The sequence below is a fragment of the Bidens hawaiensis genome, unplaced genomic scaffold (assembly GCF_021521415.1).
Source record: "Bidens hawaiensis isolate Kalapana, Puna unplaced genomic scaffold, B.hawaiensis_p1.1 tig00020553_1, whole genome shotgun sequence".
NCBI classification, from domain to species: domain Eukaryota; kingdom Viridiplantae; phylum Streptophyta; class Magnoliopsida; order Asterales; family Asteraceae; genus Bidens; species Bidens hawaiensis.
The window spans coordinates 118,645-190,733 of NW_027493146.1; the positions used below are offsets into that span (position 1 = coordinate 118,645).

The 72,089-nt window shown below is 37.1% G+C and overlaps 1 protein-coding gene and 1 pseudogene across 2 annotated transcripts in view; one reads left to right on the forward strand and one right to left on the reverse strand.

Annotated features, from left to right (window-relative positions):
• Positions 1–6,283: 6,283 nt before the first annotated feature.
• On the reverse strand, positions 6,284–38,118 carry LOC143561118 (zinc finger BED domain-containing protein RICESLEEPER 2-like). The gene is made up of 7 exons (XM_077049257.1): positions 37,978–38,118; positions 8,908–8,918; positions 8,030–8,812; positions 7,044–7,945; positions 6,575–6,964; positions 6,421–6,485; positions 6,284–6,331 (listed from the first exon to the last, which is right to left on the reverse strand). The coding sequence occupies exons 1-7, from the start codon at positions 38,116–38,118 to the stop codon at positions 6,284–6,286; spliced, it is 2,340 nt and encodes a 779-aa protein (XP_076905372.1).
• A 32,179-nt stretch (positions 38,119–70,297) lies between these two features.
• LOC143561121 (carotenoid cleavage dioxygenase 8 homolog B, chloroplastic-like) overlaps positions 70,298–72,089 on the forward strand; it is a 3,249-nt pseudogene continuing 1,457 nt past the window's right edge. Inside the window, exons 1-2 of the transcript XR_013140239.1 lie at positions 70,298–70,641; positions 71,326–72,067. The product of XR_013140239.1 is annotated as a carotenoid cleavage dioxygenase 8 homolog B, chloroplastic-like (transcript). The remainder of the gene's footprint in view (positions 70,642–71,325; positions 72,068–72,089) is intronic.

The window sequence follows — 72,089 nt, forward strand, 5'->3', positions numbered from 1 at the left end:
GGGGTTCCGGGGGCAACGCCCCTAGTAGTGGGGTCTAGGGGCGGCAGCCCCTAGCAGGGTCCAAGGGGCAGAGTCCCTGGCTGGGGTCAAGCTGCCAAGTCAGCTTGGAAAATTTTTATTTTCATTAATAGTCCTTTATAAAAAATGCACCAGCAAAATGAATCGGGTCATGCTTTACAACAATTTGATTCGCATGCAAAACCATTCGCTTCGCATGGAACCCATTCGCATGGAACCATTCGCTACGCATGGAAACCATTCGCATGGAACCATTTGCATGCAAAACCATTCACTTCGTATGGTTGTGCGATGCGAATTCTGTTTCATGCGATCAGAAAGGCCTTTTCTTTGTTTTTACCATTTTAAAGTCATTTTCCTCCGTGACTCTTTCTTATGGCCCAATTTTAGTCTTTTATGGGTTTTGGGTCGTACCAACTTTGTATACCCGTGTTTTCGTAGTCCGAACATCACCTTTTTGTCCTGTAACACACCCGTGAAGTTATAACTCACCAAATTTATGTTTTTCTTACATCCTACAGCCCGATCTATCGTTATATCAGTTTGCATGTTGAAACCAACCATAAAAACTTAACCTTGTTGGCCAAAATCTCACCTTTTGGTCTTGGTCGGGCTCGGATCTTGACAACCCGAAGATCTAGACGTGTTCTTGTTGTTTCAAGATGTTGAACACGAGATTTGTCTCACCTTTGTCTCGGATTGGGATCCGGGTTTGAGAGAAATATAAGTGCGTTCTTGAGTGTGTGTGTGTGTGTGTGTGTGTGTTGGAAGGAAAAAGAGAGAGAAATGGGAAAATGAAGAGTTGGTGGACAAGGTTGGGGTTTAAATACCCCACCCTATGGGTCTTGGGCCTGTATCCATTTTCTCAAGCCCATTCATAAGTCCTAGGGCCATCACTCAATCTCTTTATACTTAACGAAATTAAATAACGACACACACAATAAGTACTAAAATTCTCCTTTATTTATAATTCTCAAATTACGGATGTTACAATTTTCTATTCCGCATTTCATCTGATTTCTTCCAATTTTAATTTTAAATATTCAAATTACAATGTTTTTAAGAAACTTTAATTCTTTGAAAATGTTAGTATAGTATCAACACATCATTATCCCATGCTGTCTTGCATAGACGTAAAAACTATACTTATAGAATATATTGATTAGGTCAGCATGTTAAAGATCAAGTAAGATATATATTTCATTTGAAATGACCTGTTATCTTGATGTAGATTACAATTAGGACATCTGAATGTTACAGCTTGAATTTCAAAGTGCGGAATCCATTGAGATTGAACACACAAGTAAACATTAAGCTCATTTTCATATATATCATAAAAGATTACAAGATATGACACTTTGCACACCTTTTCTCTCTACTCTCTCACTCTAACCATGACCAAAAGTTACCCTATCAACGCATAAGTCCCCTTTATATAGGAAACAATATGAAGACAAACAAGACCGTATATGTTATACGGCATATATCATATACGCCGCATAAGATATCCGTCCTTGTGGACTTATGCGTTGAGTAATACACAAAATACATTTGACAGTTTAAGCCCTATACAATCATGTTTAATACATCTAATACTCTAGCAATAGACATTATGCTCTAACATCATTGCTTTAAGATAACATGATTAAATGTATTAATATAGTAGAACAAAAAACGGTACACAAGTATTAAATGGAGAACTCGTAGTGTTGATGATCATAGTTTTTACTATTTATAACCTTAAAATGGTAAAATTGATATTTGTTAGTGAGAAAGCATGTGACGAAGAAAACAAATTTAGTGTAACATTTGATGCTACAGATATCCTTACTCCAACTCACAAGCTAACGCATGGCACATCTTTTGAAAGTTGTTGTGGATTATTGTCAAAGATAGAAATATTATGGGCTACGCTATTCACACCTAAAAGAATTCCCATTTCAAGGTAAGTCTTTATTTCAAGTACGCTTATTCTTGAATTAAAACTTTCTAATAAACGGTATGCAAGTATGCCAACGATAAATTTAGAATGCTATATGTCACAACCAATACGCAATACAAAAATCAGTTATTCATTTTCTTTTTAGTTTTATAAATTAAAGATAAAATAAAAATATATAAATCAAATAATGATTGTGTACAACCATTAGCTTAGTCTAGTAACAAAAATGTATAACTTACAACTAAATATTTATAAGTTTTAGTCTCACTTGAAACATGGGTGAAATAGATGAAAAATAACTTTAGCTGTGAAAAAAGAAAATCAAATGATGATTGTTTGTTTGTCATTTATCTCATAAATAACAAAATTAAATATTAGTGTTTAGCCCGGCCCATGGGTGGGCCGGAAGGTCTACTGCCCAATGCCCTGTCATCTTGAGGGCCTAAAGTTTCTTTTAAATATATATATTTTTATATATTTATGTATATAATTTAGCTTTTGATAAAAAAAATCAATTGAACGTAAATCGATGGAGTGGGAAATCGTGTATTTATGTTTGTACTCTATGCAAGCTGGAGTCCTCAACCATGCCATGACAATATTTTAGGTAGCGTTTGCTATGAATAAAAGTAGTGTTTGGTTGCTTAATGGAATGAAATCATCCATTACACATGGAATCTCATTCCATCAAAACCATTTTTTCCCTCCCTCTTCTTTTTTCTCATTCCATTCCTCCTCCACCCTACTTTAATTAACACCACCACCACCACCACCAAACAACCACCACCATTACCATCGCTACCACCAACACCTAACCCCCACCATCGCCACCACCACCGCCTCCGCCCCCACCACCTTACCACCAGGGCAACCACCGCGACCATCATCGCCATAACCACCGTAAACATTGTCACCACCGCCGCCTAACCATCACCACCACCATTACTGTCGCTGCCTGACTACCACCACCACCGTCCCCGCCACCCTACCATCGGCATCACTACCAATGCTACCACCCCCACCACCACCGTCGCCACTTCCACCACCATTTTCATCATCGGAGCTAACACCACCACCGTCGTCATCACTATTTTTTTTTTTTTTTTGAGATAAGAGTGCTTTTATTATTTTTATTTCATTCATACAATTTTTTTGGATAGCAAACAACATAAAGTAATAATTCATTTCATTCCCATATGTTAAACAAACAAGACAAAGGAATGGTAATGATCTATTTCATTTACTTGTCCATTCCATTCATTCTTTCATTTTATTTCTCCTTCATTTCATTACCTCCAACCAAACATACCCTTATAGTCTTTTATTTTTTTTAACACATGGACAAGCTGCGTACATAAAAAGTTCTAATATGAATCCTAGTCCTCATTTATAGCTATAAACACACTTATTAAATAGCCAAATGGGTGAATAGAAAGAGAATCATACAAAATTAAATTTGAAATCGTCCTACTATATTTACCGATAAAATTGTTAGAAATCCAAAGTTTACAGAAATAAAGTCGTAAGAAATTCAAAGTGGCAACATAATAACGAATTTAGCTCTCTTAGTATTTTGAGAAAATCTTTATTCGTACAAATGAAGTTATTAAATTCATATCTTAATCGTTTTTTTATTATTGATAACTTATTTAGTTATATGTGATTTGTCTTATGTGACCACGCTGACCCTTTGGCCCATTTAAAGTCATAAGTTTACCACAATTATTAGCGCATTTAAATTATTATTGCTATTTGAGAACAGTATAATAGAGGGTAGGGGTGTTCTTTATGTGTGTTTTTCGGGTTTCTCGGATTTAAAGTCTTAAATCTTGACCCAAAAACCCAACCCAAATCTGTCACAGGTTTTTCGGGTTTGGGTTTTTTCAGGTTGGGTTAATCGTGTTTCTAGTATCCTAAAAAAATCAAAAAACTACAATGCTAATATTAAAATAGCGCACTCTTCTTTGCTCATAAAGTAAACAACCAAATAATAAACCAACATAACATGATAAAACAATTCAAAAGAAGAGTAAAACAAACTCTAATCATAATCATCTTCAATCATGCGACTTTTGCTTGTTTGATTGTGGTTGCTATTTGTCATAAACGGAAAACAAAAATTAACAATAAGCGGTCGATTCATAATAGGTGGAATGATAACAACAAATTAGGTTACTAAAAATATGTTTGGTTTTAAAACTAAAAGTTTGTTCAGGTTTTTTAGGTTGACCTAAAACCGATAAGTCATACCCAAGAACTGATGGTCGGATATATTTCATATATTTTATCATATTAAGGAGTTAGTTTTAGTTAAATTATTGCGTGAACTTTAGTACTTCAAGCATGTTTCTGTGTTTCAAGTCGTTGATCGACACACATTTCGATGCAAAAACAAGTAAAAGCCAAGAATTCCCTTCCAAGAAGGCCCGTCGCGCTACGCAATGGGTGGAGAAGTGCTTTTTCGTGATACACGAAGAAGCTGGAAGGCAAGTCCGACTATTTTGTCCTTTGCGCTATGCGAAGGACTGAGATTGAAGATGTTCGCGCTATGCGAAAAAGTATAATCACGGGAAAATTAACCTAAATCATATAAAACACTTTTCAGCCTCCATTCGATAGATCCTTCATTCCAGCAGCCATAGATGATCTATAGGGAGATTTTGCATCATCTCGAAGCTTTCGGTTCGTCAATCAGTCCATGCTTTCATCAGATAAGCGAGCTAATCATCATGCAGATGCAAGGCTAAAAACCTTTGTGATCACTTTAGGCTAGGGTTTTGTGCAAACTTGCTATGATCGAATTCTGTGTTATTAATTGTCTCAAGTCTTGATTGATTGTCTTATCTTATCTTGCTTTGGTTTTGATTATTTAAACAGTTTGTAATCTGGTTATCGTATTTTGCATCAACTATTTGGTTTTGTTCGTCAACATTTAGGATTAGGTTCTTATAGCTATTGATCTGGTAGCCGTTAGTCATTGCATAATAATTGACCTTCATATTATAAAACTGGTAATTGGGTAGAACGCGTTCAGTTGTGTCAACTATTCGGATTAGGTTCTGTTTATCATCACAACCAAACTACTAGGTCTAATAATTACTTCGTAATCAACTTAACAGAGTTCATGACTAGCTTGTTATCACATTACCTGCACCTGAAGTGGATCACTCTTTTCTCATAATTGTTTACAAATCATAAAAGTAATTGTGTGCTTTCAAATCATTCTTCAAATTTGCTTGGCATCTCTATCTGTATAGTTAATTAGTTTTTAACTCATCAGTCAAACTTACACTTTCCATTAATTATCTGTGGAGACGACCTTACTTACCCGTACTAGTTATAGGTATTTAAATGATTAAAATACTTGTTTTTTAATTAGAGCACGACATCTACATCAAAACTAAAAGTTTTTTTGGGTTTTTATACCTATATATATATATATATATATATATATATGTATATATATATATATATATATGTATATATATATATATATGGTACTAAAACTGAAAGTTTATTCGGGTTTTTCGGATTAACATAAAACCCATAAGTCAGAGCCAAGAATCAACCTAAATTACATCGGTTCGGGTTAGTCTTTTCTCGGGTTAGTTCGGGTTCGGGTACGGGTTTTCTCAGGTTGGGTTTCGGGTAAAAGTAACAGCCCTATTAGAGAGTATGGATTACAAAAGGTTTAACGAGACATTTGCTTCAAATAATTCTTGGAGAGGTTGAAGATTCGTGTAAGTATTTAAACTAATCATTTTGCTACAATACTTTTATTTTTTGTTTATTGTTTTCACTATTATATAAATTGTATATGTGTTATTGAGTTTATATTTTAGCATATCATTTTTTTGATTCGCCCTAGGTCTCAAAATTTTTATTGATTATTGGGGACGTTCATTTTTGTCTTATTCATTTATCAACTATAAAAATACATGTGTAGTAGGAATGGCAACGGGGCGGGTTTGGGGCGGGTTTGGCTTAACCCGAACCCGAACCCGAAACCAAAAACCATCCCCGTACCCGCCCCATTACCCGTCGGGTTTAATTCGGGGATTCCCCGTTTGGTTTTTTGTACCCCCCCGACCCGCCCCGTCCCCGAACCCGAAAACCCGAAACCGACCCGACCCGTCCCCGAACCCGAACCCGAAAACCCGAACCCGAAAACCCGAAACTGAACATTTATCGAAATAAACTTCTGCATCACACACATAAAAGCTGAAACAATGTGTTACAAAGGAAATAAAACCAAGTCTACATGGCCGAAAAATCATGCCAAATACACAAACTACAAAATTGCGACCAAATCTAAATACCAAATCAAACCAAATCATCCAAAGTCGTCGTGCCACTTTCTTTAGTACCTACCTACATTAAGAATATTTATCAATAAATCAACCAAGTTAAAAGAATAAAAGCTATGTTACAAAAATAGTAAATTTTATAAATATTATTACCTCTTCCACATCCATTTCATATTCAATGGTGCGGCAGTATGCCTCGGTCTCTTCCGAACAAGTTTCTATATTTAATAGTAATAACATAAACATATATTCATGATTATGAAGATAAATAACATGAGTAATAATGTAATATTCAATATAGCGTTACCTCGAATCTCATTCAACAACCAACTTTGAGCACACATTAAAGCCTCCAAAGTTTTTGGGTGAAGTCGACTTCGGTGAGGACTTATTAATCTTCCACTTGTACTGAACGCAGATTCAGAGGCAACGGTGGAAACTGGAATTGCCAATACATCTTTTGCCATCCTTTGAAGTGTCGGATACTTACCTCCATTTGTCTTCCACCAAAGCAACAAATCCAGTTCTACTTCATCAGGCAAAAGATTTTCTTTCAAGTAGTTATCTAACTCTGCCATATCATTCAAGTCATCATTCACCTTAGCTTTGGATTTAATGTCAGATAGGAATTTTTGGAATCCACCAGAAGAACACTCTGACAACCCCGAACTGAATAAAGATGAACTAGAACCACCACCTATAAATTAATGTGAATCAAGATAAATCAAATATTAGCAATTTATATTTATACTCATTAAATATTAATATGATTATACCTTCATAGTAGTTTTTACCACGTGAGTTGGTAGATTCATATTCTTTAAAAAAAGCTCGGACAAAATCCTCAAGAGATTTAAACTCTTCCTTTGCCATTTCTTCACCGTATAAGGCAGGCATAAGCAACTCTACGTATTTTAGCTTGTAACGTGGATCTAAAACCGCAGCCATCCCCATAATCCCATGAATTACAGACCAATATTTATCAAACTTGCTACTCATTTTATACGCCATTAGACTAATGTCAACAATAGAAGACTTAGTCCACTCCCGCATAGAAAAACGAATCTCACATATCAAAGGGAAAAAGACATTAGCAGTAGGATACTTGTTACCAGAAAACAAAAGAGTTACCCGATAGAATAGTTGTAGCTTGTTACATATCTCAGTTGCTAAGTCCCAATCAAGGTCCGTAGGCAAACTAGTATACCTGGGCTCTCTTTGCTTTAATCGCGTGAAAACATGTCTATAAGGTATAGCAACACTAAGCATCAAATAAGTAGAGTTCCAGCGAGTCTTGCAATCAACGATCAGTTTCTTTGTGTATTCCATTTCAAGTTGATTGGCTGCTTCCTCAAATTTTTGCTCTCTTTTTCCTGATGCAGACCAAAATAAAACACTATCTCTAATTCTTTCAATCCCATCCTCAATAACAGACAAACCATCTTGAACAATCAAATTGAGAATGTGCGCGCAACAACGCATATGAAACAACTCTCCTTTCCTCATGAGTGATCTCAATGGAAGCTTCTGTAGTAACTTGTTGATAATTGCATCATTTGTGGTACAATTATCAACGGTAAGAGTAGACACTTTTCTATCAATATTCCAATCACATAGACAATCATATAGCGTATCTGCAAGAACATCAGCTGTATGTGGTGCAGGCACATAAATAAACCTATATAAAATTTATGCATCAATATAAGTGTAAAATACATTTAAAGTTTTAAACTAACTTTATATTAGACTTGTACAGCTTTACCTCATGATTCGGCTTTGCAAGTTCCAAGAGTCATCTATAAAGTGTGCAGTGACGGCCATAAACCCTTTTCTTTGATGGTTAGCTGTCCACATATCAGTAGTTATTGCCACTCTACTTGTGATCCTCCCTAATAGTTTCTTAGTTTTCACCCTTTCATATTCATAAATTTTTAAAATGTCGCTCTTGATGGTATTTCGACTCGGAACCTTAAACAAAGGTTGAAGACCTTGAACAAACTTTCTAAAACCATGATGGTCCACCGTTGTAAGAGGATACTCGTGCACAATAATCATCTCCGCGAGATCTCTCCTTGAGTTGTCTGGATTAAACGTGTAGTTGGAGAGATATGATGAACTACCATCAACTTTCTTTTGCTCCATAATCAAGATGCTTTGTCGTATATCTTTAACAGTTCGTCTTGGACAACGTTCAAAATGATCTCGTAAATGCGATGTGCCGTTTTTGCTTGAACCTCCTAGCTTTTTCTTACAATAGTTACATTCCGCCTTATCTTCACCGTTCACTTTCATTAATTTAAAATGGTTCCACACGGCAGATCTTTTCCTTTTACCACCGACATTTTGACCATCTTCAAAAGTATCATCAAGGTTAGACTCATCGTGGGTAGTAAAGTTAGTTGGTGGTGGTTCATTAGAATCATGTACCCCTTCACTGCTTCCTTGAGGAGTAGAATAAGTAGGAGTGTTTGAAGCAACGGGAGTAGGAGTACAAGTGTCTGAAGCAAATTTATCACCTTGTGATGCCATATAGTTGTAGATGCAACTGAAATAGAATGGCACATAAAAGTCAGTTTTAATGCATGTACAAAACCGAATGCAAAATAATACAACTGACAATTTCATGCTAAATAAACTAACTGATAAACTAACTGACAATTTCATGCTAAATGTAAAGTAGTAATCTGTTTGGATCAAAATGTTATTTTGGGTTAGCCTAATCTTGAACCACCCATTTGATTGTATTCTAGTTGTTAATGCATGTATTGCTTTATCAGATGGTGGAGGTGATAAGACTGGGTATGTTGTAAGCTTGGCAAAACGTGTGGGTTTGGTCGGACTCACAGGTCAAAACAGTTCAGGTCGAATCAAGCTGTTTCAGAAAATGGTTACATTTATTTGGGTCAAAACGGATGTTTCTAAATTGAACTCGGATTGAACCGTAGTGTGAGGCGGGCTGCAACAACCGTAGTGTTAATTCATTTAAATTAATTTTAAGTCACAGATGTTATAATGATTCGAATAAACCTACTTTGATCCATTGTCTAATTTAAGCCGCCCTGATTTCGTTTTATTTTCCGTTTTATGTGTTTGGATCAAAACAGATTACTACTTTACATTTATTGCCTTAAAATATAAAGTAATAAAAACTCTAACTTCTGATCCAAACACATAAAAAGGTTTATATCTTCTGATCCATTGTCCAAACACATAAAAAACTCTAAAATAAAAGGTTTCTTCATAACACCACCAAAGGGTTTATATCAATTTCATGTACCACAAATTCATGCTAAATATAGGAATGAATTTAGTATAGGAATGAATCCTTAACACATGTACAAAACCGAATGCAAAATAATACAACTGACAATTAGGGATCTTACATTACAGGTGGTAGCCTGGTAGAGTGGTAGGATGAGAACGAGGAGGAGGAGGGTGGTCCGGTGGTGCAGACGGGGCGATTGATGGTGGATTGGTGGTGGATTGGTGGTGGATTGGTGGTGCTGCGGACTGCCGATTGGTGGTGCAGATTGATGGTGCTGCGGATTGGCCGATTGGTGGTGCACTGCGGACTGCAGATTGATGGTGGATTGGTGGTGGATTGGTGGTGCACGGTGGATTGGTGGTTATTAGGACTGAGACAGAGACGGCGATGATTTGAGATTGTTAGGTTAGGTTTAGGTTTTTAATATATGTATATATATATTATTTTTATTTATATTTATATATATTATATCGGGGCGGGTCGGGGCGGGGGTACCCAAACCCGAACCCGAACCCGAACCCGAAACAATCCCCGAAACAATCTCCGAAACCCGACCCGAAACCGAAAAAACAAAACCCGACCCGACCCGAAATAAGCCGGTTTTCGGGTTTCCCCGTCGGATTCGGGGATTTTTGCCATCCCTAATGTGTAGGAAATAATCTGAGAGGAAGGGAAGGAGCGAGAGAAAGAGAGAGGAATGGGGGGAGGGGAGAGGAGAGAGACTGGTGATTGATTATTATTTCTTTCAAAATTCAATGTTTTCAAAAATTTAAATATCTTTAAACTTTTGTTTAATGAAAAGAAGGAAAAAAATATAATAAAACGATATTGAACCCGCACCCCAGTAAACGAATGCAAGGGTTTTACCGTGGCACAATCTTTCAATTTTTAACTTGCTAGTAAAAAGAAAAAAAAAAACTAGTTAAAAAATAGCTAAGTTAATAAATTCATATTTTTCCTATAAAAAGAGTAAAATATGCATTTTATAAGTTATTATTAATAAATATATTAAGATGATTAAAAATGAAATATTTTTTCTATAAAATCGTCTATGAGGCTTGATTACAAATGCTAGTTTCACCCAAGTAGGTAAATGACAGAATTACCCTAACATTACATTAAAAAGTTAACGGGACTATTGAAATGTGCGAAAATTGAAAGATTTGAAACCACAAAGGTTCAACTGCACATAATAAGTATTTAAAATTGTGTAACATACCAAACTTAGTGGACAAAAATGACACTTTTGTTTAATAGAAAGAAAAATTAGAAATATATAATCTCACTTTTTGTGTATTGGTCGATAATTATCTTATCTTTAAAAATCTCTGCTAACGGTCCAACCTTTCGACTATTTTTCTCTCAGTGAACCTTCGTTAAAAAAACACTTAACTTCGTTAAGTATTTTTTCGAATTTCAAACCAATGTTTTAAGGCTTTTGATCGGAAGAAAAAATACGAGTCGGCTGATGTAAAACTTATCTCCAATGGTGATTTAAATGGCTTGATTTTTGTTAATTGGAAATTCCAACACCCGAATTGAAACATTGTTTCATTGTTTGATTCACAGTTTCGAGATAAATTTTACATCAGTCGACCCGCATCTGTTTTCCGATCAAAAGCCCTAAAACATCGGTTTGTAATTCTAAAAAAAACTTAACAACGTTAAATGTTTTTTAACAGAGATCCATTGGAAGAAAATAGTGGAAAGGTTGGACCGTAAACATGTATTTTAAATGTGAGATTATTATCGAACAATAAATAAAAGATGAGATTCTTTATTTCCAATTCGCTAAATAGAAATGTGCAACACCAAAAAACTAAACTTAGCACAGACTACTTCACATTTAAAGGCCACCACTTCAGGGTAAGGCCTGACTTTTTTTTAGCCGGTTCCGAATTCGTAGATACTCGAGTACTTTTACCCCTTTTTGTCACCCCCATCCCTTTATGTTCAAAGACCAATTTATTCTATATATTTTTTTAAGGCTAAAGGGTATGATTTATTGAGTCATTTCCTATTATTCATCACGTCTGCATCATGTCGGACCGGTGCGGGACACGGTTTCCCAACGATTCACGGGGCAACGTGTTAGAGTGCGGAATCCTCTAACACGGCGATTCGGTGGTGATCAACAACGCGCGGTAACGATTCCTAAGACGGTTTGACACCTAGGGACGGAGGAAAGGACCGACACGTGAAGAACGGGCAGAGAGTATTTCAGCAGAGTGGTGGTTCGTGACTGTGTGTAGAATGTGTGCTCCGTTGTGAAATTTCCTAAGTTTCGTTTATATATCGAAAACTGGTTCGATCGAATGAGTCTCTCATTCGATCGAACGAGACCTGGTTCGATCGAATCAGTCACTGATTCGATCGAATCAGTTTCTTTTGACATTTTCAGTCCGTTAACTTAGTTTCACGATCGTTATCTTCATATCGAACCATCCTGATAGAACTGGGGACATACACATGACATTTCATGTCCTAACAAACTCCCCCTTGGAGCCAGTTCTATTTACTTACAATCAATCGAGTTCTCTTGCTCGATCGTAACTCCCCCTTGGAGTTATCTCACTCTCTCTTTTCTCAAAGCTAATGGTGCGCATGTTGCATCCACGAACTCCTTTCATCATGAAGTTCTCTCAGGATCAAATGGTCCAGTCAGTCAGACTTACCATAGGTTCCGCATATCCTGAGAAGCTGTCAATTGAAACTTTAGATAAACATTTACGCACAATCTATCACAATGTTCCAAAACAAATTACATTCAACTCAAAAACAATTACAACCAGAAGATTAAACCTTTCATTACAACAAGAAACAAAATAAACATGACAATTAAGCTTCAGTCTCTTGTGCATACTTCTTCTGTTGCTCTTTCCAATTTGATCCTGCATGTATGTCATAGGCAAAGCAGATCCTAATGACATTTCTATACGTTAAAGCTTGCTCCATGTCTTCGGGGGCGTAGAGAATCTCTGTCTTGTACAGCGTGTAGACGTCCTCCCGTGACAAGTTTGTGAGCCACATAGGATCAAAGATACGAATTGTGCTCCAATTTCCATTGTCGTTGAGCACGATGACTGCTTCATGCAGTCTTCCGTCATAGTACCAATGCCTGAACGCTTTGTAGAAGTCCTGCTTCATCTTTCTTAGAGGAATCTTCTTCATCGTGAGTGGTGGCATGTACTTCAAAACAATCTTTGGCCTGTTGGTGATCGGATCGATCTCCTTTTTACTTGTATAACGCTTTGGCCTTTGCGGTGTAATCAATCTCCATTTTGAGTTGTATTCCTTTCGTAATACACTCTGATAGTACGATGCGAATGGAGATGAGCTTGCGTATAGCATGTCCAGGAAATTAAGACGATTAAGATCGTAAGTTGGAAGAGTCTTCAAGTCTGTGATTCGTTGATAGTACTCAACCCCCTTTTCCCTTTTGACAGCTACGCAGTTCAGGTCTTTCAGACACGCCCAAGCTAGGATTTCTCCAGAGGTTCTCCGACCCTTAGTATCATATGACTTTGTGTGAGGAATGGTCGGTTTCGCTTGGCGTTTAGACCTGATCTTTTCAAGAATAGCATTGAACGCTTTCTTGCATTCTTCTGTTTTGTCTTTAAATTCGGCTTGATCGGCTTCAGACGGCTGTTTCATAGCATTTGACCTTTCGTCAGCCTTCTTCTGCACTTCCTCCTCGTTTACGTTTTGAAAGAAGCTTGATGAGTTGGGAATATCGTCAGTTTGCGACGTGTAGTACTTAGGATATTCTTCCCTTGTCAAGTCTTCTATTTCGACATCTTCGAAGTGAGGAGGATCGACTTGTGTCGGATCAGCGGCCGTCGGTGATGGTGAGTCGGTTGAAGCAGCTGCAGCAGATGTGGATTCTGTTGAAGGCAAGGCCAGAACTTTGCCTGTTTCTTCGTTTGAAAACTCGAACATTTGCTCTAGCTCTTCTTCCGTGAAGTTGTGCGAAATCTCACCTTCTTCCAAGTCTCCACTTGAGAAGATTTGCTGTTCATCTGGGTTGTCCAAGAGATACGTGAAAAACTCCGCTGCTGTTTTTGACTGCAGCGGTTGGACATTTGATGTATCAGCATCACCTGCTTGATTAATAATCACAACACAAAGTAACAACAAATTTAAGTAAACATATGTAATATCATAAACATTAAATACAATATCATTACATATGAAACTAGGTTTACAAACAAATCATTAATTGAAAAGATTTAACATTTAAGTCCTTACTACATTCACTCAAAATACTCTTAACTACCTTCACCTCCATCATCAGAAGAGTCCAGTTCGTCTGTGTCCACATCGACATTGGTTGGACCTTCCAGACGAAGAACATCACCCTTCAGCTCAGTCACTCTTGCTTCAAGGCGTAGATTTGACTCTCTCAGCTCGGTGATCAAAGAACCTTGTTCATTGATCGAAGATCCCTGTTCAGCGACAGTAGCATTTAACTGACTATTTTCAAGCCTGAGCATTTCGTTCTCAGCTTGAAGTTTAGCAATCTGCTCATCTCTGAGCCGATTCTGTTCTTCTTGCTCTGCCTTGAACAGTAACATCTTCATCATCGCCTTGTGCAAATCAGCAAGTTCGGATGCAACCTTTTGAGGTATGGCCATTTCAGGTTGAGCTTGAGGAATAGGTTGTTGAGCTGACTGCGGTGTTGGTGGCTGTGCTGGTTGAGCAGGAGGAGCAGCAGAAGTCCCGACGGATGGTAACATTGAGGGACGCGGTTGATCGGGAAATAAGCTTCGATACTTCCGAGTAACCTTCTTCTTTTGCCTCTTTGCAGGCCTTTCTTCTCCTACATCTATGTCGGCCGGATTTTCCACGGCTCTGACTTCCTCACCAGTTTCCAACTCTTCTTCATTTAGAAACGAATCAGCCTCCTTTTCAGCTTCGGTCCTTGTATCTTCAGGGACCGCCACCTCCTCAGTGTCAGAGTCGTCGCTTGATTCCTGCAAAGGTAAGTTTTCGACGTCTGAGTCACTGGTATCATTTCTCCATTTCCTTTTAGGAGGGGCCCTGTAAGACGGATTCACCAAATGCCCGAAGCATCTTTTGATTGGTGGCCTGGTTGGACGTTCCTTGTAAGATTTGAGACGGTTGAGAGTCTCATTTTTCATGTGGTCCAGTTTCACCACATCACCTTCGTTTTCTTTCAGTAACCCTGGTGCTTGAGTATCGACAATCATTTGCACGAACCGTGGGAACTGTAGAAACTTCTCACTTTTCCCTTGCTTCAACGTGATGTTCTCGACCATATGACCGAAAGTCATCTGAGAGAAGTTGTATGGTCGGTTCATCACCAAAGCAGCTACAGTGAACTGCATGCTTTCCCTCAGCTTGTCAAAGCTGGTTCGTTGAGGGCCCAAGCAGTGCATCACAACGTGTGCCAAATATTTGAACTCGGGGCACAAGTTGGCCTTATGAAGCAGACCGGCATTGAGGTCGCCGTCATACTTCATACGTGCGAAACATCCTCTTGTTGCAGCAGGATGTAGGGAGGTCGGGTCTGATTCATCATCTTCAAATCCACAGACTTCTCGAATGACCTGGGCAGATATAACAATTGCATGCCCTCTAACGGTGGAGCGAATAACCGACGGCACGACTGTTTTGTCGTGCGTGGCATTCCTCCAAAACTCTTGTTGGATAGACATGATAGGCTCAATAATCCTAGAGATGGGTCCAGAGATCCTCGACCTCTTCAGAAACTTTATCACCGTTGCAAAGTCTTTCCCGTGGCTCGACTTTTCGTCTAGAAAAGCCACGATGTTGTGCTTGATGGACGTTTTGTACGGGGCAACCACTACTGCAACTTCAGCCATTGAATCTGTAAACTTAAACGTGTTAGAACGAACAGATATTGAAACGACTGAATGCGTTTAAACTTTTCAAATTTTCTGGACTAGTTCGATCGAACGAGTAACACATTCGATCGGTTGAGCTATTCATTCGATCGAATGAGATCTGGTTCGATCACAGACAATCGAATGAGATAGATCTTATCGTTGACTTCTGATTCGATCGAACTAGTGGTCGAATAAGTCACATTCGATCGAATAAGAAACTCGTTCGATCGAATGGACTGGTTCGACTCATTCAAACAGAAACCCAGAAACGAAGAACACCGAACCCGGAAAACTTAAACGATCAAGAACTCGATCAAAACACGGTTAAAAACAAGTAAAACTTACATTTTCGTGATCTACGTGAAAAATCGAATAATATGATCGGATCAAAAAGAGGGTTTGAGGAAAATCAATTTGAGAGCAAAAATCCGTAAAATATTTCGAATAAAACTGATCGATCGAATGAGTTTGAATATTTATACTATTTTTGGACTTATTCGATCGAACGGACTTGTTCGTTTGGACCATTCGATCGAATGAGATTCTTATTCGGTCGAATGAGTCTCTTCGCAACTGTTTACATTCCTCAACCACTGATTAGATCGAATTTGTTCATTCGATCGAGTTATTCGTTCGAATAGCAACCTATTCGATCGAATGAGGGAAAACATTTGAAAAATAAATTTTTAAATTTCTTATTTCCCGTCCATCGATCGTGATGCCTTTGAACCTGCACGAAAACATAAACTTTTGACACTTGGTTAGTTTTCGTAGACATTTTCCAATCCTGAGAGCTTCGTTCCTACAGAACATATAGATCATAATACATTAGTAACAAATGGAAAAATATCAGGCTCAAACATCTTTGGGTTTTCTTGTCACTTCATTCTTTCTTTCATGCACAGCCTGTTGCACAGATGAACATTTAGCAACCTGCATGAAGTTTTCTTTCATTCCTACACACTGGATAAACATTTAGTAGGAACAGACAGGGATCAGACTACCTGTCACGATGATTTCTCATCGATTCTCAAACAAACAGAAATAGATAAAATGAGAAAGAAAAAAAAAATAAATAGAAATAAAATCTTTTTTGGTTTTTATCAAAATATTTACAGGGAGGGACAGGGATCAGACTACCTGTCACAATGATTTCTCATCGACATTAAAGCAGAATAAAATTAAAGAAAAATTAATTCAGAATAAAAATGTTTTTGAATTTTTGTCTTGTTTCTTTTTATAATATTCAAACTGAAATAAACATCTGTAAAAAAAAAATTTAAAACACATTATTTTTGGTTGAGAAGGATCTATAATAAGAAATCATACAGACGTATATGACTATCTACTGAGACTTTTTGAGATTTTTTTTTTTTTTTTTTTTTTTTTTTTTTTTTTTTTTAATATACGAAGTTGAACAAGACATAATGAATATTCTTTTTGTGAGAAAGATCCGAACAGGAATCATACTAATTAAGTGACTGTCACATAGATCCGTGTTGAGCTGTATTATGACATAAAGAAACAGGTTATGAGCATGAAAATAACTTAAAATGGTTTTCATCGTTTCTGTGATACGAGTTAGGTTCAATTATGTCTCAAAATTTAAGTGAATAACAACTCAGAGATTATGATGCCTCCTATCTATTCTCAAAGCGTATTTGGCTTTCCCCAAGTCACCCCGAATTGACTTTGACCCATAGTGTCTGATTAAGGTTGTAAGTGTCTTCATCTGCTTCCCGTTTTCTTTCTTACTCCATAATTGAGAAGTCTTGACATTATTAACTCTAGAATGTTTCAATAACTCATAAAGAATCATTTTTTTTTTTTTTTTTTTTTTTTTTTTTTTTTTTTTTTTTTTTTTTTTTTTTTTTTTTTTACATAGACTTCAGAGTAGTAAAACAATTGCAAGTCCCGAATCTGGATCACTGCAGTTTCTTCATGCACTATCTTTACGGGAATCAGAACACTTATGGGCTCGTGTATGACTGGGTAATCGCTTTTCTGCCTATCATTCGGAAAGATATATATGAAGACAAACAAAACTCTTAAGGAGTTTCCACGTAAAATCGAGTAGATTTAGTTTGTATCACATCTACTTTTACGCACCATAAAAAGCTACCATGACACACAATGACTGTTCTAAAGCCTTTTAAGCCTAATAACTTCACTAGTTAAGCACACAGAATCAGTGTATCTATCATTTTCCAAGGTTGGATCAATTTCTCATTTTCTGAATATAAATGAATGTCTTTAAAAAACGTTTAAATTATTTCGCCCCGATCAAGTCAAAGTCTTCAGGTAAACGGCTATCCTGAAGATCCAATGGATCAACTGGACCGACCACATACGAGTATGTGTCCTTCTAACTAAGTATAACCGACTATTTTTCAGCGAAAGAATAAAAACCATCAAAACCCGCCCCGATCACTTTCAGTCATCTGGTTAATGGCTATCCTCATAATCTACTAGTAGAAATAAGGACCAAAACACATCCGAAAATGTGTCCATCAAACTGAGGTAACCGACATAATTTTAAGCGATAGTGATGTATAAAAATTTAATATAAGAAAAATGAAAATAAGCTGTACAGAAATAGCAAATCTTTTTGATGTCTCAGTATGATAGCGTCTGTGTACTATCACCTTTCTTGTAACAAGATCAACTTCTCAAAATTTTGAAAATTTTTTTAATGTTTTTGGGTTTTTGTATTTTATATTGTTTTTGGTTTTTCTTGAACCTTTTCTCCCCCTAGAATTTATAAAAAACAAAATCTTTTTGGATTTTTTTTTTTTTTTTTTAAATTTTTAAGAAAAGAAAAATGAAAACAATTTAAATGATATCTTCAGGAACATCATCTGATATACGTTTAACGCCGTTGATCTCTAGTAAATATAAAAACCGTGGTTTATCAAATGCTTTAGTGAAGAGATCAGCGCGTTGTTCCTGAGTGGGGATTTTTATCACATCGATTAACTTCTTTTCGTAGCAGTCACGAAGGAAGTGATATCGAATTTCGATGTGCTTCGTTTTGCTAAAATGAACCGGATTTTTGGTAATTGAAATTGCAGCAGAATTATCAATATATATGGGAGTAGTAGAGCATTCAATACCGTAGTCACGCATTTGTTGCTGAATCCAAATAACTTGAGAACAGCAACTGGCAGCCGCAATATATTCCGCCTCAGCTGTTGAAGTGGAGACTGACGTCTGCTTTTTGCATTGCCACGTTACTAAACGACTTCCAAAGAACTGACATCCTGCTGTTGTTGATTTGTAATCGAGTTTACAACCACCATAGTCCGAATCACTATACGCATGTAGATCAAAGTTATCATCATAAGGATACCAAAGACCCCAATCAGGAGTACCCTTCAGATAACGCAAAATTCTTTTGACTGCAATCAGATGGGAGACCTTCGGCTTTGACTGGTAACGTGCACAGAGACACGTAGCAAACATTATGTCTGGCCGAGAAGCAGTCAGGTACATTAGAGATCCGATGATCCCTCTATAGTGAGTTGGATTGATCAATTCACCCTTCTCGTCAGGATTAATCCCGTGATTAACCTCTAAAGGAGTTCTCTGTGAAGAAGAACTCAACATCTCAAACCGTTTCAAGATGTCATTGACGTATTTTGTCTGGTGAATGAAGATACCGGAATCTTTTTGATCAACTTGAAGTCCTAAGAAGAACTTCATCTCACCCATGGAGCTCATTTCAAATTTTTCTTTCATCACTTGTTCGAACTCCTTACAAAGTGTTTTATTCGTGGACCCGAAGATGATGTCGTCCACGTACACTTGTACCATAATTAGATCTCCTTCTTTTTCTTTTGTGAATAACGTGCAGTCAATGGTTCCCCTTCGAAACCCGTTGTTGAGAAGGTGTTTGGATAGTTCTTTATACCAAGCTCTCGGGGCTTGGTGAAGACCGTACAAAGCCTTATTGAGCAGATAAGCTTTGTCCTTGTGATATGGGTCTTCAAAACCTGGAGGTTGTGCCACATATACGGTCTCTTCGATGTGACCGTACAAAAAGGCACTCTTGACGTCCATCTGATATACTTTGAATTTCTTGAAAGATGCATACGCCAAGAACATCCGAATTGCCTCCAAACGAGCAACCGGAGCATATACCTCATTGTAGTCTAGGCCTTCGATTTGCCTAAACCCTTGGACCACCAGGCGGGCTTTGTTGCGAACAATCACTCCACGATCATCACGTTTACATTTTAGTACCCACTTAGTGCCAATTTTCTTCTGTCCTTTGGGGAGATCCACCAGCTTCCACACACCAAGTCTTTTAAACTGCAATAATTCCTCTTGCATGGCTGTGACCCAGTTGGGATCTTTCAGCGCATCGGTGGTGCTGTGTGGTTCTTCTTGTGCTAAGAAGCATTCATGGGCATTAAGAGCAACTAATCCTGACTCCATCATTTCTGTGTAGAGACCAAAATTCAGCTGTCGACGAGTTTTGACACCCTGTTGAATGTCCCCTATAATGTTGTCTTGTGGATGATCACGTTCAGTCCTAACAACCGGATTGTCAGAAACGACAACATTTTGTTCCAAGTTAGTTAAGTTCGGCTCAGGAACTGGAGCGGATTGTGGTGCCTCTGAAGTAGACGTTAGAGGCTGATCTGCATTCGGCACTTCTTGATTTGACGATGAAGGTTGTGACGTAACCTGAGTTGGTGCCGATTGTACATCATCTGCTGGAGATTCATCTTCAGATTCAGATTCGGAAGATTCTTGAACTTGATCGCTAGACTCTGTGGAGGAAGATGATGACGGACCAGGATGAGTTGAAGATTGCAAAGATTCATCAGGAGGTGCATTTTGCGCCTCATACATCATTTGAATAGCAATCTCATACAGATTGAATGACTTGAACAGTTTGTCATAATCAAACAACCAGTCTTCTCCTGTCCCCTTGGCTGGTTCTGTGTAGCGTTGAACATCGACATGGTACCATTCTTCAACTAATTTTGTTGTTCTGTTGAAGACCCTTTTGAGAGGTATGCTGTAACCCAGAAAATAGCCGTTGATGATCTTCTCCTCGAACTTATTATCGACTTGCCTTTTAAGTAACGTGCAAAGAGCCCCGAATGGTTCCAGGTGCTCTAAGTTAGGCCTTCGTCGTTGAAGAAGCTCGAAACTTGTCTTGCCGTGGCGCTTGACGATGCCTACCCGATTTAATGTGAAACAGGCGTTGGCAATTGCCTCACTCCAAAACGTAACAGGTAACACTGAGTCGGCTAACATTGTTCTTGCTGTCTCGATTAACGTACGATTTTTCCTTTCAGCAACCCCGTTCATTTGAGGAACATATGGGGCACTGAACTCCTGAACGATCCCTTTTTCTTTGCAGAAATTTTCAACATTCGCATTTTTAAATTCTGTACCGTTATCTGACCGCATTCTTCGAACCTTCAGATTGTATTGAGACTCAATAGTTGTAACCAGCAGTTGTATACACCCAAACGTTTCTGATTTTACTTTCAAGAAAAACACCCAAGAGAATCTAGAATATTCATCAGTAACCACTAGACAGTATGAGTGCCCAGAGATACTTTTGACGCTTATTGGGCCAAAAAGATCCATATGAAGGAGTTCCAACGGAATATCAATTGAGTGGAAACTCTTAGACTTGTGGGACCTTTTTATCTGCTTTCCGGCTTTGCACTTCACACATGAATCAGGGAGACGAAAACTTCTCAGATTAACTCCCTCAACTAGTCTGCGGTGCACAAGCTTGTTCATGTTCCTGACATTTATGTGTCCCATCCGTCTATGCCATAAGACAGTATCACGTTCGGATGCCTTGGACACGAAACATGTCGCCGTTGGAGACGTTGACCCTGCCTTAGCCATATCCAGAATGTAAAGATCACTCTGGCGTGCAGCTGACATTAAAACCTTGTCTTCAGGAAAGTTGAAATCCTTAGGCAAGATGTGGCAATCTCGGTCGTCAAACATAACTTTGAAACCTTTGTCGCAGATTTGACTTATCGACAACAGGTTGTTCTCCAACTCTTTGATGAAATTTACTTTCTCAAACGAAATTCGCCCATTAGACACCATTCCTTGGGCCGTGATATAACCTCCTTGATTTCCTGCAAAGGAAACTGCACCTCCTTTTATTTGTCTGACACTTGAAAGGAGATTCATGTTTCCAGTCATGTGCCTGGAAGCTCCTGAGTCTATGATCCACATGTTGAATCTTGGATCATATAGAGCAACCTGCACACAAAAACAAAAGGTTTAAATATCATTGGAAACCCAAGCCCTTAAGGTCTTGGGTTTTCCATCTTCATCACGAATGAACAATTCAATCCATTTACCCTCATTAACACTGTTTTCAGATTTGACGTTGTTATCAACAGTGTTAGTTTTCTTAGGTTTCCAAAAGTCAGTCTTCTTCTCAGCATGTTTGAGATAGCTGGTTGAAGACTGAGTTTCACTTGTCGAAGTGGAAACACTTGGATCTGAGGGGTTTGGGGATTGGTGTGGTGAGGTTGGCTGAGGTTTCCGAGGAGAAACCGACCTCGGTGTGTGAAACCGTTCTTGACCTTGAATGTCAATGGTCGATCGCCTCCTAGGAGGTGACTTGACATACCTCGGATCCGGAGTCGATATGTACTGCTTAGGATCCGTGTACTTATAGCAAAATCTTGCTATATGCCCTACCTCTCCACACGAAAAACAGTAGTTTCTCCCCCTTTGACTTGGTGGAGAGAAATAACTCTGGTTTTGTCTGTTATCATAGTACCCCCTGGATTTGACATTTTGGGGTGGAGTTTGTCTAGGAGGGTGTTTTGGGAAATTATGTTTTTCATTAACGTTACCCTCCTTTACAAACTGGGTACTATGTTCCACATAGACTTTCTCAGATTTAGGATTAAACTTTTTCTTCTGAGAACTTCTTGTTGTTGTTGCCTTTGACTTAGATGGTGGTGGGCCCGATTTAGTTGTAGAACCTAAGTCTGTGGCATCAACATTTTGTTTGGACTCAGGAGCCGGGTCAATGACTTCTTTACCCTTAGACTTAGAAATTTGGTTTGTGTCCTCGGGTATATAATCATTTGATTCATCATCCGGCACAGCTCCTGGTGTGCTTGAAAATTGATTCAGGATCGGGGGTGGGACATTGTTGTATCCCACTCCTTTTTCCTTTTTGCCTCGGAACTCGGGAATAATGTGTTCTAATAAATAAGATGAATTTGAATAACTTTTTAATTTGAAATTTAATGATTCAAAATCAGCTTTCAAGTTTTCCAATTCTTTTTTCAAAACATTATTCTTATTTATGTGAAAATTGATAGAATCTTGTTGATTAAGAACACATATTTCAAGTTCCTTGTTCTGACGCTTAAGGCCATCAATCTTTTCTTTAAAAACAGACTCTTTCTGCTTCCAAGCCTTATTCTGTGCAAGCGCGTCAGTCAGTTCCATTAAAGATCTTGAGGCTGCTTGTTTGTAAGCCTCGAGATCTTCAATTCTCTCTTTTAGAGATTGAATTTCTTGTTCATACAACTCACATTTTATGCATTTAACATTTACAGATTTAGGAGTTGAAGGGTTAGAACTTACCTTGGCATTTGATGAAGTGTCTGCCATGAACGCGGAGCATAGTTTCCCCGCTCTACCCAAAAACGATGGAGAAGTTACTTTAATTTCTGCTTCTTTGACTTCTTCAACTTTAGCAGCCTCTGCGGGAATTGTCGAACATGGGGATGATTGAGGAACATTTGACTCTTTTTCGTGATCCTCCTTAATCTCCAAAGATACCACTTCAACCTCAGGTTCTCCTTCATGGACTTCAGCAGCTGGTTCATCGACAGTATATTCTTCATTGGTCGAGGAAACAACAGACTCTGTTTCAGAGTTTTCATCTACTACTGTGACATCAGCCATGTTGATGCTCAAGTTCCATGTCTCGCCTTCATCCCCTTGAACTGCAAGAGCAGTTTCGTTGTTGATGTCGACGTTGTTTGCTGCGGTTTGATTTTGAGGGACCAGTTGTCTCTCAAGGTTGACAGTTGCAGCTGCTGCAGCAGGAGTGGATGATGATGAAGTGGTTCGGAAGGGATATTGGTGACCTTCCCTTCTTGGCTTCGAGCACTCCTTGGCAAAGTGACCAAGTTCGCCACAGTTGTAGCATTTTACTTTGCTTTTATCAAAGCCGAACTTGGATTTGTTGTTTATTGAGAGGGCCTGACCTGTTTTCTTCGTCCACTTTCTGGCCCTTCGGAACGCACTGCCAAGAGCCCACATAATGTCTATGCGTTCCATATCATCTTCGTCAAGCTGTTCATAGTCATCGCTGTCCAGATGACTATTTCCTAGCTTACCCGCCACCATTAAACTGTAGGACTCAATTATCGTGCCTAGAGTTGCCATGTGTTCTTTGGCAACCTCCACTGTTACTGTTCCCAAGCCTTCAGTATTCAACGTTGCTTTCTCCGTTGACTTGGGTCCGGAGTTAGTACTTGAGTTTCCAGAAGTTGATAGTGGGACGGAAGATCTCGTTTCAGTCCCCTTTGATTGATTTGACGTTGAGGAGACAAAAGCAGTCTTCATCGGAGCATGATCAGTTGAATCTGACAAAGGAGGTTTTGACATGTAAAGTGATTTGTCAGAAGTTGATCTCGGTTTTCTGGAAGAGGCTCTTAGTTCAGCCTCTTCGTGTCTGATTTCTTTAATAAAATCAGACAGGAGAATCGTCTCCAGCTGATGACTTCTTCTCATTACTGTCAGGAAGGTGCTCCAGCTAGGTGGAAGTCCTTGTGCAAGACATCTAACTTTCTCAGTCCCTGTAGTTTTGACGTTATAGGACTTGAGTTCTGACATTAGATGGTAAAATCTCGACAGTAACGACTCAATATCTTCTCCCGACTCTGGACTAAACAGATCAAATTCACGCTTGAGCTCCCGTGCGTGAATTTCTCTAAGGGAATCAGATCCTTCACATCGGTCAACCAGTGCGTTCCAAAGAGTTGACGCTGTAGTAAACTGGTTAAACTGATGAAAAAGATCAGTGGAGAGTGCTTGTGATAGTAAGGAGAAGGCTTTCTTCTCAGCATCGAAGGCTATCTTCTGTTCTTCAGATAGCCTAAAGTAGCTCAACGACTCACCATCATCATTGGTCGGATGAACCCAAGCTGTTTGAACAGCTTCCCATAATCCAGGATTCACACCGGTTATATGAATTTGAAATCTTGTCTTCCAGGTTGTAAAGTCGTTTAATGTCATCAGCTTTGGTGGCTTGTTGTAGCTTCCCGATTCAGAATCGCTTTCGAGAATCGATTGGATCCTCTTGTTGGTACTCGAACTTGAAGCCATTTTTGATCCTTTGGTTAACTTTGAACTGTTGATCGAATGAGACTGGTTCGATCGGACGAGTGCCTTATTCGATCGAATATGTTCTGATTCGATCGAATGTCTCTCTGGAAAACCGAACTGATCTTCTGAAAGTTATTCGATCGATTGTGTAACTGGTTCGATCGAATGGGTTAACAGATTCGATCGATTGAGTGTATGGTTTGATCGAACGGGTTCTGACAGTCGAATAAGACAGTGATCGAATGGACGGATCGAATGTGTGACTTATTCGATCAACTGGAGACTGGTTCGATCGAATGAACGAATCTGGTTCGATCGAATGAACTTGGAGTATTTCTAGGCGGGAAAAACTGATTCGGTCCAAGTTCAAACTGGTTCGATCGAATAGGAGGGCTATTCGATCGAATGAGTTCCAAAAATAGACTGGTTCGATCGGAAAATCTGGAAATTCCAAAATTAGGAGATTTTGACGGATTTTCGAATTTTGAACCACAAACACGAATCTTAGAAGATCAAGGAGCAAAGTAAGATCAAAATGAGACTTTTAACACAAAAACAGATGAACACCAACCAAAAAACGGATCAAACACACCAAAAACACGAAGAACACGAAGAACGCGAAGAACGTTCTTGACGAAACTCGAACTTTTAACACACTTTTCCAAGATCAAAACAACAAAATATGACAATTTTAACAGTTTTTGACAAGAACACGACGAACACTAAGATCAAAAACACCAAAAATTCGGAATTTTCCGGCAAAAATAACGATTTTCGCGAGAAAAACACGAATTTCACCACGAATCTAACGTGAATCAAGAACCAAAGGCTCTGATGCCACTTTGTCGGACCGGTGCGGGACACGGTTTCCCAACGATTCACGGGGCAACGTGTTAGAGTGCGGAATCCTCTAACACGGCGATTCGGTGGTGATCAACAACGCGCGGTAACGATTCCTAAGACGGTTTGACACCTAGGGACGGAGGAAAGGACCGACACGTGAAGAACGGGCAGAGAGTATTTCAGCAGAGTGGTGGTTCGTGACTGTGTGTAGAATGTGTGCTCTGTTGTGAAATTTCCTAAGTTTCGTTTATATATCGAAAACTGGTTCGATCGAATGAGTCTCTCATTCGATCGAACGAGACCTGGTTCGATCGAATCAGTCACTGATTCGATCGAATCAGTTTCTTTTGACATTTTCAGTCCGTTAACTTAGTTTCACGATCGTTATCTTCATATCGAACCATCCTGATAGAACTGGGGACATACACATGACATTTCATGTCCTAACATGAATATCGACTTTTAGTCACACATGGGGTCTGGGAGATTTGCCCCACTTCGGCTTAAATGTGTGGCTAAAAGGTCTTTGACCATGTTTGAAAACCTTCCAGAATGTTTTGGCCACACATATTATTCTTCATGTGACCATTCTATACCTACTCAGGTACTTTTCGCCACACTTTGAAAAAAACTGTGACAAAAACTAGCCACATTATAAAAACGTGTGGCGAAATGTGACCTACAGTCATAGTTTGTTTGATCTTTGATACATGTGACCAAAAACAAATGCATTAGCCACAAACTGTGACATTTAACTAGCCACATGTTTTAATAATGTGGCCAAATGGGACAAACGACTACTGTATTGATAAGAGATGTGTCTAAAAGGTAAAATATATAGCTACTTATATTACGTTGTATGACCTAATGTCATATTTTCTAGCCACATTTTAATAAAGTGGCGAAATATGACGAACAACCATTGTATTTATTAGTAATATGGCTAAAACGCTTAAAATATATGGCCACTTATACGTATTGTGTGACCAAAGAGTAGTTTACTTTTATTTTTCCTAAGTTTTTTATTGTCACGGATACACTTATTATGTGTGGCTATAAGTGATAAATGGTCACACTTAAATATTTTTAAGTGTGTCCAAATGTAATTAATAGCCACTTATACGAGGTTGTGTGACAAAAGAGTATCTTAGTTTTGCTTTTTATAAGTTTTTTATTGACACAGATACACTTATTATGTGTGGCTATAAGTGAGAAGTGGTCACACTTAAATATTTTTAAGTGTGTCGAAATGTAATTAATGGTCACTTATAAGAGGTTGTGTGACCAAAGAGTATTTTTAGTTTTATTTTTTATAAGTTTTTTATTGTCACAGATACACTTATTATGTGTGTCTATAAGTGAGAAATGGTCACAATTAAATATTTTTAATTGTGTCTAAATGTAATTAATGGCCAATTATACGAGGTTGTGTGACCAAAGAGTATCTTAGTTTTATTTTTCTAAGTTTTTTATTGTCACAGATACACTTATTATGTGTGGCTATAAGTGATAAATGGTCACACTAAAATATTTTTAAGCGTGTCCAAACGTAATTAATGGCCACATGTTGATTTGACGAGTGGCGACGTCATCATTTCCTTTACAGTTTCTTGTGCCGCCAATTTCAAATTGTCAGGGAGATGTACCGCTGGGTTCCGATGGTGTTTAAATACCAGTCACAATCCACAATCACGTTCTTCTGATTTATTTCCGATAATGGCTTCAACATGGATCGTACGTAAACCGGGTACTCATGCCCCCATCTATTACGACCCTACATTTTTCACCATTCTTTTCCACTTTTCTTCTGGCGCCGTCCGGAAGAATCAAAGGGTGAGGTTTGTGGACTATGTCTACCCTCAAACCTTCACGTACCAACAACTTAACCGAATGGTTAGGTGGCTTGGGTACACCACTGCTGACTATTTCAGCATTGATATGGTAGTCCCGGGAATCGAGGTGGCGCACATTGAATTGAACGACTTGGAGGACTTCAAGGTTGTGTCCCTTTATGGGGCATTCCATACTCTGGTGAACCTTCGCCCCTAAAGGCTTAAGGACTCCACCTACACATCGGATGTCATGTACGAGAGGATCATGCCCTCTCATACTCCAGAAGAGAATCCGGATGTAGATTCAAGTACGGAATCTGATGGTAGGACTCCAGAAGCTGAGAATCCGATGGATATCGATGTAGATTCAGATATGGAATCGGATGCTAGGAGTTAGTTTTATATAATTTGGTTTTCTATATTAATGTAAATGTTATTATTGTAAATGTTATTATATTTTGGTATTAATATGTTATGTGAATGTTATTATTGTAAATGTTATTATTAACTGTAAATGTTATTATTATATTTTGGTTTAAGCGGTAAGTAAAGCGTATTGGATGTAGTTTTTTTTAGTTAACTTTAAAATAAATGTTAGTGTGATTGAATAACAAAATAGACCTAAAATTTAATTTTTGGTAGTTGAGATAGTAATTTAATGTAGTTAAGTTGATTTGTAGCTTATCTAGTAAGATATAGTTTATTTAAAGCGTACTACTAGCGTGATATATATTTCCAAGATATAGTAGCTTGTGAGCGTTTCCAAAGCGTGTGGAAACCATTTTGATAGGTAGTATACAGTTATACACTCAACAACCAACTATAAAACAACATAGACTTTAACGACTGCAATAAAAGTGGTGGCTGAAATTTATTAGGCTTTAATATATATATGTTATGTGAATTCCAAACTTGGCCAAGCAGAAAAAATCTATGGTTTCCACAGATCTTAAACTTCCCAAAGATCTTAAATTTTGATAAAATCCATTCCAAAACTCAATGCCATCACCAAATCTTAAATTAGGTTACTGGTGATGGCATTAAGTTTGGAAGGGGTTTTTCAAAACTGAATTTTATTTGTACAAAGGCTTCTTCAAAGTCTAAGACCCACAAATGCTTTGGTTAAAGATCTGAGTATGGAAGGTACAATTTTGGTATGCAGGTTAGTGAAAAGAAGGGCATAATGGTCTTTTTTTATAAACTGAGTTGATAATGTTTTGCAGGAAACCAACTGTTAAAAAGTATGTTGAAACATAACCAAATAGAGGTTGTGCAAGAACAAAACCATCAAACGAGAAATGATGTCTGTCACCCATGGCCGGTTTGGGCGGTTTCGCGGTTTCCAACCGAACCATGAACACCCTAGACAACATGATGCATTTTTGAGCTTTCTTTGTATTAATGTAACTTTGACATAGCACGAGTCATTTATGAGTGTAATAACTTTATTGATCTTACTATGATACACTACAAGTCAATTGTGACTTTTATCGATGTAACATGATGTATGTTTGAACTTGACACCAATTGACCAAAATAGCCAGAAGATGAAATGAACTCAACAAACCGGCCTGTATAAGTAGTAATAGTATTAAAAACAACCAATATTTCTTTAGTTTGAATTAATAAGTACAAAGTAAAGAATGGTGATATCATGTATCACAACTAAATTTAAACATATATTTACATCTAACTAGCCGAACGAACACAACTACTGGGTCAACAACCCCGACATCGGTGTCAATCTCCATTACGAATAGTTGTAGGCTTTTTCCCGGGACTCCAGTAATCATCTGGGGACTCATTACGAAGCAGTTGATTTGGTTGTACAAGTGGCAATGTATTACCCTCATGAGGGAAAGTTACCGTACTAAATTCCTCATGGACCTCGTTATACGAATGCCTATAATTCTTGGTTGGAGTCATGAGGACAACATGCTTTTTTCTATCGAGCTGATCTTGAACATAAAACACCTGGTGTGCTAGCGAGGCCAATATGAACGGATCATCCTTGTGGCCAAATTTGTTTAGGTCGACCGACGTGTAACCAAGAATATCATGTTTGACATGTTTACGGTCAACCCATTGGCACATGAAGACCGGAATTCTTTTAGTATGATGATCTAGGACCCATATCTCTTGCAAAACCCCAAAATAAAAGTTTTGTCCATAGGTCACCACGTCTTTTTTGATGTGCATGTCATCCGCCTCTACTCCAACCCCGCTGTTCTGGTAAACTCTACCATCATGAGATATTGTATGAAATTCAAAACCGTTGATGTCGTATGAGTTGTATTTGTTAACGTTGCGGTGTGCTCTGTGTGCAATCCACTTTACGGTTTCTGATATAGAACCTGGGGAGCCCGCTAGCTCTCTTTCAACCTGAATTTCATTACAAGGATTAGCTCTCTCTATAAAAGATTTTTAAAAATTATAGAAGACTTAATAAATTGATCTACCTTGTCGCGTAACCATTCACCAAACTTTAAAGTATGCTCCTTCTCCAGCAATGCTTGTCGTTTACCAGACATTTGGTTTTTCAAAGAGGTCTTGTGTTGTCTGCAAGTAGGAGTATAATATATTGTGAATTGATATATATATATTTATATGGGTGCAGTTACTGTACGCTAATACCTTAACGTATGGTATATTCTGAACTAATATATATATATGGGTGCGCTTGCAGAGCGTTTAAGTTTTCTGAGCGTTTTAGGTTTTTTCCTTTGTTTTTTTTGCCTTTGATCGTCTAGCGTATCTACCATACGTTAAGGCATTAGCGTACAGTAACTGCACCCTATATATATATATTTATATATAATTTAGAGTATATATGTTAGTAATACTTACTCGATATACGGCGCTATTTCGGACGTATTTTGCAGCACATAGAAATGTGCTCTCTTGAAGAGATCAGGAGAAACTTCAATTGATTTAGCGCATGTGACATGAATTGTCTCCCCATATCATCATTCTTATCATGTGGAATACCAACAGTACTCTTGATGTTTTTTTGGTATTCGCTCAGAAACTCAATTGTTTCTTCCGCAATGTTCTCCTCAGCAATGCACCCTTCTGGATAAGTTTTGTTTCGCAAATGCCCTTTTGATAACCTTCATACACCTTTCAAAGGGATACGTCCAACAAAAGCATGGTGGCCCACATAATTTTGTCTTTCTGACAAGGTGCACGGTTAAGTGAACCATGACATCAAAAAATGATGGAGGAAAGTACTTCTCCAGCAGGAACAGTGTAACTATTTGCTCTTCCTGCATCTTATCAAGCTCTTCTACAATGATTTCTTTGCTACAAATTGACTTGAAAAAAAAACAAAGCCTGATTATAGCATTTCTCATTGGTTCTGGCATGATGGACCGTATTGCAAGGGGCAGAAACTGTTGCACAAGCATGTGATAATCATGTGATTTAAGGCCTTGTAGCTTCCTTTCTTTAAGATTCACCAAACTAGAGAAGTTAGAAAAATACCCTAGTGGAGCCTTCAGTTTATACAATGTTTCAAGAAACATGTCTTTTTCTTGTGCTGATAATGTGAATCATGCTGCAGGCAGTTCTGTATTGTTGCCTTTTGCTTTCGGTTTCAACTCCTTTTTAATCCCTATAAACTCCAAATCCTTTCTAGCTACCAATCCGTCTTTTGTCCTACCGGGAATGTTCAGCAACATTTCGACAATACTTTCTGCCACATTTTTTTCAACATGCATCAAATCAATACAATGTTGGACAGGTAAATACTTCCAATAGCTGATCCGTTGGTACCATATGTTGAACTTTTTCCAATATGGTGCGGCGTTGTGTTATCCCTTTTTCTCTTACTCCCACTTAGTGATTCAGATCCCTTTCCCCATTCATTGTTAATGTTGTTGACCTCGTCGTATATCTCTTCCCCTATCATAGGCTCTTCAGCGGTTCTCATCTCCTCTTTTCCGTTGAATGTCTTTGTTTGTGTTCTGAAAGGGTGGTCATGTGATAAATACCTTCTGTGGGCAGCATAACTCTGCTTCTTTGTGTGATAAAGTCGAACACACTACACAACCTTTGAATCCATTGTAAGGGCAACCACATAGTGTACCAAGAGCAGGGTAATCGTTAATCGTCCATAACACAACTGAACGTAGTGTAAACATTTCTTGTTTATATGCATCATATGTTGGCTCCCCGACCTCAAATAAAGATGCTAGATCGTCAATTAAAGGCTGTAAAAACACATCAATATTGTTTCCTGACACTCCGGATATTAATAAGGAAAGCATGATGAACTTTCTTTTCATACATATCCAAGGTGGAAGGTTGTAAATGACTGCTAAAATAGGCCAGACACTGTGGTTTCTGTTGCCTCTATGTACGCCGACCCCATCAGTGCAAATCCCTAGACGAAGATTTCTTGGATCGCTTCCGATGGTATCGGAGTACCTGTCATCTATGGCTTTTCATGCTGGTGAATCTGATGGGTGGCGTAGAACACCAGGTTTATTGGTACTCGTGGCGTGCCATGTTAAATTTTCTGCTGTGGTCTTTGATTGAAAGAGGCGCTTGAATCGCGGAATAATGGGAAAGTACCACAGTACCTTAGCGGGCTTGTTTATGTAAGTTTTGTTAGCCTTCTCATCCACCTTCCACCTTGACTTGTTACAAACTGGACATGCTTCCAAATCCTTATAATCCTTATAGTAAATAATGTAGTCGTTGATACACAGATGTACCTTTTCGTATCCTGAGCACATTGCCTTCATTATCCTTTTGCCCTCATACATATTATTTACCATTTCGTTATCTGCAGGTAGCATCTTTTTCAACAATTTCAGAAGTTCATCAACGAACTTATGAGATACCCTGTGCTTGCTCTTCAAGTTGAGTAGTTGTACTAATGCAGAAAACTTGGTGAAGTCAGGACATCCTTCCTACAGGGGCTTCTCAACGTCATTAAGTAGTTCTGGAAACTGTTAATACTTCTTGTCACCTTTGAAATTGTCTTATGTAGCATTTACCATTTCTACTGTTTCACAGACATCTGTCGGAATGTTGGTGTCAACAAGCCCAGTATTATTATCATAATTAGTTGGAATGCAGGTGCAGGCAAACCCAGTATTATTAACATAATTCGTTGGAATGTTGGTGTCGGTTCTCCATGTTTTATCCAAGTAGTATAATTCTTATCAATTCCAAACCTGTACAAGTGGTGTTCTACATCGTCTACACTAAGAGATACGTGGTTCACACAACGAACACATGGACATGAAATAGAAATTGGTGGTGATTTCTCCTTGCAATTACGAACTGCAAAATCTAGAAATGCCTTAACACCATCTTTATATGTTTTACTGCACCTGTCTCCTACTGACATCCAAGACTTATCCATCTTCCAATTGGTGGTGATTTCTCCTTGCAATTACGAATTTTTTTATTAACTGTTTCATCAACGATATATATATATATATACACTAATTAATGTCAATAAATGTAACTGACATTTTATTATGTATGACACTAAAAGCAAAAATATTTGGTACTCACCTGAGATTAATGAAGCTGTTTGGTAGGAATTAATTGATGAGAGTTCAATAAATACACTAGCAGATCATTTATTAGGGTTTGATGAGATTGTGAGATTTTATTTGGTCAATACTAATTGATTTGGGAGTCTTCCAGAAGATAAGTCGATTAATTGGCGGGTAAAAATGAAAATTTTAAATATCGACATTTCGTTATATAAATATTAGAAGAGGTTCTATTACGTTCTCAGGGTGTAGCTCAAACGGTTGAGGCGCTTGTGATTAAACATAGATTCAAATATCGCGGGTTCGAAACTTAGTAGGGGACATATTTTTATTAATTTTTTTTATAATAACCTCTTTTATTATTTTTTTAAAATAACCTCTTTTTTAATGAAATAAATACACTATGATTTTGAAAACACTCAAACTAAACTACTCATTAAAAGGCCTTTAAATCCGTTCAGAAACATAAAAATACATCATAATAGCTGGTCTAAAATCATAACAAAGTTTCTTAGCTTTTAATTACAAAACTAATTAAAAGCCCTAAAAACAACAAGAAGCAAATAAAATAAAATATCTTCACTTTTTTTTCTGATTCAATCAGTTTAGCTACACTCCTTGCAAGTTGATCCTCTAATGACTTATTTGCCCTTATCAAGATAGGAATTATGTTTGTACATCTTGTGCAAACATCAGAGCTTGTGGACGAAACACAATCAGACCATGTAAATAAATCACATTTTTTGCCCCAAGTTAAAAAATATAGAGTTTAGGGTCAACAATTGTAGATGAATTCCAACTTAATTTGCAATTTCACTTACCTGAGATGCACAATTGTAGTACCTCCGACCTGGATTTTTGGTGGTCCTTGATGTTCTTAGAATGGCTTCTTGACCATAAAAACAATAAACCTGAGATCGATTGTTACTGGATGTTGTGGTCCGCAATGAGATATCTTCCATGGATGTTGTGGTTTTTTTAAGTGTTTTATTTTAGTGTTTATGGGGGTGAAAAAGGAGTTTTTATTGAAAACAAAACTAGATATATATGTATATATATATAGGAGGGTTTAGAAAGGAGTTGTTCTACACAAGCGTGTTACTAGAGTATTAGGATATTTATATGTCTTTGTACATTAGCGTGTTACAAGCGTAATAGAGTCGTTTGAACAAATATATAACATATTTTAACCTAATCGATTACAAAGTGTTTTTTGTTTTATTTTTAGATTTAACAAAGTGTTGTTTACGATTTAATATGCGTATCACAAGTGTTTTTAACAAAGAAAGAGATAGCCATTAGATGATCCATAAAACATGCTAAAAAAGCATTTTAAGATAATCCATATATTTACCATTCATCAAAAGATGACATACAAAAAGTACCATTAATTACAATGCATCACAAAAAAACCAAAAAGAGAGAAGCTAACATCACCATCACTCCTCCCTGTCCACAATCTCCTTCCCCAAGCGTAGTTACGGTGTCAACCAGAGTCCCACACACTGAGTCGTAGCATGCAAACTGTTGTTTCAGATAATCAACAGCCTATGCCTTAAACTCAGTGTCTGGTTCAAACAACATGAGTTTACATGAGTCGAGGGTCTTTGATTTTTCAAATGAGAGTCTAGCCCTAATCTCTTCGATTGTCTTCAACAAAGTGTCGTCTTTCTCTTTCTCAAGATTCATCCTTGCTTTCACCATGTTCTTCACGGTTTTGTCAGAAGAATACATTTTTATTATCTTTATGAAAATGTTAGTGTGATTGAGTAACAAATTAGACAGGTGAGTATATATAGAGTATTTATTTAATTTTCAGTAGTTGAATCAGTAATTTAATGGAGTTAAGTTTGATCTAGTAAGATATAGCTTAACTTTAATGTAGGTTATCATTACCTAAATATTTTTCCAAGATTTTTGACAGTTTAGTATAATTGTGAGTGATTTCCCAAATTAATTCTGACAGGTGATATAAACACATGAGACAAGTTTGTGCGTTTCCCAAGCGTGGGATACCCTTTTGTTTTTTTATTACAGAGTTACTATTCGTCCGTGAGCGTTTCCCAAGCGTGGGACACACTTTTGTTTTGTCTTTGAGCCTTTTGGTTATATATACCTACACCACATTTGTGAAACTCATATACCTACATGATTTTTAATTATTTGTTTTAGTTAATAATGGATTGCTCGTCATCATCCACAGCCTACAAGGATGTACTCAGGAGGCAAATTAAGGATCAAATCGAGGCAGATAAAGCTTGTTGGGAAACTCTTACTGAAGAATTTGTAAATACTAGCAACAACTTGAATGCCAGGGACGTCATTGCAAAAGTTCTTACTCGAATGCCCGCTAGTACTATCCGAGATCTTGCTGTTTTGTTTATGGTTAATGTAGGACAGAGAGAGCTTGACCAGTTAAAACTTTTGGGCAAGGAAATTCTTGAACTGAATTGCTCAATGGAATTGAAGTTGAAGTTTCTTATGTCACTCAGAGATTAGTATGTGATGGTGTTTCATGAGTATTTATGATGTAGTGGTGGTGTGTTTATATGTGTGTCACTCAGAGATTAGTAGTAATAAAATTTATATGTTTGTGATGGTGTATTTATATGTGTGTTTTGGTAATAATAAAATTTTTATGTTTGTGTTAAAACATTGATTCAACATGTAACTATTATCTTAAAGTACATTACAAAGTGGTAATGTACATAGCATAACATAACAAGTATCTTAAAGTACATAGCAGTCAGTTTTGAAATCTTTCAAATTTGTTGTTGCCTTTTCTTAAGTTCACCAATCAAATCCTCTTAGGTTAAACGAGTATCGTTATTTTCATGGAATAGCAGTGCCTTCTTGATAAGAGTATTTCTGTGTTGGTTTACATACGAGAGGAGGATTTTGCACAAATACTTTGACCTCAACCTTTTTAGTTGGTTCTGTTGTTTAGGGCCTTCCTTTTTGAAATTACACCCCCATGGTCTCTTCCCATCATATGTCTCCATGTGTCTCATAGCAAAAATACCACAATCTATTCATTATTTCTTGTTCTCCATGTCATCTTCAATCTACTGATTGTTGCTACTTGGATTTGCTAAGCAATGGGGTGTTTAATTGTTTTAAGATACATGCAAAAGACGTTTTTCTAAACAAAATAGAAAGCAATTTAAGTATTTTGACAATTTTATAACAGGTATGTATGTGTTTTGGGTTAAAGGTATATATGTTTACCAGTATATCTGGAGTCTTTCCGTATCTTTCTTCAAAATTCTCTCTAATTGCTTTTGATTTATCTTCTAAGCTTTTAAACTTTGCATCAGTTGGTATTTCTTGATTTGCACTGTTGTCAAGTAATTCTATCACTCCTGTTTGAAGATTGAAGGTAACCACAAAGAAATGTTCGTGTTGTAGTATTGGCACGAGCACTATAGCAACCTCCTTGAGTGATTTGATTCCAAAAATTGCCATTTGTTTTTCGATGTTGTCTGAAAACACATCCAGTCTTTCTTTCTATGTGTAACCCCTTGACTCAACATAATGGTCACTTGTCTGTATAATAATTAAAATGCAGATGATTAAAGAGTTTATTAAGCGTTTTCTAATAGTACAAACAAAATAGATTAATTTGTTCCAGCAGAGTGCTTGAAGCAAAGAATCTGAACGGTGATGCTGTAGATTTGTTCTTTTCTTCATAGTTCATTAGTTCAGTGAATGCATCCATTGCATTAGTGGTTATATAAATGCCAGGACAGTAGCTTTCAAAGATCACCTTGAACGAGTCCGTGTGAGTGGACTTGTAGACCTCCTCCCAAATGTCTTCAAGACAAAAAAATATATACTCTGAAATTATTTCTTCATCTTCTGTGACACTAGCGGATACGTCAATCTCTCTCAGAAGATATGAAGATTTCAGTGTAATGAGGTTATCACTTGTTGACAATCCGGTGTCAACTGTTAAACATAAAACAACTCATTTTAAATTTGACTAAAAATAATTGTAACTATAATTAAATACCTTCAACCCCTTTTGTTTTTTATTTATAATTGTTGGCAATCAAAGTCACAAAACTGCTTTTGTATTAAAGGGATTAAACCACCACACTTATACAAGACACTTTAGCCACCTATTTATACTAAAACATTACAACATAAAATCTGCATAATCTTAAAACAACCTGCATAAGTAGTTGCAAGTTATAACCTTATCTTCCTAGATATGCTAACCTCCATTATTTTAAGTTATCCTAATATAATTGTTTACACAAAACATCATTTTACTTAATCACTGTATTAACAATAATTAAATACCCTCTTTAGCCCACTCAACCACTGTATTAACAATTTATCAATATCTACGCATGAGACATTGTTTTGTTGACCTGCATCATTTTTTTCGACAGCCACTGGATCACCAACACCAACATCTGAATCAACTGCTTCACAAAGATGTAATAAGTTTAAAATAACAGCATATGCGTTTTATGAGCGTTTTAATTATACTTATAATTAATTTAGCCCAAATACCTTTTTGAGCAGCCACTGGACCACCAACACCAACATCTGAATCAACTGCATCACACAGATGTAATAAGTTTAAAATAACAGCATAAGCGTTTTATAAGCGTTTTAATTATAATTATAATTAATTTAGCCCAAATACCTTTTAGAGCAGCCACTGGACCACCAACACCAACATCTGAATCTTGTGTTTTAGGGACCACATTATTAGTGAAACTGTTTTCCCATTCACAACATCTAGCAAAGATATTGTGATTTGATGGATGTCTATCCTTTCCTTGGCGGACCAACTCGTTGATCTCTGAGCAAATTTTATCAAATGTGTTCAACTTTTTATCTATTGCGTTATTCGAAGAATGTAAAAAGAAAATATAGTTATTGTTAATTCAAAAACATTTTCAATTTATCCCAACCAGTTGTAATGGAGTTAAATAATAGTCAACATGCACGATAGGCATTTGCAAACTTAAAGGTGAATAAACGCTTACATAATCATCCAAATCTTGTTCAGCTGTTTGATTGACATTATCTGTTTCAATAGCAGCAGCAGCCGCAGCAGCAGTCTCATCATGTCCCTTCCCGAAAGCACTAACTGTCATAGCAGTATCAGCAACAGCCGCATCAGAAGTCTCATCAAGTCCCTTCCCGGCAGCAGTAACGGTCATAGAAGCAGGAGCAGCAGCCGCATCAATCCTCTTCCCGTCAACACTAAATGTTACAGCAGCAGCAGCAACCTCAGTAGCATCTTCTTCTAAGGAAGGACCATTATTCTCCAAGTATTTTTTCATCTTATTAAGAGTAGTTGTTGTGATGTAGTTGACTACAGGCGTTGTGACGGGAGTCCCAAATGGACCATATTTTTTCTGGTATTCATGCATGTAGAGCATCACAAGGAAGGTGATCAGACCGTTGTATTGAGCGTTGATATCTCTCCATTCTTCCTTTGTCATTTTCAAGTTTTCAATAAGATAGCTGCACCCGTCCATATTTGGAATATCCAAGGTTTTATCAATTGCGGCGATGAATCGTTGATTGACTGTTGTTGATTTTGTCACAAATCCTATACAGGTGTTGAAAAACACAAGGAAATTAATCTTAAACAGTTCACCAACTCCTTGATCCGTCGCCAGTTTGTCTTTCACATGCTTTATACTTATTCTTGAATTTTTCGAGAATATCTTTTTGAACAAATCTGTAGTAATATCTTCCCCCAATCTTGGTCTACTCTTGTCTAAAACAGGAATCTTACCCATTGGTATCCCCAACACTTCATGTACTTTTTGTGGTGTTATATTAATAACACCGTTTCCAATGTTCAATTCATTTAAATGGTTATTATAGTTCATAAGCAACTAATATCCCAAAGTTGTTGGAGTTTGGGTTACTTGAAGTCTTAACATTGACCCGAAACCCATTTCTTCTACACAAGTTTTTTGGACAGTGGTCATTACCTTCACTGCATCAACAATAATACAAGGTGCACACCTATTCTTCAATTTTTTGTCTACAAATTCAACAAAAGGTTTTCCCCTCTCGGCTGGCTTCTTTTCTTTAATGGCTTTCTTTTTCGGATGCTGAAAGTCTGGGTCAGAGGTGCTGTGTTCCACCTCTTTCCGCTTTGACAAAAACCTGTTATTTTTGTGTCAAGATCTGAATCAGAGTCTGCTTTAAAACATGGAGGTAGGGGATAACAACACAAATCACAAGGATACAGAAAACTCTTATCAAACATCACATTGATAATTCTCATACCAAAACCATAAAACGCTTAGCATACGCTTATAACATGCTTTAATATTATACATAGATTTAAAAAAAAACAAAGATATATATTACAACAACAACACGCTTAAAAAACGCTTTAAACATAAGATGATTTAAACAAATGCTTACATTTTAAGATTACTTAAATCTAAAACGCTAAAAAAATCATAAATTAACACCTGTTCCATCTTTATTCTAAGACCTATCATGCTTGTGCTTCATCCTTAGTTCCGTTCCAGAAGTAGATGAGTTAGGGTTCTTCATTTTGGTTCCGTTCTAGAATAATTAAACCACTCGGGCTTGTGGTTGTGCTTGTGCTTCACAGTAGAAACGAATCATCGACGGTTTTAAGGAATATTGGGAATAATTGTGCTTCACAGTAGAAATATTGACTTACGAGGTTGAACTTTGGGTAATTATTTGACCCTTTTAAAAGAAGGCGCGTGCTTTTAAATTTTAATTGTACGATATAAAAATATATGTATATATATGATATTAGTGGGTGGTGGTGGCGGAGGTCGGTTCTAGTGGTGGTGGTGGTGGGTAGTGGGTTGTGCTGGAGGAGGTCGGTGGTGGTGGTGGTGACGGAGGTCGGTGGTGGTGGTGGTGACGGAGGTCGGTGGTGGTGGTGGTGGTGGGTGGTGGTGGCGGAGGTCGGTGGTGGTGGTGGTGGTGGTGTGGGGGTGGTGGTGGCGGAGGTGTGGTGGGGGGTGGTGGTGGTGGTGGCGGAGGTGTCGTGGGTGGTGGTGGTGGGTGGTTGTGGTGTGTGGTTAGTGGTTGGTGCTGGAGGTCGTTGTGGCGAATGTGGCCGGTGGATGGTGGCATTAGGTGGTGTGTAGTATGATTGCGGATATGTAATCCATGAGACGATGACGGTGATATCCCGTATGATGACCATGATGATTAGCCCAATTATGACGACGACAATGCTAATATAATGGTACCCACGTGAATACATGGATATAACAACCTAGGTTGGTGGTGGTTATCATAATGATGTTGCTAACCTATATGGTATGGTTTGCTTACGCCAACCCATACGATGGCGAGTGTAGCTCGTACAATGAGCATGATGTATATGATGATGATCACACATATATATGATGATCAATTATATGTACCTATATGACAATAAGCCACACAGACGCGCGCGCGCACGCACACACAAACACACATATATATGTTGATGATGATGGTGACACCGATGTTTAATGACATGTAACCCGTATGATCGACGACGACCATGATAACGTATATGATGGTCATACTGATAGTAGCATGTACGACTGATGATGTCGTTTGATGACGACAACAATTCATAATATGGTGCCGACAGTGATCGTTAATATTGGGCGTTTTGTTTACGATAACCCTTACGATGCTGACTACATCCCGTACATGGAAATAGGTTGATGATGATGCTGTTGACGATGATGATGACACTGATAACGAGATATATGTTACCGTATGATCAACGCCGACTACGATAGCCTATACAATGACAACGTTGATTACCCGCACGTCTGATGATGATGCCGTTTCATGGTGACGGTGATCGATGATTATGATGATGATAACCACTATAATACATGATAATGATGATAACTTTATGATGTTGATCATCATCATCATAACACATATGGTGATTATGATAATCTAGAAGATGATAATGATACAAAACTACATACTTATTCATTATGATAATGATAACACTAGAATGTTATGAGCTTCTCTATTACGAAGTTGTAAATCTTATCCAGAAAATCTTACTAATGGATCAATAATGGATAAAATTTTAAATTTATTTAAAAAATACGATTTATTAAACGAACTCAACTTTTAACGAAATTTATACCGGAATGTTAGTAAAAAAACTAAAAGTAAGAATATGTTTTTATGCTATTTTTTTTTAAAAGTTAAATATAATAAGTTATAAAACAAAAACTAAAATATATATATAATTAAATGTGTAGAAAAAAATAAAAAAACAAAATAAAAATTCAAACCATTCTCATTGATAAAACCCCTTTACTTCAAAACCCTAAATCGACTTCTAACTTCGCTTTACTGTAAGAATATTTGTAATTCGTATAAACTGTAATTCTTAGAAATCGCTTATCCTGGTAAGAACATACAGACTCGTCTGACATAAAAAATGCCAGGTCTCAATAATGGAGTTAAGTTCCAGGTAGATATCGACAACGATTCCATGAGTAGGATGGTATGTTAATGTTATCTGGTTAATTTTTTTTATGAAACATTTTACAGTTTTGCAACATATACATTCTAAGAACATTTTTTTGTGTTACTTATAGCTCGTTCCTAAAGTTGTTCAACCAATGTTTGCTGACATGAAATCGAATACCGGCTGTTGTTTGATTTATGATCAAAGTGGTAGACCGTTTTCTGTAGTTATAATCAAAGTACTTGATGACTTTTATTTTGGAACAGGTTGGACTGAATTAATCAGAGAATGTTGTATAGAAGCTGGAACATATGTTGTTTTTGAGGTTAAGTCAACATCTATGTTGAACATGTTTACTTTCAAAAGAAACGTAAATGATCAATCCGGTACAATGCTATGCATTCCAGTCAGAAACCGACATGTTCATTACTTGGTAAGTTTTAATTTCTGTTTTTAATGATTGTTTCCAAATTCAAATGTCTATTAATTAATATGTTTAACATGATTTCCCTGAGTGGTACGTGATTCAAGAATTTGGTGAAAATTGCATGAATTTGCTTTTCGAGCTTATTGCTCCAGATAGAGTGTTGTTTAACGTTTCATTTCATTGGGATGGAATGGGTTTTAGGCTAAAGGATGGATGAAATGAGGTTTTTAAACAAACCAACTTGAAAGGTGGTTCGATTGTTGTGCTTGAAGTCATATCAGATTTTACATTTCATATTAATGTATTTCATGAAGATGACATATAATTTATCCTTCCCGGTCCAAATCAGTTGTTTCTCAACTATTAATTAAGCAATCAAGGTAGTTCCTCCCAAAACCTAATTCATCTTGATGAGCAAAATGATGACTCTAAAATCGTCTTCCACATGAACGTCACCAACAAATTGGTAAATTGAATTTTTAAGTTTCTTTTTTATTTACAGGTACATTCGTTTAAATTTTAACTTTATAATATATTTGAAATCTACTTTTCACAGCGTCTTCCGTGTCACATTGCTACCAAGATTGATGCCTATGATGGAATGCTAATCACTTTGGTCAATCCCGAAGGTCGTAAAAAAAAAGAAACTTCATGGTGAATTGTCGAAACTGAAATTCAGATATTGTTTACCAAAATGGAAAAATTTCAGGGCGGAAAATGATTTACAGATTGGTGATAAGTGTAGATTTGAATATGACATCAATGAATGTACTTTGTTACTTTCAAAAGTTGATTAGTGCAAGAATACGCGTTGTGTTTGGTGATTTTTGGAACATTTGTGATTTGGTGACTTTGGGAAACATTTGTGATTTGGTGACATTTGTGATTTTTGTAACATTTGTTATTTTCATGTTTAGATGGTTGTATTGATACATATTTTAGTTTATTGTTTGGAATGTTGGTTGGTTAACTTTTAAATGCTTTACTTATATAGTTTTTTGTAACATATTGTTTTGAATGTTGGTTGGTTACATATTTTAGTTTATTGTTTTAATGGTGCCATTTGTATGAAAACTTTTAAAGAATTGTAATTATGGAGTATCTTAGAACAAATCATAAAAACAAAAAACACTTTGTTGAAAACGCTACTGATACGCTTATTAAATCGTAAACAACACTTGGTTAAATCTAAAAATAAAACAAAAAATACTTTGTTAAAAAACACTATTACGCTTGTAACACGCAAATGTACATAAACATATATAAATATCCTAATACGCTAGTAACATGCTTATCCCCTTTAATTTATAAAAAACCATCTTATATCAAAATGCCTATTTTCAACCACAGGTTCTCTACCAATAATCTATTGGTTCTTAATTAAAAGGGAGGCAAAACTCAAAAAGCTCAGAAATATTGGCTCCAAATATTCAAAAACTCCAAATTACATTTAACACTCCAAAAATCAAATTAGACTCCAAATTATTAAAAAACTTTTCCACTCCACAAATTAATCAGACGGCACAATTGAAGAAGAACAGCCGAAGATGAAGCTTATAGATGAAACAATCGAAGAAGAACATGTTTTATACTCTGATGAGGAAGCCAACGACGACGACGACGCTCAATCAAACGACACTGAAGGCTACTCCAGCGAGGAAGCCAATGACGACGACGGTCAAGCAGACGATGATATAGCGACGATGGCTATCGAACCCATCAACAGTTTTGCTACTACAAAAAAACCTACAAGGGGGTTGACAAGGTTACCTAAGCTACGTACCGATTATGCAAACTCAGGAGGTGTCAGACTGGCAGTGGATTCTGATAATCTGGGTAGGTTCACTGGCCAAACCAGATCAAAGTTTGCAAGTTTTTTAGGGGATGTTGTAAGGGATATAGTTGGCTTGAGATATTTAAGTTGGAGGGAGGTCACAAAGGAGCTTAGAGATAAACTGTGGGAACAAATAAAGGTTATTCTTAATTTTTATTTGTGCATATTATATTGAGAAGTAATTTACCTTTACTGTATTATATTATGCAGAAATATTTTGAGATTGAGGCGTGTCACAGGCCTTCTGTGATGAATCGGCTCGGACACCTTCTTCGGGATTTCCGAAGAAAAAAGTATGCCAAATACATTATTCCGAACATCGGGTAAACCTCTGAAGTTGAAGGCGATACCCAAGGGACATAGGGCGATGATCAGGCAAGAAGTCTGGGATCGCTTCGTTGAGTACACACAATCAGAGCAGTTTCAGGTATAAATCCTCTACTCTGCAAACGTAGATTGATCGAGTATATATGGTTTATGTTTTTTTAATATAATGAAATTATTATAATGTGTGGTTGAAGAAAAAATCGGCTTCATCAAAGGGAGCTCGAGAAAAGAATGTTTTTGATCATCACATGGGACGAGGGGTTATACCTACCTTCGAGAGAAACTGGTAATCACTGTCAGCTGCTTTCTCTCTAGTTCAATGATTTGTTGGTTGTGCGTCTAATGCATGACCGTCAGCTGCTTTCTCTTGAATATTTTACAAGGTAAAAAATAAGGAAATTGAACCGGATGAGATCCCCGGCCGTGCATTAATGTGGATGAAAGCAAGGGAGGACAAAGATGGTGCATACAAGAATGCTGTTGTTGAAGGCATGACAACCAAATTAGTATGTTTTAGTATTAAACTTTTTAAATCATGTTAAAGTCAATTCATTGCCTTATATTGGTGTCAAACAAACTTGAGTCTGTCTAACTTGTCTCAACACTTGATGTGGATACATAAGCGTGTTACTAGCGTATTGGAATATATATATATATATATATATATATATGTTTTTGTACATAAGCGTGTTACAAGCGTAGTAGACTAGTTTGAACAAATATATAACATATTTTAACCTAATCATTTACAAAGTGTTTATTTACTTACAATAGTTCATGAAATCTGGCGTTTTATGCTTGTAAGGAATCGACATTTTGACATTTGTTTTCTTGTAGGTTTAGCATGAGGAGCATATCGCCTCCGGAGCCCTGACACTTGAACCGTGCACAGATGTCGTCACCTTAGTGCTTGGTAAAGAGAAAGGTGGGTTTTTAAAAGGGATTGGGCACGGATTGACAACAGGTAAATATTGGGGTGTGAGTCGAGTAAAAGTCTCGTTTAAGAAACGGATTGCCCAACTTGAGTATGAGGCGGTGCAGAGAGATGAAGTGGTGAATAAGTTGACGACTCTACTTGAATCCACGAATGATATGCTAGCAAGCCGTGAGAAGGAACAGTTAGCATTTGAGACCAGGTTCAGACATCTCAAAGGATTGTTGCCGGAAATGTCAGAAAGTCAAGTAAGTGACGTATGCTACATATTAATTAATGCATTCGACATACATAATTGGGACTGTTTTTGTCACAATTCGTAGGTAAATCCTGTTCCCAATCAGGTTGGTTCTAACCAAAGTACTAGTATTGTGGCGCAAAATAAAATGCCAGCACCAGTAGGTATCTGACAGTTTCTTTGTTTATTACAACTTTCCATGTGATTTTTCATTTTCCATAACCTAATAAATTGATTTGTAGGCCAGTTCTATGAGAAACATCTTAACCTCAGGTGAGGCTGTGCAACAAGAGTCCGCTCCTCAGGTAAGCATTTGACAGTTTGATTGATTTTTTTTTAATAATTAACTTTCCATGTGAGTGTGCTGATTTTGCATAAGTTAATTGTAGGCCAAGTCTGTGGATAAAATAGTTTTCGAAACGGTACTCGCTCCCCATATCGTGACATCAGTAAGTATTTGACAATTTCAGTACTTTTTATAATTCATTTCCAATGTGAGTGTGCTCATTTTCTATTACCGAATTGCAGGCCAAGTGCGTGGAAAATAATGTTGACCAAACGGTACTCAATCACCATAGCGCGACATCACTAAGTGTAACAACTCGGGTTTTCGATTTACGAACTATAACCCGACCCGTTTTAATATTCTGATTATTTTAATCAATAAAGTTAAGTGCACGTTTATTACTTAATCGTTATTTATTAATGTATGTTATATTATTATTCATATAACCCGTTTATACTTGGATCCAAACCCAACCTGAACCCAAATTGATTAATTATCAACCCTAACTTGTTCTTGAGCCCAAATCCATCATCCAACGTCTAATTAGGTGTTCCTAAACCCTAATTCGCACCTAGCCGACCCTAATCCCTCATTCAATTACGTTTAGAAGGTTCTAGAACTTGGTCCGCAACTTATTACTCACGCTATAAACCCTAATCTCGTTTTCTATATAAACGATGATAATTTTGCAATTAAACTCACACCAACCTTCTCTTAGTCGTCGCTAATATTTCCCCTAACCTTAATCGTATTATCATGTTCATTAGATCACTGGTCTGGATCCTTTTAGTGTCGGCTCTGTTACATCCAATTAACCCGCTTCTGGTCATCGATCAAGGTATGTAATTGGTGGGTTTTGATCGCGATATCATACTAATCAAAAGCCCCATGATCAATTTGATTAATTTCGATGAGATTGATCAAATTGATTTGTTAGGGTTTATATTCAATTGATCGTTTTTTTGTGTCTGTATACATTCTATGGAAATCAGTTTCGTCTGTAAGTCACATGTAGTCCAGTTGGTTAAACATATGAATTGTGGGGTAGAGGTCGCGGGTTTGACCTCCTGTCGCCCCGATTTTTTAGTAAATTTCGTTTATTTTTCTTTTAAATCATTTTATGACTATATTATTAATAATAAATATTATTTAAAACCATTCTTAACAAAAACCGACTTTATAATACTCGTTTAACTCACGTTTTCGTTCGTGTATATATATATAAGCATATATGTGTGTATATATATAATAACTTAAAAACGAATATTTTGATATATATAAAAACCAAGTAAACTATTTATATTTATATTTATATTTATAAAACTTAAAAGTAATATTTTCCAAGATATATTTTATTAATTAAACTAATTATTTTATAAATCTTTATGTATAATATTATATTTATGTATAACGATTTCCCGCATTCTTAATCTCATTCACTTTTGTTCGCCTATCGAGGTGAGTACCACATTCCCCTATTTTACTTGTTTTCAATGTTTTGAGGACATATGCGTAAATATATTTCTCATTATATACTTATACATAAAACTGCAACTTTGTCTTATGTGTTAACAACTTATACCTTACTTGTTTATGTGCTTATTTGCTTTGTATGCTTTCATATTCGGAGAGGTACAACATAATCTCAGTCTAGTATGATCATACGCCAGTCGTTATAGCTTTGTGCTTCTCGACATCTCATTTATACTTGCTCATTTGGTTATTTTGTTATTCTCATATGACTTGTTGCAAATACATACTTTTATTTATACTTTGAACTAGTGTGTTGCTCACTCAACCTTGTGTTGACAAAACTATATTATTTTCAACGCATATGCAGGTATTCGTTTGATGTGAAGTACAAGATCACTTAAGGATTTATGCTAGGAGAAAAGGCTTAATGAGACATGTTGTAATTGATTGACATATGTAGTTGTGTATTTGAGTTTTGAATGGATAATTGTTATTTGGAAATTTAATTAATAGATATCGACACTTTTAATAATGCATGATAGTAACCTTGAGAGCTGTGACAATCAGTTCGCGCCCCGGCATTTCCACCGTAGGTTGGGGTGTGACAGATCACCTGTAACATCCCGGCCTCTCGTACCACCAATATTGTTCGCTCTGCCCACGAAGAGCTCACGGATTTGTTTTTGGTTGCCCAAAACGCGTTGCTGATTGAGGAGGCAAGACATTTACTTATGAACCAAGGATCTCTCTTGTCCACGGCCGATGTCGGATAGCCTAAGAGTGGGACGATGTTGTGTTTGCCAAGGGTGTTACAAACAACCCCCCTTTGGACCCATCGTCCTCGATGAGGCATGTCCCATCATACCGAAGGGCGCAAGAGTGACTCTGATACCACCTGTAACATCCCGGCCTCTCGTACCACCAATATTGTCCGCTCTACCCACGAAGAGCTCACGGATTTGTTTTTGGTTGCCCAAAACGCGTTGGTGATTGAGGAGTCAAGACATTTACTTATGAACCAAGGATCTCTCTTGTCCACGGCCGATGTGGGATAGCCTAAGAGTGGGACGATGTTGTGTTTGCCAAGGGTGTTACAGTAAGTATTTGGCAATTTCAGTTTTTATATTTTATAACCTAATATGTCTAACAATTCCAATTTCTTTTATATTACCAATGAAGCCTGTAGAGAACAATGTTGACGAAACATCAACACAACTATACCACACTCCGGATAGTAACGGCTCGAAAAAACCATCGGTAAGTATTTGGCAATTTCAGTTTTCCCTTTAATTGTTGATTGATTTCCATCCATAAACTGATTCCTTTAATGGTTTTTAGTTAAAACGGAGAAGCTGTAAAAGAAAAGTTGATGTATCTACGGATGAAGCTTCCCCACCTGCTGAAATAAAGGTATGTACTGCGCGAAACATTGTTAATTTCCCACCAACATGGCATATCCATGGATATGTCCTTATATATTGACTTCAACATGGCACATTCATTGTTAATTTCACATGCTTATTGATAGGTGTATGGGTGTTGTTTGTGTGTGCATGACAAGTGTAACAAGGTGGCACGTGGTACAGTTCATTGGTCACCGGTTCCACAACAGTTGCATGGAAAAGCAATCCTGGTGGGTTGCAATAAAGTTAGTATTGATGAAGCAATAAAGGAACAAGTAATTATTCCTTGTGAGACAGGTGAAATTGTGACTGTTGGCAACGCACGTGGTACTTTTGTTGCTTGGCCAGAACACCTAATCTTATGTGACCAGGAGGTTTGTTCCCTTTTAACTTAACCGAACAAATATCTATGTTCATTTTCATTTAGTTTAAAAAATGAACACTTGTGTTCGTTTATGTTCGTTTGTTTATAATCTAAACTAACGTAATTGAACAAAGATAAACAAACATAAACGAACTTCCCTCCGAAAGGTTCACGAACAGTTAAATGAACGTTCGGTTCGTTTGCAGGCCTACAATTTTGTTCTATTCAACGAACTTCGGTTCTGTTCGTTTGCAGGCCTAATCTTAAGTGAATATTATTGTTAATATAATTTGTTTCTAATTTTGTTTTGTCATGCTTGCTTATAGCTGTTTTATATTACTGCACAAAAAATAAAAATAATTATATATTGCCTAATTACACACAATTTGGCCACATAGAACACATTAAATAGGTGTGGCCAAAAGTAAGACAATAGCCACACCTGAAATTACAAAAATTAGAGTCTATAAATGACCATTAGCCACAACAAAATCATTTTTGTGTGACGAAAGGGTACCAAAAACATTGGCCACACTTTCATCATGTGTGACAAACGGTAAGACAATGGCCACACCACAAACTACAAAAGAGTTTTTGACTAGCAAGTTCACATTTTTAGCCACATGACAGTAACCTCCAGTGTCTATAAGATATGATTAGCCACACTGTACCACACTATGTGTGACGAAAAGTTTGACAGTAGCTACACTTTAAATTACGAAAAGCATTATGTGTGACAAACGGTAAGACAATGGCCACACCACAAACTACAAAAGAGTTTTTGACTAGCAATTTCGCATTTTTAGCCACATTGACAATAACCTCCAGTGTCTATAAGAGATGGTTAGCCACACTGTACCACACTATGTGTGACGAAAAGTTTGACAATAGCCACACTTTAAATTACGAATAGCATTATGTGTGACAAACGGTAAGACAATGGCCACACCACAAACTACAAAATAGTTTTGGACTAGCAAGTTCACATTTTTAACCACATTGACAATAACCTCCAGTGTCTATATGATATGATTAGCCACACAGTACCTCACTATGTGTGACGCAAAGTTTGACAATAGCCATTCTTTAAATTACGAATAACATTATGTGTGACAAAAGGTAAGACAATGTCCACACCACAAACTACAAAAGAGTTTTTGACTAGCAAGTTCACATTTTTAGCCACATTGACAATAACCTCCAGTGTCTATATGATATGATTAGCCACTCATTACCTCACTATGTGTGACGAAAAGTTAGACAATAGCCACACTTTCAATTACGAAAAGCAAAATGTGTGACAAAAGGTAAAACAATAGCCACACTATAATCTACAAAGGAGTGTTTGAGTGGCAAGTAAACATATTTAGCCACTTTTAATGTAATATCCAGTGTCTATATCATATAATTAGCCACTCTATTATTAAATTTAAGTGGCCATTTCTTTGCTATATCCACACGGTATAGGTCAAAATGCAAGCTTAACACAACCCTATTGGCCACATTATTGTAAAATTCATGTGGCTAAAATATTAATTCATGTGGCTATATACGTGCAATGGTCACTCATAGGAAATAGTCATGAGGCCATTTTCTTCCGTTTAGCCACACTTATTGGAGAGGCTTCTTGATGGCCAACAACTAATGTCTGTACCCTTTAGCCACACTTATTACCACATAAGGCCACTAAAAACTGTGTGTGGCCATATCATACCCACGGTGTAGCGACCTTTGGCCACATATGACCTGAACAAAATGTGTGTGGCTAAAGGCCTACGGCCACACTTTTTTCGTGTGACCAAAGGTCAATTTTCACGTAGTGGTGTCTGCCTATGGTGGTACTTTCGCTGTGTTTTATTACTTCTTATTGCTATGAGTATTTCCTCCGCGGTGGGCTTGTGTCCCTTCGCGGATGATACTCTTTCCGCGGGTTTCTCCTTTTAACTTATTTTTGTATGGTGTTTTTGGTAACTTACCCCCACAGTATCAAATTTTATTACTACAAAGAAGTACTTTTTGTATTTATTATTATTTTTGGATTTCGCTTTATTAATAGTTCATCTAACTTTCTTATCTTTGGTAACGTCCCAATCTTAATTTATCAACAAAGCTTAAAAACGTGGTTTTGGTGACAATATTGCAAAATGATTACACACACAGCTAGCCATACAAGCATTTAAAAGAACAAAAAGAAAAATCAACAAAACGAAATTTAACCGGTTAATCAAACATAAGAAAATGAAATTGACAATCTGGTTTCAACTATAAAGATTAACCAAAAGAGCCATTTAAGTTTATTTAAGTTGTTTACATAAGATGCAAATAGCACTGGGTGAACCATTCGCCAACGACAACACAAAGACCACTAAAAAAATTTCACATGGATATAAGTCATACGAATTAAGAATATATATTAACCTTTACACATGTACGTCGGTAACATCTAAAGCCAGCATTACAAGTTTTGAACATTTGTATTAGTTTTTTTTTATTTGTAAAGCTTTATATTAGTTTTTTTATTTGTTTTTTCTTAATTCATTACAATAAAAATTTATATGAAACTCAAAACTTGTAGTCCAATTAGAATTAAAACTTGCAGTTCAATTAGATGTTGCCGATGCAATGTGCCCAAAGATAAATTATTGTTGGCGTGTGGTGCTCAATGATCCATCAGCGTATTGTTCGCAAAGAGACCAAGCTACTCACTTATTGTACCAAAATATCCATGTGGCTCGTTTTAAGTGGTCATTGTGCAACATGCAAATTATGCACTCGGTGCCCATTCTTGTCAGATGTCAAAATGTTATTTGGTTAATATATATAGAGGAAAACAAAAAACACAATAACGTTAATTTGTTAAATCTGATTGTTTAACTGTTCAATTTGATGAATTTCCTTAAAAGTAGTCGATCATTATTTCTCTAGATATAAACATCATACGAAAAAAAAAGTTAGGCACGAATTGAGATTCCTACTATATATGCTATGTGAAAACCTTATTTATCTTCATAAACATAATCACACAAATGTTATTGCTAAATTGAAATCAAATAGTTTTTTTTTATCCAAAAGACAAATACCACTTTAGATGTCTTTCTTGTTGGAAGACCTTGCCCTAATAAAGCCATGACATAGGAGTGTGCCCTACGGTCCAGTCCCATATGATTGATATACACAAAAGCAAGGGAAGAAACTTTTCCAAGGAAATCATCATAAAGGGTAACTTCATTTCAAGACTTTCTTACAACTTTACACCAACCCTAAACATCACTAGACAGTAAAATCTTTTTGGTACCCACAATCACGTCCATATATTCTCAAAATAGTACCATAGGGAACTACAAGTTTTACGAATGAAATTCATCATATCCACAGAAAGTGAAAAAACAACGGGGAAAAAGAAAAGCAATCAAAAGTTTTACACCGAATTAGGCAAGTGTACTTTGCAAAGTTTTGTTTTTTTGCCATACCCCTCAATATACAGACAAAGGATGCTTCCTAACCAAATTCTGATAAAGAGGATATTACTTGTTTGAAATATATATATATATATATATATATATATTGTTAGTGGTTAAAATATACATAAGCAAAAGGTGCTATCTCACATTGCTAGTGTAAAGTATTGGAGAATTATTGATCCTTTTCATTAAACGTGGTTATATACAAGAATGGGCATGGGACGGCTGAATTGGGTAGGTAGGGTCATGTTTGGGTTTGCGAGGCGGGTAAGTATGGGACAGTGGTGATGGGAAAGGGCTCTTAGACGCTGTTGGACGGATGGAGTGGGTTGGGCCGAGGGCTGTTAGGTAGTTTTAGTGGCGATGGAGTCGAATAAGATAGACAATGGGCATGGTTCCGAGAACAGCTACCTCCGTATGCAAACTTGGTTTGTAGAGGAAAAAGAACAAAGTTCTTCTCTAAAGATAATATGATGGGACACTATGACTTTGCTAGTGGTCAAGTCCATGCAACGGTATCCTTAGTAGTCCGTAGAATTGCTTATGAGAACATAAAGAAAAGAAAGAGGGGTAAACTTGTGGGGTCAGGTAGCGGAGTGGTAGAGACCCCATGAATTAGTGGCTAACATGGCTTCATTGATTTGGAGAACATGCATTCGGATTTCCCATCTTGTTAGGAGCAGTCAGGGCATGAGAACCAAAATTAAAAAAACTATTTGTAGAAGCAAATGACTTGATTGGAAATTTTCCATCCATGTGCCATTTGAATGATTTAACGGGCTTACTAAACATGGTTTCGATGTATATGTATAAAATGTGAACTTGTGAAAGTTTTATATATATTTGAACCTTAGAAGGGACTATCTCATAAAATAGTAATCAAGTTTTAAAAGTGTTTCATTAGGTTATGCATTTTCTTTAAACCTAGTTATTAAATCTTCAAATCGAGTCTCACCGATTTTTTTGTGCATCAAGAAATAAATGGAGGATAAGATGTGAGTGCTAGAATTTGCAATATATGTAGTTTAATTTAAAAAAAAATTAAAACCGTTAATTATATTAAAATTCAAAAGAAAAAAAAATCCACGTCACCACTCAACGTCAACATCAACATCAAAATAAAGATAAAAAGATTTATTATGAGAAACAAAAAAGAAAAAGGCTAAAAAAACATGTTAAAACCTTTGATTTAATAAAATATGTAAGTCGAGTGACCTAATTGTAACATTTTTTTAAAGTTGAGTAACCTAATTAGAACATTTTTGAAACTTAGTTACCATTCTATAAAATTGCCCTAAATTTGTATTACAGTAAAGTAGGTAAATTCCGATACATGTGTGAAATTATATCAAAAAGGATCATGTAATACTTGTAACCACTTTTTACTAATTATGGAAGAATCACAATTTACCCTATCAAAAGGATATCAAGTAGGTGAATTTGAATCAAGAAAAATTCATCTTTTTGGTTCGGCAACTTGGCACGAATTACAAATAACAGCTTGATTAAGTCTACTATATAAACTAATTTTATTCGAGTGAAGAAAATCCAATACAAGATATCCTGGCCTAAGGTACCAAAAGTCATGATGAGGAGAAACGAAATCTGTCACAGATAAAACCAAATAGATCAAATTGGTGTGTTTCTTTGGGTTTAAAGTTCATCTTGAGAAGCTAATTTGTTTATCTTGCGAACTGATGTAGATGTCGTGCTCTAATAAAAAAAAGTATTTTATTAAGTTAAATACCTATAACTAGTACGAGTAAGTAAGGTTGTCTCTACAGTAAATTAGTGGAAAGTGCAAGTAAAATTCTTAATTATTAGTTATTAAATTGGGAAAACAAACGATGTCAAGCGATTTATAAAAGATGATTTAATAACGCACAATTACTTTAAGTGAACTGTAAACAATAATGAAAAAACGATTCATTTCAGGCTTAGGTAATATGATGATCGACTAATCACAGATTCATAGTGTCACACCCCAACCTACGGCAGAACATGCCGAGGCGCTCAGAAGACACTAAGTAAAATTCACGTGTCAATATCTAAATTATCCATTCATATATAAAATTTAAAAAATACAAACATTGTCTCAAAAATACAGTTACATATAAATATTCAACACATAAATGACTTAAAGCAAATGTGTTCTTCATTCATCAAAACAACCTAAGGTATCATCTAACTTCAAATACTTGATTCATCCAATAAAGCTACCTGCGTCATGCGTGAAAATATATATTTTTGTCAACATAATGTTGAGCAAGTAAACCACAGTTTTTGAGTATATATAATAACAAAAGGATAATTCCATGCAATAATCATACATTACTACAACTAGTAAACAATAAATAAAAGTTGTCTTTTCAACCGAATCGCATTGGTAACGGTTTACATCGACGGCGTATGATCATACTAATGAGGATGAGGATGGGGATGAGGTACCAACCAACATAAAATAAACACATAGTCATGTTCGCACATAACAGCTAATCGAGCAATTACAATTATGCATATAGCGGAATTGTAGTGAAAACAATAAGTTGATTTTGAACGCATAACACCCCCAAAATTGAAAAGCGGTAAAACGGGGGATGTGCATTTATTTACCTTATCAAGTGGATTAAGTGAGGACGAGATAATAAAAAAGGAACTATGATGAAAATGGTCAAGCTCCTAGAGGTTCACCGACAAATATTCCCGAAATGATGATGTATTGAGGGTGAATGGCGAAGATGGTTTCACGGCTCCAATTCGATATCAAATCTGATCTTAACGAACTTGTATGATGTAATTAGGTTAGGGTTATGGTTCGCGAGGTCTAGGTGAGTGTGTGTGCAGTTTTAATTTAAATATAAACGAGTTTATATAGATTTTTAAGAGTGATTTGGTCTGCGGTTCGTGGTTGGTAATGTTAGCTGTCAATTGGTGTATATTTCTACAAATAAATTGTCGCTTACACGCGCTTTTGGTCAACAGTTGATATGGCATGATCAATTTCGTTAATTATGCTCGAAAATTAAGGTCCAAGTAGGGGGGGGGGGGTCTTTGTCGGCGACAGGAGAGGGAGAAGAGAGGAGGGAAAAAAAGTTGAATATTATTTGCAATATGGTCCTTAATCTATGGCGTTGGATGCAAGATTGGATAAATTTTTAGTTTGGGGTTGATTTTGTACAACTCTCATAGTTATTAATAAAAGAAATAAATAAATAAAAACTAAACAAGTATGGATCTTTATTGATAAAATACCCGAACCCGAACCCGGGTCGGGTAATGATTACAAATGAAAGAAATCGGAAACCCGAAATGTTACAGCATTCCCTACTTTTGGAAAAATTTCGTCATGAAATTAGGGATTAAGCCGTAACGAAGAGGTGCGGGTACTTGGTCGTCATTTGTTCTTTACGCTCCCAAGTGAACTCGGGACCACGTCTAGATTCCCAACGAACTTTGAAAAGTGGAATACGGCTACGCTTGGTTTCTTTGTCCATATGATCCACGATTTCAATAGGTTTCTCGACAACGCGCATAGATTCATCAATTCGAACTTCGTCGAGGGGTATGTGGAGATTCTCCTTGGCTAAGCACTTCTTCATATTGGAAACGTGAAAAGTTGGATGAACGTTGGAGAGCTCTTCGGGGAGATTTAGACGATACGCAACTTTACCAACCCTTTCAACGATCTAAAACGGGCCAACAAGATGAGGAGATAATTTATTCCTTTTGCCAAAACGAACTACCCCTTTCCAAGGAGATACTTAAAGGAGAACACGATCACCAATATTGAACTCGAGATGTTTACGGCGCTTATCGGTGTAGCTATTTTGACGGCTACGAGCGGCAAGAAGGTTTTGACGAATAAGAGTGATTCGATCGGAAGTTTCTTGAACAAGCTCAGGACCGGTGATTTGCGATTCACCAACCTCGTTCCAACAAATCGGGGAACGACATTTTCGGCCATAGAGAGCTTCAAAATATGTCATGCCAATACTAGTGTGAAAACTATTATTGTAGGAAAACTCTATAAGTCGCAAGTGAGTATCCCAATTTCCACCAAAGTCTAGTATGCAAGAGCGGAGCATATCTTCGAGATTTTGAATTGTCCTCTCGGATTGGCCATCGATTCGCGGGTAATAAGCGGTGCTTAAATCAATATGGGTACCCAAGGCGGTTTGCAACAATTTCCAATAATGAGAGGTAAACCGACCATCGCGATCAGAGATTATGGTCAAAGGCGTTCCATAGCGGCAAATGATGTTCTTGACATAGAGTCGGGCTAATTCGCTTACAGAGGACTTTTCTCGGAACGATATGAAGTGATCCGACTTGGTTAATCGATAAACAATCACCCAAATACTATCATTGCGGCTTTGAATAGTGGGGAGTTTAGTAACGAAATCCATGGCTATGTCTTCCCATTTCCAAACGGGGATTGGAGGTTGCTCGAGCATACCAAATGGATTTTGATGCTCGGCTTTAACCTTAGAGCAAGTGAGGAATTTAGATACATACACCGCAATATATTTCTTCATTCCCGGCCACCAAAACATGGAACGAAGATCGGCATACATTTTATCCGCGCACCGGGATGAATAGAGTATCATGACTTATGAGCTTCATCGACGATGAACATGCGAAATCGTCACGATCGAGAACCCATAAACGGTCCAAATAATAGAGTAAGCCATTACGTTTGGTCTCAAGTTAGAGTTCGGCGCCACACGACATCTCGTCGTGTAAGTTACCCTCGGTGACAGAGACGTGTTGTGCGTCGAAGATGCGGTATTGGAGGTCAGATTGGATGGTGACACAATGGTGCAAGACGGATTTAATATGACTCTTACGACAAAGAGCATCGGCCACGACATTCTCTCTCCCGGGGTGGTAGCGAATTTTGCAATCGTATCGCTTAACAATTCGGCCCATCGTCTTTGTCTCATATTGAGGTCCTTTTGGTTGAAAATGTGTTGTAAGCTTTTATGGTCAGTGAAGACCACACATTTCGTGCCGTAAAGGTAGTGTCTCCAAATTTTCAAGGCAAACACGACCGCACCAAGTTCGAGATCGTGAGTCATGTAATTTTTCTCGTGCACCTTGAGTTGACGCGAAGCATAAGCAATGTCTTTGTCTCGTTGCATAAGAACACAACCAAGAACTTGGATAGAAGCGTCACAAAAGACAACAAAATCGTCGTTTCCCTCAGGAAGAGCAAGGATTGGATAATTGCAAAGCATGTCCTTAAGAGTTTGAAACGCTTCCTCTTGATCGGAACCTCATTCGTAAACTTTCCCTTTGTGGGTTAGTGTGGTAAGGGGTGAAGAAATATTCGAAAAGTTGCGGATAAAACGACGGTAATAACCCGCTAAACCAAGAAATGAACGAACCTCCATTAGAGAGAACGGGGTCACCCAATTTTTAACGGTCTCGATTTCAGCAGGATCAACATGATCAACCTTGTCGTTAACAATGTGGCCCAAGAATTGAACTTGTTTTAGCCAAAATTCAAATTTGGAGAACTTAACGCAAAGTTGTTCCTTTCGTACCAAGTCGAGAATGGCACGCAAATGGTCCTTGTGCTCGGTCTCAGATTTAGAGTATATCAAGATATCTTCGATCAAAACAATCACAAACTTGTCGAAGTAGGGTTTACAAACACGGTTCATAAGCTCCAGGAAAACGATAGGAGCATTAGTCAACCCAAAAGGCATAAATCGGAACTCAAAGTGGCCATAACGAGTACGAAAGGCGGTCTTTGGTATAGAATCTTCGTGGACACGAAGTTGGTGATAACCCTAACGGAGATCAATCTTGGAGAAACATGCAACTCCTTGGAGTTGATCGAAAAGATCATCGATACGCGGAAGGGGATAACGGTTCATGATAGTAAGCTTGTTGAGCTCACGGTAATCGATGCACATACGAAGGGTACCGTCTTTCTTCTTAACAAACAGACGGTTGCGCCCCATGGAGACGAACTCAGGCGAATGTAACCCTTGTCCGTGAGTTCTTGGATTTGGTTGGAGAGTTCTTGCATCTCAGAAGGTGCAAGGCGGTAAGGTGCTTTGGCTACGGGTTTTGCTCCGGGTACAAGATCAATACGGAACTCCACTTGACGAATGGTAGGGAGTTCGGAAACATCATCGGGGAAGTCGCGAACAATCGGGATGTCGGAAAGTTTCTTTTCTCTGTCGGATTTTGTCGTGACATGGGCTAAGAATGCGACATATTTCTTGCGCAAGTATCGTTAGGATTCGAGGCACGACATGAGGTTTAGCTTTGAGAAGGGTCTTTCTCCGAGAACGTTTAGAAGCACGTTCGAATCGATAGGGATTTGAATGAGTTTCTCGAAACATAAAATTTCGGCATGGTGGAGAGAGAGAGAGAGAGAGAGAGAGAGCCAATCCATACCAACGATAACGTCGAAGCTACCCAATTGCATAGGGATAAGGTTGATAGAGAACTTTTGCCCATTGAGAGTAGTCGTGCAATTTTGAATGACGGAGTCAATAGTGATCGACTACCGTTGGCTATCTCTACCGTGAAGGGCTTAGATAATTTACTACAGGGCACATCAAGTATGTATTCAAAATCAAAGGAAATAAAGCTCTTATCGTCTCCCGAATCAAATAGTACCTAAGCATGGTGCTTATTAACTAGGAACGTACCGTTCACCACGTTATTCGAGTTTCGGGCTTGACGAGCATTGATGGTGAAAGCTTGACCTTGAGTTCCTCGAGATGTTTTGGTTTGAGAAGTCGAAGCTTGAGGTGTTGGAGCTTAATAGGCTTGCTGGACCATGGGTTGAGCTTGAAGAGTTGGAGGAGCCATGAATTGGGGTACATGGGGTTGGTAAGCTTGCACTTGATAGGCTTGGTAGGTGTAGTAGGGTTATGGTGCAACACATGCTTGGTGAACTTGGTCGAGTCGAGGACACGCGTTTCGGAGGTGATTTCGGGCATCGCAATTGTAGCAAGCCCTAACGGGGTTAATGATTGGAGCACGAGGGATGGCTCGATTGGGTTGGTTTTTCGGTGCAAACCGCGGTGGAGCGGCTTGCACACGAGGTGCTTCTCGACAATATTGGGTAAGGTGGCCGAATCGGTGGCAATGGGTGCACACCCAAAAAGTGGCTTGGGCTGGGTGGTGGCATTGGCAAGTGTTGCAGTAAAGGTGTGGGCCGGTGTAGGGCTTCTTGTTTGGAGGGGCTTGTTTGGCTTGTGGTTGGGCTAAGACATAATTTTGGGAGTTGGGTTTTCTCTTGTTGTTGCGGTAGTGGGATGAGTTGTTGTGGTTGTTATTCTTGTAGGATCCGGGATTAGAGGTTTCGGGCTTAGATTCCTTAATGGGCTCAGGTGTGGGCTTATCGTTGGGTTTTTTAGAACTCTTACGCGTCAAGGTCCCGGCCTTAATGTGGTTCTCGGTGAGGGTACTGGCTAGGATGATGGTATCATGGAGGGTCTGAGGGTCACGACTTAGGATGGAATCTTGGATTTTCATAGGCAAACCCGAGATGTACTTGTCGATTGAACGTTCAAGGGGAGTGACCATGTGGGGGATGAGAAGGCTCAATTCATGGAAACGATCGTTGTAGATGGTGTCATTACCACATTCTTGTTTCAAATTCCATAACTCCTCTTCCAACTTCCGAAGTTCATGTTTCGGGTAAAACTTCTTGAGCATGAGTTTCTTGAGGTCATCCCATGGCAATGCCATGGAACCCCTCTGCGCCAAGTGTGCGCTTCTTACCGTTCCACCAATTGAGGGCATTCTTCTTGAGTACGCTAGAGGCCTAAGTGGTTTTCTTGTCCTCGAGACATTCACAATGGAGAAACACACTCTCCATTTATTCGAACCATTGGAGGAGAACGGTAGCACCGTCGATACCGAAGTATTCGGGCGGGTTGGCACTCTTGAATTGTTAGATGGAGCAAGAAATTGGGTTCGGAATTATGGATGATGTAGGAGCATTCACAGTTTGCAATTGAGATATGATCGTTGGGAGGGCTTCCACGATGCCCTTAGCAATGCAGGTTGACATGTTGCAGCCAGAGTTGCCGGTGCGACGGTTACGTTTGAGGAGGCGAGAAGACATACGACAAGGGTAAAATGTGTAAAGTTCGTAAGACTCGGGAAAATGTCGCAAGTATAGAAATTGACGAAATATAGTAATCGTGCATTGAGGTTGGGATTGTGTTTGAGGCTGAGAATTTCATTACTTAGGGAAAGTTTTGATCTTGTAATTTTTAATATTATGATAACATATCTTAAAATGTAAATGGATTCATTTGTTGGTTAGGGCTTCATGAATCACCATGGGTCCTTCCAACAAAATGAAAAACCTTGAAAACTCAAATAAAATCATTTAAAATCGAATTGAGGGGGTGTTGTGGTAGACGGTTTAAGTAATTCGGCAATCACCCCGTGTTTACATACTTCTCCCATCAACTTCAACAAATCACAATACGGAAAAACCCAGTTTAGCCGCGTATCACCGTGAATTCGGTTATAAATTTAAGGATGTGATTGTCACCGACCACGTTTGATACAATGAGGGTTGTAGATTCGGGTACGTTTGATGTGATATGCTTTGGCCTAATAAGTACCACACCCTTACCGAACACTCTAGGAAGGCAACCAGGTCTCGCGATTGATTGAGATTTATGCGCATTGCACTTCCTCAGGCTCGCAAGCCTTGGTGTCAATGGTTCGATAAACAAGTGCGTCCCTCTTATAGTTAGTACATATCCGTCCCACAAATCATCCTCAAAGAGAGGGAGTGAAAAGGCGGTATTTCTTAAGGAAATTCCCATTTTTTTTTTAAAATTATCGTTCTGAAGTTTTGAAAACAATTTTGAGAGTGAAGCATAGCCTCGGATTAAGTGTGTGCTTTTGTGTACCATTGTATATGATGAACAATATAAATATGCTAAGCTATGTACAAAAATTTAAACAAATAGGGTGCACGTATAAGCATGCTACTAGGTCGTTACGTCTAACCACCTATCTTATAGCCTTCGGTTCTTTTACCAATCTGTCACACCCAAACGTATGGCGGAACATGCCGGGGAGCGACAATTTTGTATCATAGCTCAGAAGACACTAAGTAAAATACACGTGTCAATATCTAAATTATCTATTCATATATCAAATTTAAAAAACACAAACATTGTCACAAAAATACCGTTACATATAAATATTCAAAACATAAATGACTTAAAGCAAATGTGTTCTTCATTAATCAAAGTAACCTAAGGTATCGTCTAACTTCAATACTTGATGCATCCAATAAAGCTACCTACGTCATGCGTGAAAATATATATTTTTGTCAACATAACGTTGAGCAAGTAAACCACAGTTTTTGAGTATATATAACAATAAAAGGACAATTCCATGCAATAATCGTACATTACTACAACTAGTAAACAATAAATAAAAGTTGTCTTTTCAACCGAATCGCATTGATAACAGTTTATGATGTGTGCTGTAAGTGTGGTTAAAATATGATGGATTGGATATTAGCTTTTGCCCAAGATCATGTTTTAAATTTAAAAAAGTGATTTCTACAAAGACTAAACACACACAAAATAGGCAAGTGCACCTATCGTATATGTAGAATAGTATTGGTAAGAAACAAGTATCGATCCGTGGACACAAATGTTTCTAATAATGAATCGTTGTTTTACTTTAATCGGAGGTTTTTATCATTTTGGGGTTAATTTTTTTGAACTTTTTATAAAATATAAATATTTATATATAATATATAGGTGACCAAGACGAGAGATTAAAAAACAAGTAGTTCAATTATATGAAGGTTACCATCTAAGATCAAGAATCCACTCCATTTTATCATTGATAATTAATATGTAAGCATGTGGTAAACTTGCCGCCATAATATATGATAGATAGCTCCTCATTTCTAAGCGAGCATCTATGACAAAAAAGGAGTAGCATATGCATTTTAAAGTCGAACATTTCCTAATGTCATGCTACCTCGAGAATGTCAATTTAAGTTAGCAAGTAGTTTCGTAAAGTAGAAAGATTAGGATTGACTTTGATTTCTCAAATACCAATTCTAACAACTTCGGGTGGTTATAGTTTATCACATAACCTCCCCTTGGTTGATTTAAGTAGTTTATAATTGCACATTCCGTTAGCATATGATTTCTTTAACTAGCATGATATCCTAAGCAATTGCGTTAGCATGCCATTTTCGGATTACCAAAACTTAGAGAAATAGATCATAACTTATATCTCATCATTTGTAAGTACAATATAAGGATCCATGTTTCGATAAGTTATCAAATTATTTCTATCTTTCAAGAACATGAATCGATCATGAATGATTGCCAATATAATTGACAATCACCAACTTTGAATTGTTTAATTAATATGGTGAAACATTTCTCATCAAAAGATAATTGCAAGATAACCATGTAATTTACTAGACTAAACCACATGTCTTATATAATTATCAATTAAAACAAAGCTTCTTCATAGATATTAGATGGTAAATGGAGTTTAGCTCATAATGAGCATGGTTATGAACATTAGAATGGATGATGATAACAAACACATGATTAAACTAGTACAATCTAACAAAATGTGGATTAATCTTATTTTTTCTTGATGATGATGATGACATCCAAGCCTTCAAACTCTTCACTAGATCTTCAATATGAGTGTTAGTGGGTGTTTTTATAAGTGAAAACCGGATAGAACTCTCTTCAAGGCACACCAAATGAGTGCAACATGAGCCACTATTTATAAGCAACCTGGAGTGAGAAGCACGGCCCCGTGCCTTGTTGGGCACGCCCCGTGCTTAATTATAACATGTGCTAAATTCATTTTGTCTTTTCTTGTAAATTTTTGTCTTTTCTGGTGTTCAGAAGAATGGGGGCGTGTTTCTTGATTTTCTTATGTTTTCTTCCGTTTTTCTTCGTCTTTTCGCTTGTTTCTTCATTTGGGACTTGGTTTCACCTGAAATTATATTTTATTATGATAAGTAGCCTTCTGTGCTATGTTATTTGATAAAAATTACAGTTTTTAAAGATTATTTGATGCTAAAAAGATGTATAATTTTATGTATATCAAACATCCCCACACTTTAACATTGCTTGTCCTCAAGCAATCTATTTATAAATATTCTCTAAAAACAACAAGTTTTGGATTATAGCTTAAACATCCCCTAAAAGTGTTCCAAGAAAATGGAAACAAAATAACCAACTTTAAATCATTGGAATATATGTAGTGATAAATAAAAAAGCAAATTTGTTTTTATGAGCTTCTGTTTATGCAGAATGTCACATTCTCACAATTTTCAATCACACTCGGTTTTATATATCTGACCATACCTGTGATGTTTGTATGTGAACACTCTTAGTCAATACGTAACCTGTGACAAATAATCTTGTAGCAAGTTCAAATCTCCACCTTTTTGAATGGTTGCATAAATCAGAAGGTAATAATGGTTGGTTTTGGGTGAGTAGGGATTTTGGTATTTTGTGGTGGTGCAAGGGTTTAGGTTAATGATGGTGAGGATGGTAAATACAACTTTTTGTTGATTGTCAGGAGTCTTAAGATGTTTTCAATGGTTAGCTCTTTCTCCCAATTGCTGAAAATATATATATATATATATATATATATATATATATATATATATATATATATATATATATTATAGTTTACAAACCTAGTGACCCTTTTATATACTTATTGTTCAAAACTATGAAAATTGCTCACCAACATTCATGTTGAAAAATTTTATTTTATGCAATGTTACAGGCTTGATAATTGCTTGAACGAAGAATTAAGGAACGTAGATTCTTTTGAGACCAGCCATAAGTCCAGCTGAAAGATGAGATGAGACTCTTATTCTCCTCCCGCCCATATACCAGACCAAAATGATAAAAGAGCTTTCTCACGTCCATCTGTCAGTCTTATTTCCTCCAGCTCCCTTTCTATTGTAGCAGCTCCGGCCTTTGCCTCATCTAAGGGGTCGGGGTGGGGTTTAGAAAGAGTAAAGTTACTAGTTATGCCTGCCCGGCAGTGAAAAAGCAATCGATCGTACGACCCCTTCAAAGATCTATCTATATTTTCTTTCTTCTACAAACAAAGAAAACTGTCAAGCAAGGAAGGCGCAGTAAAGAAAGCCTTTTTTCGATCTTGATTATAGGTCATAGTACCTACCCGCTTTCACAGGCTTTTGAGTAAAGCTAAATGTATTCAATTTGTTTGTATGAACAAGATGTATTGTTTATTGATTTATGAAATTAATGAGTTGATTAAATATTGTCACTTTAATAGTGTCTTGTGTTCTTGGGCAATCCGTTGCACCCCGGCATGTTCCGCCGCCTTTGGTCTGGGTGTGGCATTGCTGAAGAAGATGAACTATCATTAGGATTTACTGAAGAAACTACTGGATCAACTGTTTTGGGAACAGCAGAAACAAATGTCTTTGACTTTGGCACATGACCAATTCCATAGAACATTTCATCCACAGGTGGGGAATTAAAGCTAAAGTGAGGAAGGCTAGTATAGTTATTATTAAAAGGAGGTGGAACTGCAGTACTATCATAGCCTATTTCTGTCTTTATTATTAACCCCATCTGTGCCCCAATTATTTTATTCAGCTTCTCAGAAGCTAACTCAAAGTTTTCAATGGTAATTTTTCTTTGAGCTAAATCTAGTTCTAACTCAACAATCTTAGCATTTAACTCAATAACACGTTTTTCATGATGTTCAGCTAATTTTTTAGTTATTAAAACCTTTACACTAAGTTTAGCCATGTCATCGCCATGAGGTTTAATCATAGTAGCATAAATCTTCTCAGCCTTTTAAGCTCATCATTTTGACATTTAATGCTATGAATTTGATCTAGAATTTTAGCATTATGATTTCTATAGTGAAGGACCTTATCAATACAAGCTGGTGTGCAGAGATTGTGTACCTCGGGAATGAGAGAGGCAGGTGCAGGTATTCCATCAGTTGTGCTTGATGAGGTGCTTGCTTGATCAGTGAAGGCCATTCCAGCAAAAGTCAGAAGATTCTTCAGTTCCTCAAATTGATCATCTTCCCAATCTGGCTGGGTTGATTCAGCAGTTCTTGTGATCATGGCCTTTGAGTTCGACTCAAAGTTACCCTTGTATCCACTTCCTTGACAGATTCTAGGGACTCTTGACTTCGAGGAGTAGTTGGGAACGTGCCTCTTGTCTAATATTTTACCACCTTCATTGTCAGACACCTCAGTGATCTTGATATCATTCATGGCCATTGGTGGATTTGTGCATTCTCGAGAAAAATGACCAGGTTCCCAACAATTGTAGCATCTCAGCTTGTCCTTCTCAAACCCAATGTTCTTCCCATCAGCATCCTTGAAGCTGTTCTTCCCATCAGCATCCTTGAAGCTGTTCTTCCCATACTTCTTCATAAAGTTACTAACTCGGTCAACGGCCATGGCCATCTGGCATTTTATGTCCATTTTCTTGAGATCTTTCTTGTTGATCTCAGGAAGATCTCTTTGCTTAAAGGAAGGAGGAAGCAACTTTCCTTGCAATAACTCCTCATGGCTTGCCATAAAGGCATGAAACAGTGCCAAGTTGGAGTCATTATGTGAGATGGTTTGAGGAGCAGAGTAAGATGGAGTGCTGGTTGAAGGTTTGATCCCATGAGCCTTTAAGGCTTGTGCAACGGCTTTGTCAATAGCATTCTGAAAGGAAATGGAGCTTGAGCTTGATGAAGCTTGGGGTACAACAGTAGTCTTGAATGATGAACTTCCATTGGGAGCAGCAGTGTGAGATTGGCTTATGAATGCCGTGCTTACACCATAACCAGTAGTCATGCCAGCTTTGGAAAGAGAACTGATGTGATTACCCATCCTTAATTTTTCGTCCATTTCAAATGACTTGATGATGGAGGTCAAGTCAGCAATGCTGGTAATCTAAAGATTGGTAGTCCTCTTAATTGTAATGACAATACTGCTCCATGCATAGGGAAATGAGTTGAGTAACTTGTCATTGATCTCAATTTGATTATATTCAATCCCAACACTGTTGATTTTAGTGATCAAAGTTTCAAATCTTGAGATAAGACTAGCTATAGTTTCTCCTTGAGCATAGTTAAACATGTTGAACTCTCCCTTCAACATCCCTTTTCTGTTGTTTCTCATTTCCAAGTTACCTTCGAACTTGTTCACTAAGGCATCATAATGAGTCTTGGTTGTGGTGTAGTCCCTCAAAGTTAGTGCAATTTCACGCGAGAGACATACACGCAGGACACCAAAGGCTTTGTTGTCTTAATTAAACAACCTTCTGTCATTTTCATCATAATAAGCCTCTTGCTTTGGAACAGCACCATCAACAGTTGAGGTTGTGGGAATATGAGGACCTTGTTCAAATGATCTAATGAGATTGTAGTCAATGATCTTGAGGAAGTTCTTAAATCTCCACTTGCATTCATCAAAGTTATTATCCCCATTCATTAGCTTTGGTGGCTTTGTAGTGGTTCCAGCCTCGTTCTCAAACATCACACAACTTCTTATGACTTCGTTACTCATCTTAGAACTTTGGTTGGCCATTTCTCACACTTACACGGATTCTGCTCAAAACACAAGTATGAACTATTCGAATGGTTGTTTGAATGATATTCGAATGGGTGTTTGAATGTAAAGTAACTTAACACAAGATTATTCAAATAGAACAAGTAACTTTTGAAAATTTCTAAGTTAAAAATATTCGAATGAACAGATATTCGAATGGTGTATTCGAATGTCTTGATTCGATTCGAATGTTTTGATTCGAAATGGTTTACTTGTTCATTTCGATTAAACTTGGAGTTCAATTAAATTACACTTGTATTCGAATGGAATGTTGATTCGAATGGACTGTTGATTCGAATCCTCACTCGATTCTAATTGAGATTCGAATAGACTTAACTTGTATTTTGGGAAAGTTCATAAACAACTTTCCTGCCACCTTTTCAAACAACCCTTTTTCGTGTATATTATTACTTTCAAGCACAACTTTGTAGATCTACACAAAACCCAAAATATTCACTTGTTCAAACACCAACACATGAAGATTAAACACCACTTTAACCCATAATTCATGCACTTTAAACACAAACTTTAAAGATTTGAAGCTTGAACACACTTTTTTCTTGAACATTTGATGACTTTTCTTGAGTTTTATGAACTCGTAACCCACTAAACCTCTTGAAAATCCGTCTTTCTTCACAACAAGACCAAAATCCAAGGTTGTGACCCAAGATCTACAACTAGTATAGCCTGAAAGCTCTAATACCAATTGTAGATCCCTTGACCGGATCTAACAACAATCTTGGATCAACCTCTACACTAGTTGGCGGAAACAATTAATTAGGACCGATATCTTGGATCTTGTTGTGATGTTTATTACGGCCGAGAGCAAGAAGAAAGAGAGAGAGAGAGAGATAGAGAGAGAGAGAGAGAGTTTGTTTGTGTTAGGTTAAGATATTTGCCAAAAGTTACTTGTGTTTGAGACACACACATAATATATAGTGTGTGTGATCTCATGCCTCTATTCATTGATAAACGGCCCAATGGGCTCCAAAATACAATGACCTAAGGCCGAAACATACAAAGATAAATGTTTAACAAACACAAACAACCGAACGAACTACAAACTAAACATAAGAAACAAATACGAAAAACTAACAACTAAAAGGGCCTTGCAAAAATAAAAGTCTACTTTATTAAGATAAAAACACAATCATATAACAAAATTGTATTTTATTTGAAAATTTTACACAAAAATATTTCGTTCTTTCATAAGACCACATCTACTTATCTGTCACCGGGTCCTTCTTGGTGTGGATCCTCACAATCACCTCAACCATTGTGGGTTCCTTTCCCAACTACGGTGCTACAACAATATATGTTATCAATACTAATTTATTAACATACAACTTGAGTTAAATATAATTATGGATTACAAAATATTTACATAACATTTTCACCCGATGTTGAGAAAATGACCCCCAGGTGTAGGCAAGACGTATCCCTATGCTTACTATCGCAGTTTGATTTGGTTTGCTTGGACTTTGCTCGCCTCTACTTTCCATCGTTTTTGTTTAATAAATAATAAATTTAACATTTCATTTCATTTTTTTAATAGCATGGGCATTTTAGACATTTCACACGCACTTAACTGAAAAAATTAGCGTTCATTCACTCGAAGGAGCATGAGCATCTATCTTACGTTTTAGAAACAGTCGAGGATCATACAAATAGTTTTAGGAAAGTGAAGAGCAAACAGGTAATATGTATATTCGCGTCCGTGTAATTGTTACTATTTATATATTTGAATCAAGATAATCTTGAATGTTACTTGATTGATGGATTCAGTTTTAACCTTTTAGGAACTACCTCACAGAATCTTGGTACTCACGAAACCAAAAGGTGCTCAAAGTAACCTATTTGGATCTTTCAATGCAGTTGAAACCCTAGTCCCTACTACAGTCGGCCCTTTGTGTCATTTAGTATATTCAAGAATATGCTCAATCAAATAATGTGTTAATTGGCCGTGCATCTCTTGATGCCAATTGGTTCTAGCAATTCTCCTATGTTATTTTATTGTTGTGTCATACCTAGATGTCTTGATTTATTCATTTATTTTGTATTTTGTAGTTTCTTTCTTCATATCCTTTTGGTAAAGTTGTGCCCATTTAGTAAACTATGTCATTCAATACAAAATAAGAAAATTACAAAATTTGTATATTTTGAGATTTTCCTTTTGTCAGCTTGCAAATGTATTTTTGTTAATATAAGAAATGCAGCTGTTCTTTACTATAGTTTCAAGAAAGTAAATTATTAGTTTTTGTTTTGTCTAATTGGCATTTGTTTATTTATGATTTTATATGCTTATACTTATTTTCGTTTTTTGAACAGCCATTACTAATTTATATCAATAAGGAGCTACTAACCCAGTCGATAATCTCTATTTCACCCTTTGGAGGAAAACCAGCAGGTATGAATCCTGGATAATCTCTATTTCACCCTTTGGAGGAAAACCAGCAGGTATGAATCCTGGCGTAACCTGGAAGTTGAAACCCCTAGTTATTGTCACATATGGGATTGACTAGGGATGGCAAATGTGACCCATTAGATTGAATGAGTTGTATTAAAATATATATAATGGGTCAGAATGTATATAATACATTCTGACCCATTATATATATTTTAATACAACGCATTCAACCCATGGGTCACATTTGTCACCCCTAACTTAAACCTAAGATATTCCCCATTTTTAATTGAAGTTTTCAGGTGTCTCGCATATGTCACTTAGATTGAAAATCTTTTATTTATATGCTTACATGTATCTCGTTTTTATATCATTTGTTTGTTCTACATATGATATCCCAAACCATATGAATTAAGTAGAAAACTAAAACCATTAATTTTTAAAATTTCAGAAATTTTTCACAAAGTGTAAACCTAAAGTATGTTACAAATTATTAGCATATATAAATAGCAAACATGTTACTTTTATATGTTAGAATCCAAACTTGTTGTTTTTAACAATTAATTTTCTGAAAAAACAACTTTTTACCCAAGAACTATATACACAAAGTATACTTATTCTTGAGTTAAAAGTTTATAACACGGTGATTTAAAACAACGCCAGTGATGAAGTGAAAATTTTAAACTTTTCTTGTTATAATATTTCTCGTATTTATCGAAGAAATGTGTTTTTATTTCCATACCCAATTTATTCTTGTAAGCGGGGACAGAGTGGAGACCTTGAAGAGCCGGGAAAGGGTGGGAAAAATGAATAAGCCCGACAAGAAATTATAACCCCCCCCCCTCCACCAGAGGGTCGGTGGGTTTGTCTAGGGTATTTTTTTCACTGAATTCGTGGAATACTCACCAATTTACCCGACGATTTTGATACATTTTGTACGCTTTTGCTAACTTTTTCTTAGAAATTGAATTAGGGGTTCAAGAAATGGTGGGACGACTCCATGTCTTCTAACTATCTCTTTCATTATTTATATTATTATATAGTTTTTAATGCTACTTATAAAAATAATTTAATCGTTCAAGTGCATCTACAAATACAAATAGTGTTTACAAACTCTTATATATACCCCTCAAATTCTGTATGTTTATATACCAACATATTTCACAACCTTACTAGTAGCTATCAAATCTATTCCTTTCCCATGGCTTTCTCCCCTTCATTTTCAACCATCAAAAACTATGGTTCGCGGTCATGCATGGGCGTTGCAAACCAAGGTAGTCGTGGTGCAACCTTTGGGCAAGCTATATTATGGGAAAATAGTAAGAGTAGAGAGTTAGGAATAGCAAGTGTAGCAACTGGTTTGCCACCGGTTGTTCAGCAACAACCAAGGAAAGAGGTGGCAAAAGAGCGGAAGCTGGCCGCTTGGACTAGTGTCCAACAAGATCGGTGGGAAGGCGAGCTTGTTGTAGAAGGAGAGATCCCTAAGTGGTTGGTAAGTTTGTGTTTGCATTTGTGTGATTGTGTCTTATGTGTCAAAGCTTGAATCATGATGCATTTGATTTATTATTCAATATGCTAGTGCAAATCTTTTGATAGCAATTGTAGTGCACCACTTTAATTAACACCCATACTATTATTCTAGTATAGTACTACATAACACTTGATCTATAGATTTTTCTAAATATTTTATAGAGTTTTATTAATATAAATCAGTTAAATTAATAACTATGCATGCCCATAAATGTTTTGATTTGTTTAAATCTGGAGAATATGTTAAATTTCTTCTCATAATCTTAATTTCACTAAAAGAATTACAAATATTAAACAATGCTAGAGTATATACAGGCAAATTGGATTTTATTGATTGAAAGTATATATAACTCATTGATCATCAATTGATAATACTCCGTAATCGGTACTAGCAATTTGATATTGACACTAATACCTTCACTTCCCGTAACCATGGATAATAATTTTGTATACCCTTAACTATTCGTTTATGTCATTTCAAAATTTATATTATCCAAATCAATTATTATATTACAAACATGTTTGTTGCCACCCATTAATGTCTTTCTGTGTCTGCTGCTTTCACTACACTAAACTTATGATATATATGTTATTTTGAACATCACTTGAATTATAATATGTCAACTTTTGATTCACAACCATGCAGAATGGGACTTACTTGAGGAATGGACCAGGACTATGGCACATAGGAGACTACAACTTCCGCCACCTATTCGACGGGTACGCCACCATTGTCCACCTCCACTTTGAGAACAGCCGTCTCGTTATGGGTCACCGACAAATTGAATCCGACGCATACAAGGCCGCAAGAAAAAACAATAAACTTTGTTACCGTGAATTTTCCGAGGTCCCAAAACATGACAACTTCCTAGCATATAGGAGACTTGGCCAATTTATTCTCGGGCGCGTCCCTAACTGATAATGCCAATACTGGTGTTGTTCAGTTAGGGGACGGCCGAGTGGTTTGTTTTACTGAGACAATCAAAGGGTCGATTATTATCAACCCAAATAATTTAGATACGTTAGGAAAGTTCGAGTATAGCGATTCTTTGGGTACCTTAGTCCACTCGGCGCATCCTACAGAGACTGAATCAGAATTTTTTACATTGTTGCCGGATTTGTTGAACCCGGGTTACACAGTGGTGAGGATGGAGCCCGGTTCAAATGAAAGGAAGGTGATTGGTCGGGTTGATTGTCGTGGTGGGCTGTCACCAGGGTGGGTCCATTCGTTCCCCGTAACGGAACATTATGTGATTGTGCCCGAGATGCCATTAAGGTATTGTGCACAAAACTTGTTAAGGGCTGAACCCACACCATTGTACAAGTTTGAGTGGCATCCAGAGTCCAAAGGGTTTATGCATGTTATGTGCAAGGCTAGTGGCAAAGTGGTAAGCTACATTAAACAACATA

What these genes read in the sequence shown, in the direction of transcription:
- LOC143561118 (XM_077049257.1), bottom strand. Translation starts at nt 38,118, where the DNA reads ATGACCGTTACTGCTGCCGGGAAGGGACTTGATGAGACTTCTGATGCG. An exon ending in TTGCAAAGCCGAATCATGAG is followed by an intron (nt 7,946 to 8,029) that starts GTAAAGCTGTAC and finishes AATTTTATATAG; the next exon opens with GTTTATTTATGTGCCTGCAC. An exon ending in TGGTAAAAACTACTATGAAG is followed by an intron (nt 6,965 to 7,043) that starts GTATAATCATAT and finishes ATTAATTTATAG; the next exon opens with GTGGTGGTTCTAGTTCATCT.